Source organism: Nyctereutes procyonoides, unplaced genomic scaffold (genome assembly GCF_905146905.1).
Source record: "Nyctereutes procyonoides isolate TBG_1078 unplaced genomic scaffold, NYPRO_anot_genome, whole genome shotgun sequence".
Lineage (NCBI taxonomy): Eukaryota > Metazoa > Chordata > Mammalia > Carnivora > Canidae > Nyctereutes > Nyctereutes procyonoides.
Genome location: NW_026575044.1, coordinates 11508281 through 11580369, shown reverse-complemented (window position 1 = coordinate 11580369; position 72089 = coordinate 11508281). Strand labels below are relative to the sequence as shown.

The following is a 72089-nucleotide window of genomic DNA, read 5'->3' as shown; positions in this document are numbered from 1 at the left end:
TGGCGGGGGGCGAGCCGGGCAGCCCCGCAGCTCCCACGCGCGGGGGGGGCGGTCCACGCAGAGGGCTCCGGAGGTGGGGACGCGGGCGGGCGAGCGGGGGCGCCACACCAGGGTCGCTGTCTGCGCCCTGGCACGTGGTGGAAGGGGTGGGGAGGAGGTGGCCGAGCACTGAGGACTGGAAGGATGGGGGTGGAGGGTGGGTCCTGAGCCTGGCAGGTGCCCGGAGGCTTCACCGGGCAAGGAGGCAAGGAGGAAACTCCCGGAGGAGCTGAGGCTGCACGTTGTGTGTCGGCTGGAGAGAAGTTGGCCAGGTGGGGTTGGGGTTGAGGAGGGGCACCCAGAGAGTAGAGAGGGCACCTGTGAAGTGGCCTCTCAGGATAGGGTGGAGAATGGTGAAATGGGTACCAGAGCTTACCGCCTGTAAAAAAGGCAGTTCACTGCAGATGGGCAGACAGTACATCCCCAGCCCGTGTTTGCACAGCTCCTCCCTGAGATGTGCTCACTAGTGGTCATGGTGATCTGCCTGGGGGGGGGGGGGGCTCCCAGTGGGAGTGTGCCAAGCTTTATGTCCCCAACTACTTTGAAAACCCAGCAAAATTGTCTCCTGTAGTTGTCTCATCCCCTGACTTTCAATTTGGGTCCTGATAACAATTTCTTGCTATGCCAGCGGCCCCTTGAAGTATCTGGGGCAATGGTAGGGACTCAGATGCTAGCAACAGGTTTTGTTTGCTTAATTTACCTTTTGTCTTAGAAACTTAAAAAGATCGGGCAGCCCGGGTGGCTCAGCGGTTTAGCGCCGCTTTCGGCCCAGGGCGTGATCCCGGAGTCCCTGGATGGAGCCCCCCCGTGGGGCTCTCTGCATGGAGCCTGCTTCTCCCTCTGCCTGCGTCTCTGCCTCTTTTTCTTTCTTCTTTCTTTCTTTCTTTCTTTCTTTCTTTCTTTCTTTCTTTCTTTGTTTCTTCTTTCTTCTTTTTCTTTAAGATTTATTTATTCATGATACAGAGAGAGAGAGGCAGAGGGAGAAGCAGGCTCCATGCAGGGAGCCCGTCGCAGGACTCGATCCCAGGACTCCAGGATCGTGCCCTGGGCTGAAGGCAGGCGCTAAACCGCTGAGCCACCCAGGGATCCCTTGTTTCTCTTGAATAAGTAAATAAAATATTTTAAAAAAAACTTAAAAAGATATACAGAAAGGGTGTGTAGAAGTAAAAGGCCTCCTTCCCATAACCCTCCCTCGCCAGAGGGCAGTGTCCTGACCAGCCCCTCCCCCATCCATTTTCAAACTTCTGTCAATAAAGGCCAGTTTTTTTTATTTTTATTTTTTTTTTAATTTTTATTTATTTATTTATGATAGTCACAGAGAGAGAGAGAGGCAGAGACACAGGCAGAGGGAGAAGCAGGCTCCATGCACCGGGAGCCCGATGTGGGATTCGATCCCGGGTCTCCAGGATCACGCCCTGGGCCAAAGGCAGGCGCCAAACCGCTGCGCCACCCAGGGATCCCCTTTTTTTTATTTTTAAATTCAATTAATTAACATAGGGCATTAGTTTCAGAGGTAGAATTTAATGATTCATCAGTTACATATAACACTGGTCCTCATCACATCACATGCCCTCCTTAATGCCCATCACCCAGTGACCCGATCCCCTGATGCTTGTCCCCTCCAGCAACCCCTAGTTTGTGTCCTATGATTAAGAGCCTCTTATGGTTTGTCTCCCTCTCTGATTTAGTAAGCAGAATCATGCTGTATGTATTGTTCTTTGATGCACTTGGAGATGTTCTCAGCCTAGTGCACTCCTTTTATTCATTAAACCTTCCATAGAATTAGTGTCACTTTGGGTTGCTTCATTCTGCTGTTATAATTATGCCCACTTTTGTGCACAAATTTGAGCGAGCATAGGGACTGGAATTTGAGGGGAATAGTCCATTTGAGTCCTTGTTGATCTGAGGTGAAGGCGTGTTGACTTTGCATTGAGCAGGTGGCCGGCAGCGCATTCTGACTCAGGCAGCAGGGACACTGGACTGAGGACCTGGGACCTGCAGGCCGATGGGGTCATGGTGGCATTGTGTGCGATGGAGATGTGGCTGGTTTTGCTCCTGGTCATGAATTCCTTTAACTTTTGTTTTCTGGGAAAGTGTCTCTCCTATTCAAAATGAAAGCCTTGCTGGTTAGAGTATTTTTCGCTGCAGATTTCTCCTTTTAGCACTTTGAATATATCATGCCACTGTCTTCTGACCTGCAAAGTTTCTGAATAATCCACCGATAGCCTTATGGGGTTTCCCTTGTATATAACTGCTTTCCTTTCTCTTGCTTTTAAACTTCTCTCTTTATCACCATTTTTGGCCATCTTATTTACTTTGTGTTTTGGTGCAGACCTCTTTGGGTTAATTTTGTTTGGGGGCTCTCTGTGCCTCCTGGTTCTAGATTTCTCTTTCCTTCCCCAGATTCCGAAATTTTTTCAGCTATTATTTCTTCAAATAAATCTTCTGCCCCCTTTTCTCTCTCTTCTCCTTCTGGGATCCCTACCAGGCGACTGTTATTATACTTGACAGTGTCACCGAGTCCCCTAGGTCTCTTCTCATTTTGTGTATTTTTTTTCCCCCTCTTACCTGCTCAGCTTGATAACTTTCCATTACTGTGTCCTCCAGGTTACTGATCTATTCTACTTCCTCTTGTTTGCTATTTATTCTAGGTGGTCTGTTTTTAATTTCATTTAGTGAGTTCATTATCTCTAATTGGTTCTTTTTTAGGTCTCCTATCTCTTTGTGGAGGGTCTTATGGAGGTCCTGCACTGCCTTCTCGATTCCAGCAAATATCTTTATGAGCGTTACTTAAAATTAACTATCAGACACATTACTTAATCTTCATTTGTTTAGGTATCTGGCTATGGTTTTGTTCCACTCTTTCATTTGGGACATACTCTTCTGTCTCATTTTATCTGCTTCTGTTTCTATGTGTTAGGTAAGTCAGCTTTGTCTCCACACATTCTTTATGAAGAAGAGATCGTGTAGTGCCCAATGTCTCCTTTTCAGCAGAAAATGGTGCTTCAGGGGTGTCTTACTGTTTGCCTGCAGTCCAGTCTGTGATGGCTCTTTGCCTGTTGTGGGCAGGGTCTGGTCCCTGGGGTCTGGGACTGCCTTGGGCCTGAGCGGAGTCAGACCAGGTGTTTGCCAGAGATGAAGTAGCACCAAACTGCAGGGCACTCTCCCTGTATTGTCCCCCAGAAGCTTTTATTGGTGTGCGCGGCCTGCAGTCAGACCAGCTGCCTGCCCCCCCCCCCCCCCCCGACTGCTGGGGCCGCTGTCAGACTGGCCCGTGGTCCTCTTCCCCTCTCCCTGGGGCAGGACTCACTTTGGAGTGGGGCTGGCCCTTGTCGGGGCTGCCTGCACACTGCCAGGGTGGTGGGACTGTTTTGGTGGGAACTTGCCAAGAGCATGCACAGGGGTGGGAAGGTTTTTGAGTTGCTGGTTCCCTGCGGGAGGGCCCCCAGCACCAGGATTGAGGCAGGCCAAGCCCCAGGGGTGGATCCGCAGGAGCATGGGGCAGGCAGTTAGCTGGAGCCTCTCCGCGCTAGTTCCCACAGGCAGGTAGCGGGGGTCCAGGCTCGGGGGGCGGGGGGGGAGTGCCCCCCACCAACCTCTGCCCCCCGAGACACAGGTTGCGATGAATCCACAACTGTCCCGTGTGCCCAGGCGTTTTTCGAACTGCCGGTTCTACCCAGTCTCTCCACGGGCAGTTGGTCCTGCTGTCTGTCCCTCTGGGGCAGGGGCTAGGCTTCCTCTCACCCTCCGCCTCTCCTCTCGGGGAGCCAAGCTGCTAATTCCGTACAATTCCAGGGGTTAGGGCCCCGCTGCTCGTAAGAACCCCGGAAACTCGCCGCCCCCGCCCCCTGCTGGATCTCCCAGCCCAGTGCCGCGGGGTTTGTCTCCCCTGGTGTGAGGCTCCGCGGTCCCCGCAGTCCCCCCTTCCCGCCCCCCGCCCTGCTCCCCCTGCCTTCCCCTCCCCTCCCCCGCCCTCCTACCCCTAGGCTGGGGCCCCGTGCCTACCCCCCGCTGCGGCGGAGAGCGTGTTCTGCGGCCCCGGCGGCCTTCGGGGTCCCTGCCCCCGCGCCCTCCAGGCGGCCACCCCGCGGGAGGCGCGCCCGCCGTCCTCCCGGCAGCCTCTGCTCCCGCCGCACAAAGGGCAGCGCAGGGCGCAGGCGCGGCCACTAGGTGGCGCCCAAGGCCGGAAGGTGAGGCCGCTGGCGGCCGGCGCGCGGAGGGCCCCCACAGGCCCCCACAGGCCCCCGGGGTTTCCCCCAGGCCCCGCCGGCCCACTAGACACCTGGGGGGTGCGGAGGGCTCCACCGGCAGCGAGGGCTGCAGCCCAGGGGCTCGGGTGGGCGCCCCGGACCCCCCGTTGCAGGGGAGATACGGGCCCTGGAGGCTGGGGGCGCGGAGGGTGTCTGCCCGCCTGCTGGGCCCTGAGGCTCGCATGGCTCTCGGGGCGCCGCCCGAGGAAGGAGGAAGACGCCGGCCGGAGCCCAGCACGTGACGGCGCGTCGCTCCCCCGGCCCGGCTCCCCGACAGGCTGGGCCCGGGGTGCCCGAAGCCCGCTCCGCGCCCACACCCAGGGCAGGGGGGCTGTGGGCCTGCTGCGCTCCCTCCAGCAGGGCAGCGGGATCCCTGCCCCACCCCAGGGCGGAGCCCGCACCACTAGGCCGCCGGCCCCGGCCCCGCCGCAGCGCCAGAGCTGCCCCTGCTCCGGGGACTGGGCCTCCTGCAGGACTTTGTTACGTAAATGACTTTGCAGGGGAACCTCAGCCCCCAGCCCACGTCCCCAGCACCCTGTAGGTGCTCCAAGAGCTTTGTGGAGGACCCACGCACTCTGGCTGATTAAAGTCCTCCTCCTCCCCTTCTCCGAACCTTCAGGTGGGGACCCCAGGTGAGCTGCGGTGCGTGATCTCCTGAAGGCGGCTGTGCCATCCCATGGGTAGGCACCCACCTCCACCCCAGGGCCACATGCACACCCTGCAGGGGGCTGGGCTCCCCTTCCTCCCTGGGATCGCAGGAGCTGGGGACCACTCCGGAAGTGATGTTCGGTGGAGGCAGTCCTCCGGGGACCCCTGGCCATGCTCTCTCAGGACAGCATGGGGAAGTCCACCTACCCCGAAGCCACCGCATGGTGGGATCACAGGGAGCTGGAGACGCCAAGGCCTTAGTGTCCCAGACAAGGCAGTGAGCCAAACTTACCACCGCAGCCCAGTTGCGCAGGTGCCCTGCTGACAGCGGAGCAGAGGTGGGCTGGCCCGACCCCAAACTGCAGATTCGTTAACAGGCACAGTGTTTTAGGTCACTCCATTCTGGGCTTGGTCTGTGTCTCACAGCATTGGATTATGAAATGCAAAGCCTAGAGCTGGGGATGAACCATCATCCCAGTTTGCTTGGGCTGCAGGTTTGCAGTCTTTCTGTGCTAAAACTGAGCATGCCTGGTCCTGCTGGGATGAAGCAGTGGTTCCCCAACTTCTCTGTACATCAGAGACCCCTGGGACTCATGGAAACACAGATGACTGGTCCTACCCCTAGAGTTCCCAATTTAATGGGTCTAGTGAGGAGTCCAGTAATTTGCATTTCTAACCAGTTCCCAGGTCCTACTGTTCCTGCTGGTTGGAGCCCAGACTTTCAGAACAACTGGCCTGAAATGAGAGGCTGAGACCTGCAAATCCCTACTTAGTGGAGTCCCAGTACTCCATTCTGTCTGGTACAGCAGTGTAGCTGGAAACAGAGGGGGTCAAGTTCCTCCACTGTCAACCAGGAGAAACCCTTATCTTGCTGGTGGCGAGGCTGGTTGCTGTGGAAACAGAGCGAAGCCCAGAAAAGCCCAGGTTCCTTGGTACCTGCTTCCCAGAGGGAACCAAGCCCCCCCACCCACCCCGGAGTTGGGGGAGTGAGGTAAACAAAAAACAAAGTGAGGGAGCAGGGATCAGGTCTCTGCCACGGAAGACACCTGCATGGCCCACTCCCAGGAAGCAACCCAGAGCAACCTCAGGACCAAGTCTTCTGGAAAGGAAATCATTCCCCTCCCAGGGCCCCTGGCCTGACTTCCAGAGCTAGAGGGGAGCTTTGCAATCATTGGGTCAGCCTCCTCTTTTACCTGGGGATGAAGGAGGCCATGAGTTGACATGACTTGCTGAGAACACTCACCGAGCATGTACATTTGGAAGGAGCTTCTTCCCTTCCAGCTCCCTTCCCAGGAGTCCTCCCTCCAACCTGGAAGGCCCACAGCCCTGAACTCTGCTCTGCCCCACAACTGTGAGCCCCCCACCGTCGTGGGTCCTCCAGGTCCTGGATGTCTTACGTCCCCGTCCACACCAACCACCATGGACTGCAAAGCTGGGCAGAGCAAAGGCGGAGAGAGGCTGGCTGCCTTGCTTTAGGAAACCAAGCTGCACCCAAACTTCAGTGTTAAGTTGCAGACTTGCTCAGGACACCCAGGTGGCTCAGCGGTTTAGCGCCTGCTTTCGGCCCAGGGCGTGATCCTGAAGTCCTGGGATCAAGTCCCACATCAGGCTCCCTGCAGTGAGCCTGCTTCTCCCTCCTCCTGTCTCTCTCTCTCTCTCTCTCTCTCTCTCTCTCTGTCTCTCATGAATGAATAAAATCTCTAAAAAATAAAGTGCAGAGTCCTGGACCTGCCTTGAGACTAAGTCAGTAGGTTTGAGATGGGGCCCTGAAAGAGCCCTAGGCAACAACACCCCAGCATCTTCTTCCCAGGGAGACGGTGAGGAAGTGACAGAAACCCAGTCAAATGTGCTGGGAGGAAGGGGGAATTTGTCAGTTCTAAAATCCTGGCAATGCACAAAGCAGGGTGAGGATGTCACTGGGGATCACAGGCTCACGGACAATGGGAGGGGAGGCTAGAAGAAGTTGCCTCTCTCTCTCTCTCTCTCTCAAATAAATAAATAAATAAACAAACAAACAAATAAATAAATAAATCTTAAAAAAAAAAAAAAAAAAGAGGGATCCCTGGGTGGCGCAGCGGTTTGGCGCCTGCCTTTGGCCCAGGGCGCGATCCTGGAGACCCGGGATCGAGTCCCACGTCGGGCTCCCTACATGGAGCCTGCTTCTCCCTCTGCCTGTGTCTCTGCCTCTCTCTCTCTCTGTGACTATCATAAATAAATAAAAATTAAAAAAAAAAAAGTTTTCTCCTCTCTCATGGCCCTTTTCTCCCACTGGGTTGCAAACAGTTACCCTCAGGCAGTATTGACTCGCTCCCACCCAAATTAAGAAATGCTGGGGAGGGCTCATTGGGTCCAGTACTTCTCCCTAGACCAGTGTACAGAAATCGGGTGAGTGGGGCCTACAGGGGTCCCAACAGCCCAGCCCCGGGTCGGCACCACTCAGGATCTGAGGGAGGGTAGTAAAAGGAAGACTGCTCCGGATTCTTGGTTCCAGTCTGTGGATGTTTCTCCCAACCACTGAGCCTCCGGGCAGGAGATCTGGTGTGGTAGTCAGCCTCCAGGATGGTACCACGATTCTTGTGTCCCTGTGTCGTCCCTTCCACTGGAACGAGGCCAACTCGTGTAACTGATAGTAAAGGGCAGAAGTAATGGAGTGTCTTCCACGGCTAGGCCATTAGAAACATCGCAGCTTCCTCCTTGCTCAGTCTTGGATCCCTGGCTCTGGGGGAAGTCAGCTGCTCAAATTGGAAGGACACTCAGCCCTACGGAGCAGAGTTGGAACGAGGGTGAGTGAGGCACTTGCCGCTGGCACAAGATTTAAGGGGTAGCCAACAAAGTAAGATATTTTCTTTCTTTTTTTTTTTTAAAGATTTTTTATTTATTCATTTGAGAGAGAGAGAGCACTAGCAGAGGGGGAGGGGCAAAGGGAGAAGTCTCCCCATGTGGGGCTTGATTCAAGGACCCCATGATCATGACCTGAGCCAAATGTAGATAGATGCTTAACCCACTGAGCCACCCAGGCACCTCAAGATAGATATTTTAATGCAATTATTTTAAAAATAAAATTTCATGCCAAAAATCATGAACAAAATATCAAAATTATAAAGCCTTTATAGGCTTGGCAACAAAACCATGCTGAACTGTACTGGAGCCTGAAACAAAAGGAAAAATCTGTAACTGTGGTCCTGATGGCAGGCGTAGGAGCCACCAGGAGCATGGGAACCTTGGGCCCAGGGCTGAGCATCAAGGGACACTCAGGCCTCCAGCAGGTGCCTGGACGGGAGGCTCACACATCGTCTTCCGACTTGTCCTGTCTGCCAGGACAAGGCTGGCTGTGCTGTGGGGCCCGGAGGGGCCTGGAGGGGCCGCTACCTCCCCCCTGCAGCGCTGCAGCCGCCCTGGCCAGGCCCACGTCTGCTCCGGCCGCTGAGCACTAAGCGCACTCGTGGAAGGCTTCTCACCTCAGGGCCCAGGCTGAGCACTTTGGTGCATTCATGTCATTTCTCAGAACAACTTCCAGGTGGGCTCTGTGACTATGAGCATGTGACAAGCCAGCACGGGGAAGCAGTCACATAACAAGTCTGTGCAGACAGACCCGCGGGGTGGACTGGGGATCTGCCCTCCGGCAGTCTGACTCCAGAACTTGCCTCCTTCTGTTTGCAGATCGGGGGTCAGATGGGCCTGAATGTGGATCTCTGCTCTGCCAAGTCCATGCTGTCTACCCTGGATCAGTTACTTGACCTCTCCGGGGCACACCGCTCTGTGACACAGGGATGACTGATGACTGCTTGTGTAAGGCACCGAGCGCCTCAGCTGGTTTGTGGTCTGGAAACGCCGGACACTGGCCCCATTCCGCTGTCAGGTAGAAATGAACTTCAGACGGTAGCTTCTGCTGGCGGAGGGTGACACCTGGGCTTTTCTGTACTTCTTCCTCTGCTGCGGACTTGGACACCCGCCCCTCCTGTGACAGGGACCCCTTGGCCTGTTCTGCAGGTGTACCCACCCAGGCCCCCCAACACCAGCAGGAGTGCAGAGGGCCAGAGGGGGGGGACAGGGCAGAAGCCAGGAAGTCCCCTGGGGTGGGTGAGCCCCGAGGACCTTGGGCAGGCTGGCCAGCTCCACCCAGTTTGCTCCAGGGCTCCAGCCCTGCACCTGGAGACTTCATGAGCAGATACACTTGAGTGTGGACACTCCTGGGGCTATCCCCGCACCCCCACCCCCACCCCTGTCCAACAGCAGGCTGCCACCAGTCCAGGACCCCAGGCCTCAGAGGTGGGGATGAGGACCTGGTGGCCAGGGCAGGCTGGGATGCCCCGGGAGCCGGGAGGGAGGGGCTGGAGGCTCCAGCTCCACTGTCCTGCTGCATCACCCTCCCCAGATCCACGGCCACAGCAGCTCTGCGGATTCAGGCTGAGGACCACATGGTGTGGCTGGTGTGCAGGCGGCAGGCACATAGAGCCCCACTTCCCCGGAGTCTGAGTCTTCCTGGTGTGCTCCCTCCTCTTACTGGCTTCAGCCCTCTCCCTGCCCGGGAAGGGGGCCAGGGACAGGCACTGCAGGAGCCACCAGGGAAAGGGTAGCCCTGTCCCCAGGCGCTGTAGCGGTGGAGGGAGGACAGGGTCCTGAGTAGTCAGAGGAGCAGTGGCACCCTGAGAAAGGCCCTGAGGGCAGCTCTGATGAACTCTGGGCCGGTCCCTGAAGCCCATGGGGAGCAGTGAAGGGTGCAGGGGGTTGGGGACAGGTGGTTCCCGATGTGGGCAAGCACAGTAACCAGGTCTACTTTAATAGTGTAGCGTCCACTAGAACCTTCTGGGGATCCACAGGGCTTCTGGCTGGGAAGGGGAGAGGGGACCTGCCTTTTGCAAAGCTCTCTGCCTGCATCACAGAGCAGGGGTCCGGGATGGAGAGGGGGCGGCCGGGTGGTGGGGTGGTGGTGGAAGACACCTGCAGGGTGGGCATCAGTGGGGCTTGGGGCTGGACGAGGAGGGATTCGGGGGAGGACAGATTTGGGGAGGTTTCTGGGTCGGGGGCCAGTGGGACTCCACAGAAGAATCTAGGAGGTGCCTGGATGGCGCCAGGTACCCGAGGCATCTCTCAGCACCACCGTGAGCCCGAATGGCAGCCCCCTTATGTCTCCACATCACACACCCCTCCCCCCAGCATCAGCAGACTTCCCTCCTCCTTCCCGGTGGTCCCCAGTGGAGAACCCCAGAGTACTTGTGACACGGCTCAGGGCCCCCCACACCAGGTGGAGGTCCCTTGGTGTAACTATGGCCTGGCCAGCTGCTGTCCCACCAGCAACGGCTCCAGAATTCGTCCAGAAGGCCATCTGCACGTGCACACAGCTGTTCCCCAGCTCTGCTCCCACCTCCCCACTCCCAAGGGAGCAGAGAAACCTCCTTGCCGTATGAACCAGAGGATCACGGCACTTCGTGAACACGCTCTCACCATGCCGTCCAGATGACCATGTGCGTTCTGCATCACTCTGCATCATTACCGGGCAGTGTTTCCTTTCCTTGTTTACTTGGTCTGTCCCTGCCCAGGATGTCAGTTGTCAGAGGGCAGGGCCCTTGCTGGCTAGATGCCCCAGTGTCACCAGCATCCACACTGGGAGGGGAGGGCTCAAGGCTATTCAATGAATTGTTACTGAATGCTGTGGAGCCTCTGGTCCAAAGTGCTTCCGAGCCCTAATGTTCTATTTGTGCAGCTTGGGGACATCCCTGTTCCTAAGGACAGCATCTAGTGACAGCGTTGGGCTGAGATGGTCCGGTGTCCCCCTTGGTGACAGACTGGGACACTGCACACTGCGTGCACACAGAGCCACCTCCTCCTGCACAGCCCGGGGTGTTGGCACCAGGGCCGGCCTTTCTCTGCACCAAGGTCTGCCCCATCTCTTGCTCTCGGGGGGATGACACCCCCTGTAGGGGAACCACTGGCTCCATGCTCCTGTTTGAGGCTGGCCTGACGGTAAGGGCAGGAGCGGGTGGCTGCTAGAGGTGGGGAGACAGGGGTCCTAAGCACAGAGCAGGCTTGGGCCGGAGCCCTTTGAGAACACAGTGAAAGCAGAGGTCAAGGCCCACCCATGTGTCCCAATCTGGTTTGCAGGTTTCCAGAGGGTCCCTGGAAACAGCCTCTCCACGGGGCCCAAAGACCAACCCCGGAGCCTCCCTCCCTCAGATCCTCCAACCTAACACTGCGCCACTTGCTGATTGCCAAGTGTGTTTTACACACAAACTCCATCTAAGCCTCACAGGAGTTCGCGTTTCCTGGATTACAAAAGAGGAAGCCCATAAACCAGCCTCCCCTGGCGCAAGAGGAGGAAGGCTGCGGCCAGATCCCAGATAGAGAAACCGGAGGCCAGGACGTGGTGGAAGAGTGACCCAGCGCAGCGGCAGGGAGTCAGGACAATCCTGGAAACCAGGAGAGCAAAGATTTTTAAGAAGGAAGTAAATGAACAGGGTCCCATGTTGTAAAGCAGCCAGGACACGGATGTATCACTAGTGTGAAGCAGGCTGCTGGGGACCTCCACTGGGGGCAGAAGCCAGCCTCGTGCTGACACAGTGGAGTCCGGGGCCAGGACTCCCTCCGGAGCAGATGGGGCAAGAGCGTGTGGGGACCCAGGCTCAGAAGGCAAGAACTTTTTTTCCTCTTAAGATGAACCTCAAGCCTGATAACCTGCTGACGGGGAAGGGCAGCCTGGAGGCAGGACCTGTGGACCAGGGTGGGGTGGGTTGGGACAGTGGAAAGTAAGGTCAGTGGAGATGAGGACAGATGAGAAGTGCAGGGCGCATCTGAGCTTCCTTGGCGACTGGGGCCCAGAATGGCTGATGCAAGGGAGTCAGGGTTGTGCAAGGCTGTGAGACTGGCAGCACCACCAGGCAGGGAACAGGGTCTTGCCTCCAGCAACACAAATAGGGTCCAAGCTTGAGGCTTTTTTCTCGCCCTGCAATCCCTCCCTCCATGAGCCAGTAATCTTGTCCAACTTTGTCAGCTTGGCTTCTGAGAGGCAGTCTTAATGGTGAAACACAAGGTCATGGTCTGTATTTACAGGTGAAACAGTAGAGTCCCACTGAAGCACAAGTACCGATGCCCCACAAAATGAGAAAACCAGGGAATTTAGGAAAAGATTTCCATGTACAACAGCTAGGTAGCTCCAAATCTAGTTTGGGTTCTGTTGCAAATTACATGCTTGTAGGAGGTGTTATGTTCAAAGATGGTGGAACTGGATGCAGCAGATTGTCAGCTGAGGCCCTGAGCCCGAGGAAATTCCGAGTCTGCGACTGATGCTAAAGCATGCCCTGACCCTGGCCGTGGATGGTCCCAATGAGCATCACTGGGCGCATGGCTTCCCCCCAGCCCACCCTGTGGATTGTACCAAGTCTGAAGTGTGCCCCAGCCACTCATTCCTTCTTTAAATTTGTTTCCAGAACTTGGGGTGGTTCTTGGCCAGGACAGAGAGCTTTGTAGGAGGGGTATCAGAAGGAATGGGGACTGCTCTGGGCAGCAAAGTTTTGCTGTCATGAGGATGACCAGCTGACCCAGGAGCTGGACTGCAGCACCTAGAAGCTCCTCAGCCCCTCTCCTTGGAACCTGGGTCCTGGTGGACTTGCCCAGAAGCTGCCCGCAGGACAGCCTTGAGATAGTGATGTGGTGTAGGGACCATCATGTAGGAGGGAGGGGGTATGTGACTGGACCCCAGTGAGGCCGCTCTCTGAACCAAGATGTGGTGGGAAGGCATGGCATCCACCACCTTGCAGCCCCCAAGAGGAGCCTTGTCAGTTCCCCGAGCTCATTCAACCAATCTGGAGTGGCCTCTGTCACTCCCTATCTGTGTCTGGGAGCTGGTTTCAGCTCCCAGATGCTGCCCACGTTGCAAAACAGCACGGAGGATGGAAGAACTGCTGTCACCAACATCTCTGAGGTCAGTCATCTGGTCAGCCATCCTCCCATTTCAGAGGTAGGAAAGCCAATCCAGCCCTGAGAAGTTTCCTGTGTCGTCAGCCTCACAGTGATGGCAGTGTGCACCCCCAGCCTGGGGAGACAGGGAGACAGGAAAGAGGCAGGCAGCTGATTCAGACACCTGCAACTAGTCCACGAAGCCAGGAAGTATGCCAGAGACTCTGCTACACCATCTCCAGGCCAGAAGAAACACAAATCCTCACTTCTATCTTACGTAATCCCCCAGGACTGGCTGTCTGTTGTGTAATATAAAGTTTTCCCCTAAGACTCTACAGAGGTATTCAACCCCTCAGGCAGAAACAGACTCACAGAATATTAATAAGTGGGACCTAAAGTGTGTGCCACAGGACTCTTAATCCTTTAAGGGATTTAATGATATGAAAGAGCTAGAGGAATGTGTGCCAGGAGAGATTCTGTGCCACTCTCCCAGCCAGCTCACCAGGAAAGGCTTCGGGGACAGGTCTCTGCCCCTGGAGACAACTCAAGGAGGCTTCAGGCTCCCATAGAGAGGCTGCTGAGCTCTGAGGAGCCCCACATTCACTGAGGGGACAATACAGGAGGAACACCTCGGTCTCCTCACAGACTGCTGGGACTGAGAAAAGCAGAAGCCCCCCCCACTTTTTTATTCATGAGACACACACACACAGAGAGAAACAGAGACATAGGCAGAGGGAGAAGCAGGCTCCACGTGGGGAGCCCGATGTGGGACTCGATCCCCAGGACTCCAGCATCACGCCCTGAGCCGGAAGGCAGATGCTTAACCACTGAGCCACCCAGGCGTCCCAAGCAGAAGCCCCTTGAAGAGTAGTCAAATAAAGGTCTTTGAGACAACAAAGGAAATGCTTACTGAGCGCTCACCTCCAAGTATGATCAACCACTAACTGTGGCACAGCTGTTCCCACCAGACCGTGACTCAAGCTAATTCTCGATAGAACCCCGAAGTCCAAGTCCAGTGGGTGGAGGCAGAGCCATCCTCTGCTCTCCATCCTCTGCCCTTATCGTTTAAAACGTTTAGCAATCCAACTTGTGCTTAGTAAAAAAAAAAAAGCAACAGCCTTCCAAAAATTAATCTGTCCAACCCAGAGAATGGGAGAAGACATTTGCTAATCATTTATCTGTGAAAGGACTGTTATCCAGAATATATAAAGAATTTCTACAACTCTAAAAGACAACCCAATTTAAAAAGGTAGGGCACCTGGGTGGCTCAATTAGTGAAGCATCTGCCTTCAGCTCAGGTGATGATCTCAGGGCCCTGGGATTGAGGCCCATGTCAAGCTCCCTGGTCAGTGGAGGGTCTTGCTTCTCCCTCTCCCTGTCTGCTGCTCCCCCTGCTTGTGCACTGTCAAGTAAATAAATAAAATTTTAAAGTAAATAAATAAATTTTAAAAAATGGGCAAAGGATTTGAATAGACGTTTCCATAAAGAGTAAAATCTAAAAGATGTTCAATAGGACTTGTCATTAGGGACATGCAAATCAAAACTATCATAAGATACCACTTCACACTAGAATGGCTGTTTTACATATATTCTCACACAGATGTATATATATTAACAGGTGTTACAGAGAAACTGAAACTATTTTTCTTTTTAAGAGAAAGAGCGAGAGGGATCCCTGGGTGGCGCAGCGGTTTGGCGCCTGCCTTTGGCCCAGGGCGCGATCCGGGAGACCCTGGATCGAATCCCACGTCAGGCTCCCGGTGCATGGAGCCTGCTTCTCCCTCTGCCTGTGTCTCTGCCTCTCTCTCTCTCTCTCTCTCTGTGTGTGACTATCATAAATAAATGTAAAAAAAAAAAAAAAAAAAGAGCGAGAAGGGACAGGCGGGGGTGGGGGGGGTGGGGAGAATCTTAAGCAGTCTCCACACAGACACGGGGCCCAATCTCACAACCAAGGTGTCCCCAAAATGGAACCCTATGCATTACTAGTAGGAACATAAACTGGTGCAACCACTGGAGAAGTGGTATGGCAATTTACAAAAAATTACATGATCTAGCAATCCCACTTGTAGGTATATGCCCAAAAGATTTGAAAGTAGGGTCTCAAAAGATCTGCACACCTGTGTTCACAGCATCATTATTCACAGTAGCCAAGAAGTGGTAATAACCCAAATATCCAATGGAAGAATGGACACACAAGATGTGGTATGTACACACACAACAGAGTAGCATTTGGCCTTAAACAGGAAGGAGACTGACACCTGCTACAACATGGACGGATCTTGAAGAGATGCCCTGAGCACACCTTAGGGTGCTGAGTGTGGTGGGGAAAAGGCAGGTGCTGCTGGAGATAGGGAAAGTGAAATGAGGTAAAATTTTAGCGAGTTCTTAAAACAGGTTGAGTGTGAACCAGTGCATCAATTCAGACAGCAGAGGGGCCCAGGGAAGAGGAGCTCACACTCACCAGCAAGCCTTCTCCCAGGGTGGGCCCCGAGTACACTGGGCAGGAGGCTGGAGGGCTGCTGTCAGTGGTACAGGGGGCTGCTCTGCGGAAAGGCATGGAGACCCCGCCCCCTGCCTCCCTGACTGAAGGCGGTGCCGCCCAAGGCCACAATTTAAAGTACAGACTTCAATACAACTCTACTGGTAATTGACAGAACAAGTAGACATAAAATCAGTTAGGATAGAGAAGACCTTAAAACCACTATCATCTAACTTGATCTGCTTGACATTTACAGAACAGCCCATCTAACAGCAGCAGACTGTGAACAGGGTACATCCACCAACAGAGGCCGTTCTGGGACATAAAACAAGCCTCAGGGATGCCTGGGTGGCTCAGTGGTTGAGTGTCTGCCTTTGGACCAGGGCATAATCCTGGAGTCCCAGGATCGAGTCCCACATCAGGCTCCCTGCATGAAGCTTGCTTCTCTCTCTGCCTATATCTCTGCCTCTCTCTCTCTGTGTCTCTCATGAATAAATAAATAAAATCTAAAAAAAAAGAAAAAAAAAACAAGCCTCAAATTAAAAATGAAACCATATAAAATATGTTCTTGGACCATCAAGAATTAAATTAGAAATCAACAACAGCAAAACACTTGAGTGGGCAGCCTGGGTGGCTCAGCGGTTTAGCGCCGCCTTCAGCCCAGGGCCTTATCCTTGAGACCCAGGATCGAGTCCCTTGTCGGGCTCCCTGCATGGAGCCTGTTTCTCCCTCTGCCTGTGTCTCTGCCTCTCTCTGTGTGTCTTTCATGAATAAATAAAATCTTAAAAAAAAAGAAAAAGAAAAAAGCATTTGGGAAATCCTCAAATACATGAAATGATGAACTTCTAAATAATTCATACAAAGAAGAAACCACATAAGAAATTAGAAAATATTATAAATGAAAGGCAAAAAATACCCCCAAACTTAAGAGGTGAAGCTAAAACAGAGTTTCAAGGGGAATTTATAGCTTTTAGTTATTAGATTAGAAAAAGAATGCTCTCTAATTAATAACCTAAGTTTCTACCTTAAGAAATTGGGGGGGGAAGGGAATAATTAAACCCAAAACAAACAAAAAGAATGAAGTAATAAGTAGAATCAATTCAACTTAAAAAATATAGAAATAGGAAAAAAAATCAATGAAATCAACAGGGGAAAAAAATCAATGAAACCAAACCAACAGCTGATTTTTTTAAAAAAGATTTTATTTGCTTATTTGAGAGAAAGAACATAAGAGGAAGGGGAAGGAGGGACAGAGGAAGAGGGAGAAGCAAATTCCTTGATGAGCAGGGACCCTGTTATCATGACCTGAGCTGAAGGCAGAGGCTTCACTCACTGAGCTACCCAGGCACCCCCAACAACTGACTGAAAATATCAATAAATTGATACTTCTCTAGTCAATCAGATCAAGAAAGAGAGGGAAGACAAAAATTACCTGTGGGAATGAAAGGAGACAACACTACAGATCCACAGACATTAATAACATGGAATATTATGATGAAATTTATGCAAATAAATGACAGTACGATAAAATGGAAAAGTTCCTTGAAAGGAACAAACCACAAAGGTCACTCAAGAAGAAACAGACAGAGGCGCCTAGCTGGTTCAGGTTGATCTCGAGGTTGTCAGCTGAAGCCTCATGTTGGACAGGAGCCTAACTTAAAAAAAAAAAAGAAAAAAAAAAAGGAAGAAACAGATTCAGAGAGAAAGGGAATTCAGTTAAAAAAATTACAGGCCTAGATAGCTTCTCTGTAAATTTCTACCAATATTTAAATAAGAACTGTTTCAGCAAATAGAAGAGGTTATACACTTCATTTTATGAGGCCTTCACTACTGACCCCAAACCAAACCATTATCAGAAAACAAAACTATGTATCAGTATCCTTCATGAACACAAGCATAAAAATCCTCTACAAGTTATTAGCAAATTGAATCCAGGGATATTAACAAGTGGGGCTTATCCCAGAAATGCAAAATTGGTTCAACATCTGAAAAGCCATCACCGTATCAACAGGCCAAGAGAAAAATGTCACATGATCTCATTTCCACAGATGCAGAAAAAGCATTTGGCAATATTCAACATATAGCAAAAACTCTCAGCAACTAAAAGTAGATGGGACTTTCCTCAACCTGATAAAGGAAAACCTACAGCTATCATCATCCTTAATGGTTAAAGACTAAATGTCTTCCCTTTAAGATGGAATGAAGAAAGGATGTCTGCTCTTCCCACTTTTTTTTTTTTTTAAAGATTTTATTAGTCATTCATGAGAGACACACATAGAGAGAGGCAGAGACACAGGCAGAGAGAGAAGTAGGCTCCATGCCGGGAGCCCGACGTGGGCTCGATCCCAGGTATCCAGGATCAGGCCCTGGGCTGAAGGCTGCACTAAACCACCGGGCACCAGGGCTGCCTCCCCCACTCTTTTTAAACATTGTACTGGAGGTCCTACCCAGTATAATAGGCAAGAAAAAGAAATAAAAGGCATATAGACTGGAAAGAAAGAACTATCTTTGTGAAGGACATCTTCTACAGTCTTAAATAATCTATAAAAGTGACTAGAAATAAAAAATTTGGCAAATACACATTCCATATGAATTAAGTCAACTGAACAAATGGAAATTGAAATTATAGAAAACAGGGGATCCCTGGGTGGTGCAGTGGTTTGGCGCCTGCCTTTGGCCCAGGGCGCGATCCTGGAGACCCGGGATCGAGTCCCACGTCGGGCTCCTGGTGCATGGAGCCTGCTTCTCCCTCTGCCTGTGTCTCTGCCTCTCTCTCTCTCTGTGTGTGACTATCATAAAAAAAAAAAAAAAAAAGAAATTATAGAAAACAGTACCATTTATGACATCAAAAAACATTGAATACCTAGAAATAAATCTAACAAATTGTATATAAGATTTGTACAGTGTTTTTTTATTCATGAGAGACAGAGAGAGAGAGAGAGAGAGAGAGAGAGAGAGAGAGAGAGAGAGGCAGAGACACAGGCAGAGGGAGAAACAGGCTCCATGCTGGGAGCCTGACACGGGACTTGATCTCAGGACTCCAGGATCATGCCCTGGGTCGAAGGCAGGCGCTAAACCGCTGAGCCACCCGGGCTCAAAATTTGTACAGCATAAACTACACACAGCTGACAAAGTTAGACTTAAATAAATGGATATACACCATGCTCATGAACTGGAAGACCCAATATTGTTAAGATGTCAATTCTCCCCAAATTCTCCACATATGTGATTCATCCATCCATTCATTCATTTTAAAAGTAAACTCCACTCCCAACATGGACTTAACTCATCATCTCATGGTCAAGAGTTGTATGCTCCACTGACTGAAGACAGCCAGGAATGTAAGATTAACCTAATTTTTGACAAAGGTGCCAAGGTAATTCAAAAGAAAAAAATTGCCTTTTAAATAATGATAGTAGAATAAGTAGACATCCATCTCTACATAGAAAACAACAGACTTTTACTGTCACTTCACTTTATATATAGAAATCTACTTAAAACTGATCATAAAGCTCAAATGTAAAACCTAAAGTATAAAATTTCTAGAAAACAAACAACAGAAAACCTCTGTTAGGGCAAGACTTCTCAGGACATAGAAACCGTAAGTCATAAAAGAAAAAATGTTAAAAAAAAAAAAGAAAAAGAAAAATGTTGGTAACTGAACTTCATTAAGTTAAACTGTCTTCTCATCAAAAGGCAGTTAGGAAAATGAAAAGACAGGCCAAAATAAGGGAGAAGATACTTGCAAAACACACTGCTGGTTAAGGGCTTGAATCCTGAAATGTAATGAACTCATACCAGTTAATAGTAAGAAAACAATCCAGTCAAAAAAAGGGCAAAAGATTCACATCTTGATATGTACTCCATCAAATAATAGATGAGTGGCAAACAAGCAGGTGAACAGGTGCTTACCATGCACCTCAGTCATCAGGGAGCTGCAAATTACAATGATGAGATACCACCTATTAAATGGCTAAAATTTGAAAAACTGATATATAAAATGCTAGTGAGGATATGAAGCAACTAGAACTCGAAAATGGTGTTAGTGGGAACTTAAAAATGGCACAGCTACTTTGAAAATCAGTTTGGCCATTTATTTAAAAACAGAAAAGCTAAACATATACTTACAACTTTACCAACTCCTAGATATCAAGCCACGAGAAATAAGAACCTATGTCCACACAAATGCATGAATGTTTACAGCAGCTTTATTCCTAATTACCCCAAACCTGAAAAACCCACATATCAACAGGTGAATGGATAAACAAAGTATCGCACATCCAGGCAATGGGCTACTTCCCAGCAATGAAATGGGACTACTGATACATCACAACATGAGTGGCTCTAAAAAAACACCATGCTAAGTGAAAACGAGCCAGACACAAAAAGCTCCATGCTATATAATAACATTTATGTGAGGTTTGGGGGCAAAGGCAAATCTATAGGGTCAGAAATCAGATCAGTGGTTGCCAGGAGGCAGGGACAGGGAACAGACTCTTACGGGACAAGGCAAAAAACTCTCATGTTGTGACTTCTAACAGCATAATAAAAAGATGCATTTTTACTGTATGTAATTTAAATCTCAATAAACCAATCTGGTATTTTAAAAGACAATCTGGGGCACCTGTGTGGCTCAGTGGTTGAGCATCTGCCTTCGTGATCCTGGGGTCCTGGAATCGAGTCCCACATCAGGCTCCCTGCACAGAGCCTACTTCTCCCTCTGCTTGTATCTCTGCCTCTCATGAATTAAAAAAAAAAAAAAAACCTAAAAAAAAAAAAGATAATCTGTAATAGCAATACAAGTATCAGGGGTGCCTGTTGGTTCAGCTGGTTAAATGTCTGACTCTTGGTTTTGGCTCAGGTCATGATCTCAGGGTCATCAGATCTAGTCCCAGTCAGTGTGGAGCCTGCTTGAGATTCTCTCCCTATCCATCTGCCTCTCCTCCCTTTCTCTCTCTCAAAAATTAAAATAAAATAAAATAAAATAAAAAATAAAATAAAAATAAAGAAATAAAAAAAATTATCTATCTCCTTCCCTCCCTCCCTCCCTCCCTCAGATTTAAAGATGCAAGTACACCGAGGTACATATGCAAAATGATTTAGGTACATGTTCATTTAGGTCAAAATTTTAATGGCAAAAAAATGGAAACAACCTAAACATCCTTCATTAGTGAAATGGTAAAACCCATTGAGAGGACAAAAATAAACTCAAATTTACATTCTCAGCAAGGATTCCAAAACCATGCAATGGGAAGAACCATCTTCCTCAACAGTGCTGCCACAACCACAAAGCCACATGCCAGAGATGAGGCTGGACCCCAAATCCATTCCAGACACAAATATTAACCCCAAATGGATTGATGACTTAACTATAAGACCTAAAACTAGAAAGCTTTTTATTAGAAGCAAACACAAAGGTAAATCTTCATGACTTTGGAGTTGGCAGTGGATTCTTACACTTGGCACCCACAGCACAAGCAATAAAAGAAAATTAAGATAAGTTGGGCTTTATATGAATGAAAAGTTTTGGTACATCAAGGGACATTATCAAAAATGTAAAAAAACAGCTTACAGAATGGGGGAAAATATTTGCAAATCACCTATCTAATGTTCAATATTCAGAATATATAAAGAACACTTAAAAGTAAATAACAAAAGACAACTCAAATTAAAAATGGATCTGAACACACATTTCTCCAAAGATACAGAAATGGCCAACAAGCACACCAAAAGGTATGTGATATTGTTGCTTATAAAAGAAATACAGGGCAACCCGGGTGGCTCAGTGGTTTAGTGCTGCCTTCAGCCCAGGGTGTGATCCTGGAGACCCAGGATCAAGTCCCACGTCGGGCTCCCTGCATGGAGCCTGCTTCTCCCTCTGCCTCTCTCTCTCTCCTCTCTGTGTTTCTCATGAATAAATAAATAAAATCTTAAAAAAAAAAAAGAAATACAAATCAAAGTCACAAGACCCAACCTCACATCTACAAATGCCATAAAACAAAACAAAACAGTAAACAAGTAGTGTAGGAGTTATGGAGAAACAGGAACCCTCCTCTAATGTTCTACTGGCAGGAAAGTAAAATGGTACAGCCATTATGGAAAACATAGTTCCAAACAGAATTATCATATGACCCATCAATTCTCCTAGGTATATACCTGCAACAACTGAAAACAAGTAGTCAAACACATACTGTTTATGAACGTTCGTAACAGCACTATTCACAACAGTCAAAAGGTAGAAACAACCCAGGGTGCCTGGGTGGCTCAGTTAGTTGAGTGTCTGCCTTTGGCTCAGGTCACCATCTCAGGGTCCTGGGATCAGGCCCTAAATCAGGCTCCCTGCTCAGCAGGCAATCTACTTCTCCCTCTCTCTGCAACTCCCCCTGCTTGTGCTCTGTCAAGTAAATAAATAAAATCTTTGAGGGGAAAAAAAAAGTAGAAACAACCCAAAAGTCCATCAACTGATGAATAAACAAATTGAGGCATATACATAGAATGGATTATTATCATTCAGTCATAAAAAGCATTGAAGTACTGATACAGGCTATAATTTGGATGAACCTTGAAAACATTATGCTTAAAGTCAAAAAAGACACAATGTCAAATATTGCATGATTCTTTATATATGGAATATCCAGAATATGCAAATCCATAGAGACAAACAACAGATTAGCAGTTACCAAGAAAGAGGAGAGGGAAGATGGGAGTGATTTTTTAAAATAAGTATGGGTATTCTAGGGCGATGAAAAGCTTTGAGAGGTGGTGGGTGCACAACATTGTACACACTACATTCCACTGAACTGTATACTTTAAGATTTTATTTTAATTTATTTGAAAGACGGTACAGAGAGGGAGGGAGAGGGAGTGGGAGAAGCAGACTCCCCGCTGAACAGGGAGCCCAATGTGGGGCTCAATCCCAGGACCTTGAGATCATGACCTGAGCTGAATGCAGACACTTAAAATGACTGAGCCACCCAGGTGCCCCCAGTTTTCAAGTAAAGAAAGCTGCAGAGTATATTAGGTAGGGGAGAATGTATAAATTAATACTTATTTCCTTAGATTTCAATAATATTCAAAAGCATCCTGCAAAATCATATTATCTTTTTTCAGGCAACATACATTGTTATAGAATGATAAACCTCAAAATCAGGGTAACAATTATCTTTGGGAGGATGAAAGAGAAATGATAATCGGGAAAAGGTACATAGGGCTCAAGCTCTCATTCATTTTATTATTTTGACAAGATCTGAAGCACAGGAGGAAAAAAAAAAAAAGACAAACATGACCAGTGTGGGTAGTGGGTACGAGTATTCATACTATACCTTTTTATATGCCAGAATTATTCTAGAATTGAAAATAAGAAAAAAAAAAACCCAGAAGGAAGTTCCCAAGTGATTATTTTTAGTGGGAAGTTTATCATTTTAGTTTCATGTTTTCATCTCTGTATATTGTCTAAACTTTCCACAATAAATATGACTTTGTAATTGGGAAAAAATTAATGAAAGGTAAGGATTTCAAAACTCACGTGACAAATGCAGTCTAATTGTCCACTGGAATCCATGTCTTTTTCATAGTAGACACGGCCCTCTCTGAGTTGTGGCTGGGCACATGACTGTCCAGCAGTCAGAGGGGCCCATGGGACTATGTACTTGCTGGTGGAACAGAAATAAAGGTTCTCTCCTTAGAAGTGGGCAGATCTACACCCCCCTGCCCCAACTGGAACTGTGATCCTGGCAAGCCTGTTCCTAACCACACATGCAAAACAATCTCATCCCCTACCATGGTGGAGAAACAAAATTAATGTAACTTGGGGGCTCTTGATCACTTCATGAAGTCCTGGAACTAACCCACCCCACCCTGTACCACCTGCCTCCTCTGGCCCATTCATAAGCTCAAACTATTTTATTAGAGTCTCTGTTGTCCCAGATTAGCTGGCAGGAAGACCACTTAAGGATTGTGCCTTCCGTCTCTGCTAGTTCCATTTAAGAACATGGAACTACCAATCTTTTAATAAAAGCTATGTAAGCTGGGCAGCCAGGGTGGCTCAGTGGTTTAGCGCTGCCCTTCAGCCTAGGGTGTGATCCTAGAGACCGGGGATCGAGTTCCACTTTAGGCTCTCTGCATGGAGCCTGTTTCTACCTCTGCCTGTGTCTGTGCCTCTCTCTCTCTCTGTCTCTCATGAATAAATAAATAAAATCTTTTAAAAAAAATAAACTATGTAAGCTCTCTCAATCAACCTAGAAAATAATGCAATACTCCAATGCAAATCCCGTCAAGATTTTTCATGAAATATGACAGGCTAATGATTAAATGTTCATATAGAACAAAGGTTCAGGGCAGCCCGAGTGGCTTAGCGGTTTAGCACCCAGGGCATGATTCTGGAGACCCAGGATCAGGTCCCATGTCGGGCTCCCTGCATGGAGCCTGCTTCTCCCTCTGCCTGCTTCTCCTTCTGCTTGTATCTCTGCCTCTCTCTCTGTGTCTCATGAATAAATAAACAAAATCTTAAAAAAAAAAAAAAAGAACAAAGGTTCAAAAATAGATAAGAAAGGGAAGCCCGGGTAGCCCAGTGGATTGGTGCTGCCTTCGGCCCGGGGTGTGATCCTGGAGACCCAGGATCGAGTCCCACATTGGGCTCCCTGCATGGAGCCTGCTTCTCTCTCTGCCTGTGTCTCTGCCTCTCTCTCTCTCTCTCTGCTGTCATGAATAAATAAAAGCCTTAAAAAAAAAAAAAAAAAAAGAAAAAGTATAAAAACACCGGGAGATTTGCCTTGTTAAAAACTATAGTAGGGATCCCTGGGTGGCGCAGCGGTTTGGCGCCTGCCTTTGGCCCAGGGCGCGATCCTGGAGACCCGGGATCGAATCCCATGTCGGGCTCCCGGTGCATGGAGCCTGTTTCTCCCTCTGCCATTGTCTCTGCCTGTGTCTCTGCCTCTCTCTCTCTCTCTCTCTGTGTGTGACTATCATAAATAAAAAAACAACAAAAAAAAACTATAGTAATTTACAGTATTAGCACATAAATGGATAAATGGTCAGATAAATAGAACAGAGTTTAGAACCAGATATACACAGACACATATGTGTGTGTGTGTGTGTGTGTGTGTGTATACACCGCTAAGCCACTCAGGCTATACACACACACACACACACATACGGAAATAAAAGTCATAAAGGAAAAAATCGAATGAAACTGACAAGCTAGGTTATAACGTCTATGACCAAATATAGGCATATATAAACAGACCTAAGACCACAAATGAAATTAACAGAGTAGCAATAAACTGGCACAAACTACTTATATATAATGCATTAGTATACAAGCTGTATTTTTAATACCAATAAATCAATATAAAATTATCTAATTGAAACATGGGTATAGGACACAAACAGGGAATTTATGAGAGAAAATACAACTGACCAATAGAAATAGATGCTTAATCTTACTAGTTACCAGGGAAACACACAGTAAAAGAAAATTTCATCTTTCAACATCAGATGAACCAAGACATAAGTGTGGTAATATAGTGTTGACAGGGCAAAAAGTGTATTCTCCCACACTATGGAGCTGGAGGAGAATCAGTTCAGCCATTCTGGAGGACAATGTGGCAGGGTGTATGAAAATCAAAAATGCACAGAAAGCGTGATCCAGTAATTCCACTCTTGAAAAACTCATGCAGATGTGCAGAAAGACATATAAAAGAGTGTTTACTGACACATCACTTATAAAAAAATCACAAGTAACCTAAAATGTTCAATTAACAGAAAAATGGCCAAAGAACCACTCTATGGAAGAAATCCAGCAGAACACAGGAGGCCTATACTTAGTAAAAAGGGAAAACTTCCCATTAACACAGACCAGAATTTTTAAAGTTGCAAAATGCAGAACTTATGAGAAACATGTCTACATCTATTTTGTCACAAAAAAAAAAGTTATGTCACTTTCAATTGGAGACATTTAAGTTCAGGATTTTGGCAAAGGGTAAAAACTGTTTGAACCATATAGATAGGACATTAAAGGTGAAAAAAATCAGCACTCGTAATCACATTTGTACTTGCTCTTTCCATAGACTCACAAGTCATGAGTTCAGCACTGGGCTGAACAGAGCAATCACGCTCAAGACTTTGTTAAAACTACAAGAAAGTTGACTGCTCCAATTTATACTGTTCCCCCCATGTTTGATGGCCCAAGTCCAAACGCCAAGGTCAATTCTGGAAAAGTCAACCACTTCGTTTCCTGGTACTACATTAAGTATCCTAATCAAATCATAACTTATTAAAAGTGGCATGTCAACTAATAAAAATGGAGCTAATACCTCTTTCATTACAAAGTCAAGCAAAATAATAAGCACCTGAAATAATAACCATGTAATAAATTCAAAAGAAGGGTATTGAAAGGACAGTAATCAACTTGATCTTAAGAAGCTCTCAAGAAAAAAAAAAAAAGCTCTCAAGAAAAAGTGGAAGACTTGTAGAAGAATATATGTGAGATAAAAGTCCAAGTTTGATTTATACACATTTTGAAAAATTAGTGCATAGAAATAAAGTTAAGATTTGCTCTACCCCAAGATCACATGCACACATTGTTAAGTTTCTGATGGAGGTGATGAATTGAGGCTGGGGAAAGAGTGCAAAGATGGTTTTGGTTGTAGATAGTGCACTCCAAGCTAATAATGAATTATTAGCAATCACTTATTATTTTGAATAGGTTGCTTCTCCTCTTCCACAAGACAGATGGTCAAGACTCAGTCACATGGCTTCAAAGATGCACACACACATCAACAGTTCTCCTTAAGTACTTTCTGGTCTGGCTTCACAGTACCCCAACACAGTGATAAAATCCCAGGATGACCAACTCATTCTCTCTCTCCGAATCTCAAACAAGCAAATGAAATTTGATGTCCAGGTCGATACACATTTCAGTGGGGTCATTTTTAGAATAGTTTCTGGCATTCCACATTATACTGACTGGGGCACTCCTCTAATTATTGCTTTCCAAGTACCAGACCTCAGAAACTATTTTAAAGCAGGTGGTCCCCGTGTATGTCAAGGAATATGCTATGCTTCTGGTTGTATAGGGAAAATAATTTTATAAGTCCCTTTTAAGAAAAAGTAGTGCTTTCCTTTCCACGAAGAAGTCTGAAAACTTTAAAATCTTAACTCACTGGGGTAATTCACAGCAAAAATTAAATAATTAGTCACAAATAGTCTGCTGTTGGTTTTCAACTTTTTAAAACAGAAAAGATCTTTTGGAATATTTCTTCTCATCCTTCCAAAATGAAGAAATACAAAACTAACACTTCAGAGAGTAACTGTATTAATGAAACATCAACCGGTTACAGATAAACATTTTAATTGATTAAATATATTATTTTCAAGATCTTTTTGAAATCGCACTTGTACTGTACTAATCAACAGCCAAAGGCAATAAAAAAGTTTAAAACCAAAAAAATGTTCTGACATGAGCACATGACAGGAACCACTGCTATGTAAAGTGACATACACTGCTCCCAAGAACAATGATATTTTTAGAAGATAATTCATCTTAACATGTGCAAGGACAAATCTGTAATCAAAGGCTGGAAGAAATATATATTAGTGCCTGCTTTTTAAAAGTTTATTTTACATTTTAAATACAGTATTTTCTCATTTAAAAAAAAAAAAAAAAGCAAGAAGTGCCTAACCCCATGGTTTCTATACCATATATACATGAGAGCTGATGGAGAGCCTGAAAGTGTTCTGGACAGAACAGTGTGGACATCTTTGAGCTGGAACTAGTGAATCAAAATTAAAAAACACAAATTAAGCACTGCTTAGGAGAAAATAATCCAGTTTCTGAATAACCAAAAGGGAACAGTTAGGTATGTACAAAACCAGGTATTAAAAAACAGACAGAAATGCAGCACACAAAAACCAACAGCCCCTTACGTAGTGAACTGTATATAACGCAGCTAATCAACAGAGACCCTCCTACGAGAAGTGATTTATGATTTGAAATTATAAAAATCTAAGTATTTCAGTAACAACATACAGTAACATTACATGTGTATTGCCGTCTTTGTCGCTTTCTAGCTATACCACCCTCCCTTCTGAAAACAAGAATCTCTACACTAGTCGATCACTTATACAAATGAGGCAATTAATCCATATTTGTTTTCAGTAAGGAAAACAAAGATGTACCTCTTCCCATCTCTAAAGACATAATACAGATTAAAGCTCTAAAACAATTTAAGCATGGGCATATGCATTTCCAATTCTCTCTAGTAAGCAATTCCAAACTGGAATTGTGTAGGGGTTTGTACCTAAGTATTAACACATGAAAAGAAAATGGACTGTCTCTGGCAGTGATTTCCATTTAGTGCAATGTTATTCCCCACACACCGAATTATATTTAAGTGATATTGTATATTTTAATTCAGTAGGTGCCAATTTGAGTTTACAAAACCCGTAACTATATGCTTGTGTAGAAAACAGTTTAAATTTGAGATGCTCGATAAAGCCCAACTGAGACAAAAAAGAATTTTGCTTTGTTACTGGTAGTGTACTAGTACCAGAGGAAGAGCAAAGGACCAAGCAGAGGCTTGCTAAGACAGATGTCTCAGGTGTTCTAGGTGTCTTCATAGTTCAATTAACAATCAGCTTTGAACATTCTTAAGATCTTGGAAAATAATTCTCTGTAATACAACTCTGAACTGAACAAGCTGCACTCAAAGCAGAAACAATCTGGGTTGTTCAAAACAAAATCAAATTGAGGCAACTTTTCTATTATAATCTGTGAGGTCTTGAGTTTTTCAGTTTTTAAAAATGACGACCTTCCTCAAAGTCAGCTGCACCTCAGGTAGACTACTGACATGAGGATTTCCCATCAGAGGTCACTGTAACTATGGGCTCTCGTAAAACACATGGAGCAGGCAGCATGGACTCACCATCAGTCAGGTGGGGTCAACGTGGGGAGGTTTTATTTTGGAGACCTTAAAGATTTAACACGTAGCTCCTGTAACTTCAGCATCCACTAGTGACTCTGGTGGTCAGCACCCAAGGGCTCAAGGGGCCTGAGGAATCCCCTAACCCCAGAGTATTAATGCTAAAGGGTTTCAAGGGAACCCTGAGTCCCCACAAGAGTTCACCAGCCATCAGACCAAAATCAATAGGGTAAACACTGACTGCAATGCTCCACAAAGTCAAAAGAAATTCCAAACTAAACGCTGTCTTCTGCCCCACCCTAGACTCCAGACTCTGTAACATCTTTATCTAGTGTAATAGACTCTGTAGTAGACCGACTTTGACCGCCACAAAGAGTAGGAGTTGTCAAACTTGAGGAGGTAGACTCCTCTCCCTGGGTATTGGTGGCTACCGGCATACACTTCTTCGTGACAGTCCCGCCGGTACACAGGCACAATCTCATCCAGCAGAGGCTTGGTCGCATTCTTTTTGGCTTTCTCTTCATTACTGACGTTTTCTGTGAGACAGACAGGAAACGCATCAGTGAACAGATCCAGGAAAAACGCATTTGCAAACACTGCAATCCAGTTCTCTCTATGAGAAAATTCTCATCAGAAGTTCTCTGGAGCCATTCTACAACTTACACACCCGTGAGCACTTAGTCCCTGGGTCGTTTATTTGTTTATTCCTGTGTCTGACTAGCTGCTATCTGGTGGTGGAAGCAGCCAGCATCTCTCTCTCCCTGGACTGTAACCACCACTACTACTTCTGAGCCCCACTCTTCCCCGTGCACAGCCCCTCAATTCCTCATTCATTGCAGTACGTGGAACCTTGCTCGCCTGAGCGACACCAAGGAAAATGACTCTCTCCTCTTCCTCTTCAACAATAGGAAAATTCTGTTTTAGGAAAGGGCAATCAAGCTTTGAGAAGTATCATTTTCTATATATCTGATATATAAAGAGTAAAATGAGGAAACCAAAGTAAAGAGGTAGGCATTCAGAGACACTCTGAAAATCCATTACTTTCACTACAAGTCTGTGTTAACTCAAGGATGATCCCAGTGGCAAAAAGCTCTGATTCCAGGTTTGTTCCAGTTAATAGTTTCTGCTGTAATGATATGAAATTAGGAAAAAAATACCTCTGGAAACCTATAGGAGTGAGAAAATTGCAAACCAGCTTAAAATCTCAGTTTCACGTATAAAATATAAAGAATCTCAAGCCAACAGGTCAGAGGAATATACCATACAGAAGATAAAAGACCATAACACATTCATAACACGGCAGAGTGAATTGGGGCAACATTGGTTAAATGCATGGTGATTGTCAATAGCCATTGTCAGGAATTTAGACAAGGGAAGTCAGAGAAACTCTCACAGTCTAGAGGAGCTTAAAGAGACAAAATAACTAACTATAACATAGCAACCTGGATGGGATCCTGGAACATTGGATAAAAACTAAGGAAATCTGAATACATATGGACTTTAGGTAATCATAATGTATCCATACTGGTTCATTAATAATGATGAACCTACCACAGTACAAGACAGATGTTAACACCAGGAGAAACTGTGTGTGGTGGAGTATACTAGAACTCTTTGTACTATTTTTGCAACTTTTCTATAAATCTAAAACTATTCTAAAATAAAAAAGTTATTTAGGGGACGCCTGGGTGGCTCAGTTGGTTAAGCGTCTGCCTTCAGCTCAGGTCATGATCCTGGAATCCTGGGATTGAGCTCCACATTGGGCTCCCTACTCTGCGTGGAGTCTGCTTCTCCTTCTCTCCCTCTGCCTGCTGTTCCCCCTACTTATGTTTGCTCTCTCTGTATCAAATAAATAAAATCTTAAAAAAAAAAAAAGTTTACTTAAAAAAAAGGCAAATGACACTCTGATAAATAGGCCCAAATAAGATTTGCTTCATCACAGCAATAAATGTCCTTCATTTGCAAATGAGAAATACAGAGCCATTCAAAATGCCTATATTGCCTATAAGCGTATCCATGAAACACATTATTATCCCAGTAATTCAAAATCCAGATTTTGTTCAAAATCTGTAAAACCAAAGGTTACTGGGACAGATGAGCAATGTACCTTTCATCAAGTTAAGCAAAGACTTGGGACCTGTAACAATAAAGACAGGTAGAATTAGAGCAGGAAGATAGGTTATGAGCCACACTTCTTCAACGAGAACAATTTCCCGTAGCTTTCAAGACCAAATAGAGAAAAACCAAACCAACAAACAAAAAAGACTGACTGCTCTTCTATCTTAAGCCAAGCTAAAAGGACTCCCATAAAATGTACTATGGGGGATAAGACATGGTGGCACACAGTGGCCTTCATAAGAAGCCAGGAGACACATGCAGCCTGTGAGCTACATCTTCAAAAAGGACAAAGTTATGCTCACTCTTTGCAAACAACTCTTGGGGGCAATAAGTCCTCACTATTGTTTTGATTCATACAGGGGTATTGACAGTTTTAGATGGAAATCATTTTATGATTAGGAACAGCACAAGGACATTTCCACCTGAAGGATATCAAATATTAGAGCAGAGATCAAGGGTGTGCCAATGGTTCTCACCTCCAGAGAGGCACTGGACTGTGGCCATGTTTACCGGTGCCCTGCCCAAAATGAAGAGCCCCAAAATGACACTCAGGTGAGGGCTCACGTTAGGATGCAACCTCCCTTCAGAGAGTCTCCAATAGGCAAGCCAGGAGACATAGATCACCTTGACCTGTTTCTGAACCGAGAATTCTTCTACACTATTCACAAAGCTCTTTAGAAGTGTAACAATCTATCTACACACACAAACTTCCCTTCCCAGACACTTGCAAACAGTCTAATTTTCATGAGTTCCTGTGATACAACAGAAAGGCCAGTCTCAGGACACCTGGGTAACTCAGTGGTTGAGCATCTGCCTTTGGCTCAGGGCATGATCCCGGATTCCTGGGATCGAGTCCTGCATCAGGCTCCTTGCATGGAGCCTGCTTCTCCCTCTGCCTATGTCTCTCTCTCTCTGTCTGCCTCTCTATCTCTCATGAATAAGTAAAATCTTAAAAAAAAAAAAAAAAGGAAAGGAAAGGGGAAAGGAAAGGAAGAAAGGCCAGTCTCTGGTCCTGATGTTGCTTGGTGGCACCTGACATGGGGGTAGTGACACCTGCTCAAGTCTCTCTCTCGCCTCTGCTTGCTCTTTCCTCACTCCTGTTTTCTCCTTTCTGGTTCAGTCAGCAGGATCTGTGGGCAATGTTTTACCTTGGTCTGGTACTCGGAGATAAAGGCCGCTGAAATCAAAGTGCCATGACACAAAGCAGTCAACGACACTGGCCCATACATGTGTTGCCATATGTGGCCCCAGAGGGCCCAGTATGCAGCACATGTGGTGCCTGAATCCAACTGTGCACCTTGACAGCTGAACTTCTAGCCTTCCTCCACAAACCTCCAACAACTACCTCTTTCAGGGTATCCCAATGTGATGTCTCTGAAATACTACCAATCCTCTTCAAGCACAAGCAGTCTGTATACAAGTCATCTGAAAGGTTAGAGCTCCAAAGAACCAAGAGGCTGCTTCTCCACTCTCACAGCCAGGGAACTCTTTTTATATCAGCCTCTGCTATGCCGACACAGGAACTCAAGTGCTCACTAGGTACGTACCAAAGCCCTGAGCTCTACCTTTTCTGCAAAACAAAATTAAGGAGACCATCTTCTCCATTAATACGTATGTACTTTATAACCTACTTCCTAGACCAAGATGGAAACACTCCATTTTGTCTACTTACAGAGAAAACAAAAAATTATACTTGTGTAAAATGGGGAAGAACAGCTGACATTTTTTATTTTTTTAAGGTATGATGTTCTGGTATGAGTTTCTGTATTTACATAAAAAAAACTTTAGAGCAACGACTTAAAAAGCTAATATCAGAAATGTAAATTTAAATAAATTCCAGAGTTGGCAGAATTTCTTGCTTGCTCTTTTAAAATTTTTCAAACTATCTTGCACATTTGGCTTTCCTTTTTTTTTTCTTTTTTTCACATTTGGCTTTCCAACACAAAATGCTGGAAGTAACACAATAGTGAGAAGCCGTAGCATAACACACTGTCAGACAGACCTGCCTAGCATTAAAGCAAGGTCACGTTCGGGCCCCAGTCCCTTCCAGGAGGCTGGCCTGTCTCTCAGCCTTTTCAGCTGAGATCCCACTTATGAAGAGATGAATCTCTGTCCAAAAGTGTAAATCAGGAAGCACAAGGGTGGCTGACATGCAAACCAAGCCATTTTTGCCAATACACAACCCAGAACTTGTCAGTACGGACCAAGAGCTCTACCTTCCTCCTCCTCGTCGTCATCACTGGACTCGCTGACATGCACGCTGACAGCAGTGTTCGGAGAGTCTGTCCATTCAAAGTACACCCCAAATCCAATGTCATAATTGTCTGTAGCAAATTCCCAAAAGAGGTATGATCCTTCTTCATGAGTGGGGACACGAACAGTGACCACTTCTCCTCGGCCCACTGTAATCACCGAGTCTGCATCCTGCCGAATCTTCTCTTTAAAGTCTTTGATCTGGGGTCGTGTCCACATGGACGGAGCTGCTATTACTGGAAGAGATTCTAAAAGCAACAGGAATTATACACGCTGAAGAGGATGAGCCTTCACCCGCAGGCAGCTGACTTGCACAGGACACCTGCCTGGCTGCAGTGAGGCACCAAGTATTATCTGGTCTATCTTAAAATCAAGGACTTAGAGGAATTTACATGTTTCCCAGCAAAGTCTCCCCCTGAACTGCAACATTTACCAATGTCACTAGGTATTCAAAGGTCACCACACCACTTCAAGTAACAAATGCAATCCACAATCTTAGAAGTGATTTTTTCAACACTCTGATTACACATGGGGATTTAAAACTGGACCTTGGAAACCTCCTAGCTGGAGCCAGGGAAACCTAATAAAGAAGGGAGATCTGGACTTAGGAATAAATTCACTTTTAGATCTGGACAAAGAAAGCTGGGCTTTGACTTTAGTCTCTGTCAAAAAAAAAAAAAAAAAAAAAAAAAAAGACAAAGCAGATGTCTCAAATTGTCTTTATTACAAACCATACCACTACCCAACCACCATAGCTGCCGTGCTCTTCTCTTCCTTCTTAAGTTAAAGCCTAGCCTTGCTTTGGCTCTCTCAGCTCAGTCGTCTCTTCCCCAGGAAACCTCTGTTGACCTCTGCGACTCATTCACAGTCCCCACACCACGTGCTCTGAACCTACATGTGTCTTTCTCCCCACCACAGTCCTTACTGCAGCTATAGTTTACACCTCATGTGTCATTCTGCCTCACATTTTCCCCCTAGCACTCAGAAAATCTTCCAATTGTTGAATGAATGAGCAGCCCATAAAAAGCTAGACCTCTAAAAATGCTAAATTATCTTCTGGTACTTTAGTCTCAAAAAATACATTGTGGGGGCAGCCCCGGTAGCCCACCGGCTTAGCGCTGCCTTCAGCCCAGGGCGTGATCCTGGAGACCCAGGATCGAGTCCCACATCAGGCTCCTTGCATGGAGCCTGCTTCTCCCTTGCCTGTGTCTCTGCCTCTCTCTCTCTCTCTGTCTCTTATGAATAAATAAATTTTTTAAAATCTAAAAAAAAAAAAAAAAACAAAACATTGTGGGGACCTGGGTGAAACAGTTAAGCAACCAACTCTTGGTTTTGGCTTAGATCATGATCTTAGAGTTGTGAGATTGAGCCCTGGGCTCCAAACTCAGTAGGAAGTCTGCTTGAGTTTCTCTTTCCCTTTCCCTCTGCCCCTCCCACTTGTGCCTACAACTTTCTCTCACTCTAAAATAAATAAATACATCTTTAAACAAAAAATACATCATAGTATATGGTAGGTAGCCTCCAAGATGCCCCTGCTAATAACCCCGTGATCCTCATCTCTGGGTATTCACGCACTTGAAAGGTCACTACCCACAATGCACAGGGTTGGTACATATGGCCAACAGAACACAGTGGAAGTGCCAACGTATTACTTCCAAAGTTACAGCGTAAAAGACACTGCCACTTCGCCTTGTTCCCTTGGTTCATGTGCTCTGAGGAAGCCAGCCACTATACTGAGGACAGACAGTCTGAAGAAGAGGCTTTTTGCAAGGCAGGAAACATGGCCTCCTGCCAACAGCCAGTACCATCTTGCAACTCATGGGAGGGAACCCTCTGGAAGTAGAGCCTCTAGTGAAGTCCTGGCCGGCATCACAACTAAAACCAAATGGGACCAGAACCACCACTGTTCAGCTAAGCTGCTCCTCAATTCCAAAAACCCCAGGAATCTCAACCGCTGTGTGAGACAATAAACTGTTGTTACTGTAAGCTGCTAATCTGGGTACGATTTGGTACGCAGCAATAGGTAACCAATAACACAATTCAAAGTGTTCAGAAGACATCTGGCTTGCTCTTCTATGCTATTCTAAGAGTCACCAGAAGCATCAGATTCAGACTTAAAAGGGTACAGAAGCATTCAGCTCTCACAAATATGTAACTGCTCTCCAAAGCCAGACTCCTGACTTGTTTTCCATAAATTTCAATAATGACATCTGGATAAACACATTTACCAAACCATACCTTTTGGTCCATTCTCCACAGCTTCTTCTGCAGCTTCTGGCTCAAGTTCTTTCTCTGAGCTGTCAGTGTGAGTTTTGGCCTGTCCATTAACTGACATCCTATCGCCTGGTGCCGCTGCATTCATTTTTGATGATGTAGGTAAAGAAGCCCCTGCGACTGCTACTTCTTGCTGTTTCTGTAAGGCTGCCTACAAGTGGAAAAACAGTGAAGACACACTGACCAGGATGGTTAACAGTTGGCACACTTGCCCTGGAATGCATGCTGACCCCACGTTTTTGTCCTACCAAAGCACTGTGCTTCAAGAAATTACTAGTAAACTTTACCAGTTTTATCTTATTTTGGATGATTATCAGTAGGACAATATCAAGCCAACGGCTAAATACGATAGTAGGTAGAAATAATCAACCCCCAAAACAATTAAAGGCAAAAATTGAACACAGTAACATTTGTTTTTAAATAAGGGACGCCTGGGTGGCTCAGCAGTTGAGTGTCTACCTTAAGCTCAGGTCCTGATCTGGGGGTCCTGGGATTGAGTCCCACATCCAGCTCCTTGCAGGGAACCTGCTTCTCCCTCTGCCTATGTCTCTGCCCCCTCCACCCTGTCTCCCAAATGAATGAATGAATGAATGAGTAAATAAATAAATAAAACTGACAAAAAATCTTGATAAAATTCAGATACACAAAATCTGACTCAGGAAAATAAAACTTGGTAGAAAGAAATGATCACAGAGGAAAATTCATGAAGGTAGAAACTGTAAATTAGTAAGACCTGATATAGGCCCCCAAAGTAATCAACAAATCAAATATGGACAAAATTAACCAAAAATTAAATCTTCACCATAAGCTATATACAGAAAAACTCATTACAACTAAACTGAAAACTGTTACTCATGTTATAAAAAAATACCAACCTAATTTAAAATAGGCTTGTAAAATGGAGCTTGATGTCAAAATATTTTCTCAATGAAAATTCATCACTGTTTACATAATTATGATTAAAACGTGCATTCATAAAAATGGAATCAAAATGTCCTGAATCAAAACGGAAGAGTAAAAACATCTTAAACACAAAGGGCAACTATGGGGACATTCCCCTCTTATATCAAGATGGATAGTAATATTACTAGATGTACCTAAGTGTTATTACTTAAGGAACTTTCGGTAAAACTTTGAATTATAAAGTACCAATACACAAATGTACAGCCTGATTGTTTTTCATAAAACATACATATCCACATAACCAATACCAGTCAAGGCATGATCTGCATCCCAGAATCCTCCTTTCCAGATACCCACCCCCATCTTTGCTGCAGGGCTAACAACTATTCTGACTTATACTCCTATAGATTTGCTTTCCCTGATTTTCAATATAAATGGAATTGTATAATAAATGTTCTTTTTTGTGTCTGGCTTCTTTTATTTGACATTATTTTTATAACGTTCATCCATAAGGTTTTAAGTAATTGTATTTTGTTTGCACTGCTATGATATTCCATTGTGAAGGTACAAAATTTATCCATTTTACTGTTGAACATTTGGGAATTTAAGTGACTTTAGAATAAAATCTTTAAAAAAAAACATCAAGTCAAAAGTTAGCTAATGTTTTTAAAGGTAAAAATAAAATAATGAAACAAAGAAAATATATGAAAAAAGCCTTTGTAATCTCATGGTTTAGGATAAGGACATATTTCTGCATATCTGTACACACACTTAACATACATCTACATTCCAGTTATTTCAATGAACGACGCTTTTTGTGCAGCTAATGCAGATTGGTAACACAGGTAAGATTTTCAAGTACCTCTTTCCAAGGCCCAGGTTCTCAGTTATTCCCATATCGATTTTCTAGAAAGAGTACCAGCCTCCAGAAAAAGTGCATACAACCAAAATAATTCGACAGACTGAGAAAATTCACTGCACAACAGGACAGCAAGAAAAATATTTCTGTTGATGATCAGCAGGTCCAGCTCAGATGGCTGCTCTCTGGGAGGCCGTGCTTGAAATCCCCTGGCAGAGTGAACAACTCCCTTGGGGATCCCACTGCCCTCAAATCAACTTCTATTATACGCAGTAGATCATAATGGTTTACTTACATTGTCTCTCATCTGTACTGTGGGAAGTTTTTAAAAGCACAGCAGCAAACACCCAGATAACCACATCTCCAAATGAACAAGTATTAACATTTTGTCATTTTTCACAGTATTTATAAAAAAATCAATACTTATGGGGCTGAAGTTTCCTTTGTTCCTTTCCCAGCACCTTTCCTTCTCCATTCCCAGAGACCACTAATCAATGTGTAAAACTGAGTTCCATCACTATAATCTAAATTATGGATTTAAGATCTTTCTAATCCTCTTCCACAGATTCTCGGTTTGCCCTATCTGACCAACTTTCCTTTCACGAAATGACAGTGACTTATCAACAGGGCAGGACATGGGAGCTATCCTATTGGACAATTGTCTTGGAACCATCACCAAAGCAGGAAGAGGCTGGTAACGCTTGAAGTAGAAACAGGGTTTCGAGGACAGAAAATAAATCCCTCAAATGCCACTTACTGTCTTGAATATACTCTGGTTTGACATCTTTTTCATCTTCTCATGAACAAGACAAAATATACAGTACTTTTTAACTTCTCACTAATGCTAAAGACTCAAGGGAAAAGGGATTTTAAGAATATTAATTTTCAAAGAATTTTTAAAAGTTGGCAAAATAGCAAGATCACTTCATCTGACAAGAAATGTTGAGCAACTACAATGTCAGATGTTTTCTTCCCTCCGTTTGACAGATCAAAACTGCTTTTTTTTTTTTTTCAAAACTGCTTTCTGAGTGAAAAGGAGTAAAAATTTGTTAGAGCCACACTACGAAGGCATTAATACCTCTGCCCAGTGTGAAACATGAACACAGGATCAGTTACCTGTTATATGTACACAACATTTTTCCTTTTTTTTTTTTTTTTTTTAAATTTTTTTATTTATTTACGATAGGCACACAGTGAGAGAGAGAGGCAGAGACACAGGCAGAGGGAGAAGCAGGCTCCATGCACCGGGAGCCCGACGTGGGATTCGATCCCGGGTCTCCAGGATCGCGCCCTGGGCCAAAGGCAGGCGCCAAACCGCTGCGCCACCCAGGGATCCCTCCTTTTTTTTTTTTTAAGACTTTATTTATTAATGAGAGACAGAGAGACAGAGAGAAAGAGAGAAGCAGAGATACAGGCAGAGGGAGAAGCAGGCTCCATTCAGGAAGCTTGATGCAGGACTTGATCCCGGGATTCCCGGGATCATGCCCTGAGCCAAAGGCAGCCATTTAATTTACTGCCTAGCCACCCAGCTGTCCCCGTATGCAATATTTTCACAGAGCAACTATTTTTCTCATTTTAGTCCTCTAAGAGTTCAGTGAGGTGAACACAACAGGTACCAGGATTTTATCCCATTCCCATTGAGAGAAAGGCAGAGAAATCAGAGCAGTAGGTAACTTGATATCAAACAAGATGGAGGGCGGGGGCGCCTGGGTGGCTCAGTGGGTTAAGCGCCTGCCTTTGGCTCAGGTCATGATCTCAGGGTCCTGGGATGGAGTCCCACATCAGGCTCCCTGCTTAGCAAGGAGTCAGCTTCTCCCTCTCCCTCTGCCCCCACCCACCACCATGCTCTCTCACCATGCTTTCCTCTAATAAAGGAAATAAAATCTTTAGAAAATAAAACAAACAACAACAACAACAAAAAAAAAAACCCAAGATAATGGCAAAGCCAGGACCAAATGCAAGTGTTAACTGCCCTCCTCCCCACCCCTCATCCAACGCGGTTTCCTTTAACCACCTACTCCTGTCTGGAAGAAAAGTACCTGGGGGTAGGGGAGCTGGAGGAAGACTACCACTGTGGTGTATGGGAGCAGTCTTGCCACAGTACCTAACGCAAACGTCAAGGTGACCAGCCTGCAAAATCAGCCGATAGCCTTAGGGGACCGGTCCTCCCACTGGCAGCTGGCAGCCACCACCTGACAGCCCACCACCTGAAGGACATTGTCAAACTAAAACCAGTTACCCCAGTCCTCACGGTGCCAGGACCACCATCAGAGTTTCAACCAGACTCACTGGAATGACAGCTGGTCCACACAACCTCCAGATGCTCAATCACAACAGAGCAGTGGTCACATCATTTTTTGGTTTAATATCATCTATTGTTTTCAAAACTGCTGTGCACCCTGAAAGTCTCACTTCATAAAAGTCCCCTGAAATTATCCCTTTAAGGCTAAAGGAGGCAGAATTTATTAGCACCCATTACAAAGGAGCATGGGTCCCAGCGGAAGGACAGGTTGGGCGCTGGAAGGGGGTGGGCGCACCTGCTGCTGGGCAAGCTGGACCTGGTAGAGCTGCTGCATGTACTGCTGGTAGTGTTGCTCCTGCAGCTGGCGGATGAGGAGCTGCTGCTGCTCGAAGTTGCCAGGGTACTGCTGCGCTGCGTACTGCTGGAACTGCACAGCGGTCTGTGAGTTCAAAGCTGCCATGATCTGCTGCCTAAAATATCAGAAAATACACACTAGTCTGACCGTGGGAGATGGCTCATGGCAAAAGAAAATGTTCCTGTTATTTACTTTTATAATTTGTCACTCTGTGAAATGACTAACCCAGTAATGGCTACTGGTCAGCATGTGTCCCAGGGTACTAAGCCACTACTGCTCTCACGACCACGACAGAGGTGAGGCTTCAGAGAGGAGAAGGCACAGGCGTTCGGGAACTTGCCCAAGATCACACTGCCAGCAGCAGCCAGAGCTTGAATGCAAGTCTAGGCAGTCGGGGGTCAGCCTGGACTTTCACCAGGATGCTGTAAGAGGCTGTGCTGCTATCTATGGCAAAGCTGAGACACTCAACTGCTGGCCACGGCTTCTCCACCTGGACACTCAGAGAGCAGTAAGAGAATGTCTTGCAAGTGGCCTTGGTAAGTGTCAAAAAAAGCCAGGAAACTGAGGGTCTCTCGCATTTAATTTAAAGCCTGCCTTCAGGGATCCCTGGGTGGCGCAGCGGTTTGGCGCCTGCCTTTGGCCCAGGGCGCGATCCTGGAGACCCGGGATCGAATCCCACGTCAGGCTCCCGGTGCATGGAGCCTGCTTCTTCCTCTGCCTATGTCTCTGCCTCTCTTTCTCTCTGTGTGACTATCATAAATAAATAAAAAAAATTTAAAAAAAATTATTAAAAAAAAAAAAAAAAAAAAAAAAATAAAGCCTGCCTTCAAGATCAACACTGAAAATAGTAACTGGGCATGTTCGGTTGAGAGACTGTACTCTCTATTGTTATAAATCTCATTTTCTCTCCTACACACATCACACAATTCCTACCTCAGTCAGGTGACCAACTGAAAAAAGACCTGAAAGCCAGCTCTCAATAAATAAGTAGATAGATGAGACTAAGCAAAATCTCACAAACTCCTGAAAAGAACATGACACTGGGCTTGGGCACCCAGGGCGCCACCCTCTCCTAAAGGTGTAGCATTCCTAGTCTCTCCCCAAAGTGGAATGAGGCTCCTCTGAGGAGCTGCTGAGAGATGACGAGACACCAAGGGACCATCATGTTCTCTGGTTTCCTCTAGATGCCAGGTCACCCCCACACCTCAGATCTTCTTCCCACACACATGGTTGTCCATCGATTTGTCCCTGTACCCACAACTCCCTCCTGAAGGACCAGCCCCCTGACACAGCTGCTCTCACGATCCTAAGGAGAAATGGTTTCACGTTCCAAATTCTGTATGAGGAACAGATGCCTGACAGAGGCCACACCAAGCAGACCCTCTGTCCCAGGACTAACTGGATCTCTCTCTCTGATTCTGGCCAATCTGTCAGATGCATGAAAACTCAGACCACACAAATCCACACTGGGCCAGCCTTGTGTACACCAAGGCAGAGAACAGAAGGGGTGAGACAGACACACAAGCTGGGGAAGCAAGACGAGATTCTGTGGACCTGGGGACAGAGCCAGCAAGCAACCTCAGCTCCCGCTCTAGTCCCTGGATCTGGCGGCTGACCCCATCCCTTTCCTTTTTGCAACCCACTGAAGCTGAAGATAAGGCCGTCTTGGGAACACGACAATCACTGGCACAAATGACAGGAGTTGGCACGGGTGCGCCTCCCAGCACACATCATAGCAGTCTCCCACAAGCGTGGCACATGGAGGCCATGGTGGGCCAGCTCTCATGCTTCAAGACCAGCCACTGACCCACTTACTTCTGCTGTTCCAGCCGAAGCCTCTCCTCTTCTATTCGCCTCCTCTCCTCTTCCTCCCGCCTCAGCCTCTCCTCCTCCTCTCTCCTGCGCTTCTCCTCCTCCTTCTGCAGACGCTCTCTTTCTTCCTCTTCGCGCCGCCTTCGCTCCTCCTCCTCCTTCCTACAAGCCAAGGACAGACACAGTGAGCCCTGTATAAAGAATCCTGCTTTAAAATAACTTAAGACTTTATTTCCCAGTGAAAACACAACTCTGAGAGAACAACATGGTCATATTATCGAAATCTGAAATGCACCCACTCTGCTAGTAGAAATTTATCCTGTGGGGTAGATCTCACAATCCACAAGAACAACGCAGAAATAATTACAGCTGCGCAGCAAGAGAGAACGGTGTCCATCAGTAAGAGACCACTGAAATGATGTGCCCACACCCTGAAGGTCTCCCTAACCTACACTCAGAGTGTCACAGGCTTTCCCTTCCCACTGTTTATTGTGGTTGTAACTAAATTTGTGTGAGAAATTCGGTAATATATTTGCCCTACCATTAAACTCGGTGCTTTGTGAGGGCAAAGGCTGCCTATCTCCCAGCGCTTCATTCTCAGAGCTGAGCACAGTGCTAGAAAGAACAAGCATGTGTCTAGAAATGCATAAAGTACTCTGAAATGCCATGTAGCCAAAAAAACGACTATGTGGCCTAGTATGCAAAGACATTTAATATGTTTGTTTAATGAAAAGAGTAAGGAAATGCAAAGGAAAAGGTCTGCAAAGAAACATCTGACCTGGGGGTACCTGGGGGGCTTAGTCGATTAAGCATCCCAACTCTTGGTTTCGGCTCAGGTCATGATGTCAGGGTCCTGGGATCAAGCCCCTCCATCAGGCTCCACACTCAGCAGAAATAAACTTTTTCTCTCTCTGCCCCGACCCCACATGCACTCGCACTCTCCCTCAGATAAATAAATCTTAAAAAAAAAATACACCTTAAATGTGTCCTTTATCATCTATCAAGAGAAGAGAGCAATTAAAAGCAATGTGGGAGGGATGGTTTTTGGTTTGTGCTTCACATACTGCCATAGATGAAACATACTTATATTACACATATCTGTATGTTGCTTCCGACATTTAAAAAAATGTCAAAGGGCTGCATTTAAAATAGAAAAAGAAGAGTTGGTAATGCAGGTACAGTCCCTACCCAGCTCTTGCCTGCCCTCTGCCTCTCTCCTGGGGGAACACAGACCCCACTGTATGAGGAGTGCCTCGCTGAGCATGGTATGGAGGGCAGGATGGCTGAGGAGCAGATGCAAGAGGTCTCTGTGATAGGACTTCTTAGTCCTATCACAAGCACTGCTCGGCTTACCCCGCTTTCTCCCCAAACTCCTAGAAGTGATTAACAGCACATCTGAACCACAACCAGGGCTCAACACATAGCAGTAATATGACCTACTTTTAACCTGTCACAGTTGGTGGATATTCCACAACCAGAGCTAGGCCTGTACGACAGAAGGAGTCTAATCTTAAATGCTTTCAGAGTACTAGGTGGATTTCATCTCATGACAAAAGATTTTTAAAAGGAAAAATGTAATTTTACACGTTAAGAAGACTAATAACTTAAATACTCAATTTGCCATTAAGAATCAAAACTTCTGGGCAGCCCGGGTGGCTCAGCGGTTTAGCGCCACCTTTGGCCCAGGGCGTGATCCTGGAGACCTGGGATCGAGTCCCACGTCAGGCTCCCTGCGTGGAGCCTGCTTCTCCCGCTGCCTGTGTCTCTGCCTCTTTCTCTCTACTCTCTGTGTATTCTCATGAATAAATAAAATCTTTAAAATAAATCAAAACTTCTCCTCTGGATAAAAACAATCTTCCTTTGGATAAACATAATTTTTTTTTAAGATTTTATTTATTTATTCATGAGAGAGAGAGAGAGGCAGAGACAGACACAGGCAGAGAGAGAAGCAGGCTCCATGTCAGAGGCCTGCTACAGTTTATAATTCTTGCGTCGATTTTTTATAGTTTCTGTCTTCTTCCTGTCAGGCTGTTTTTGCTATTTCCAATTCAGGTCAAGAAAGGAAATCAGAGAACCAATGGTTCCTAAGTAAATGTAATATAATCTGAGAAAACTGGTTTTATACTGCCATTTTCATTACTCAAAAACTTCAGATAATCAAAGTTATTGAAAATATAACCTCTAGATAAATAAGGTGCAAACCAGGGGTGCCTGGGTGGCTTCGGCAGATAAGCGTCCACCTGCTGGTTTTGGCTCAAGTCATGATCTCAGGGTTGTGGGATCAAGCCCCTCAGGCTCTGCACACTCAGCAAGGAGTCTACTGGATTATTCTCTCTCCCTCTCTCTCTGCCCCCCTCCTGCCCATACATACTTACTCTCTCAAATAAATAAAATAAATCTTAAAAAGAAAACAAAGGTGTTAACTGTAATGCTGTGGATTTCACAGTCATGATGAAAAATCCCATCAACATAAACAGTCTATTCAGCAGCATACGTGCCTACCCCCTGGAAATAATTAATAAGCCATGTGGGAGCCAGAGCCAATATGAATAATCACATAGTACAGGTGATAGCCATGATATGGAGCATAACATTGTAGAAGCTTGAGGAAAACAAAGGCAAAGGGTGTGTCTCCAGCCCTGAAGGTTGGGGAGGGGGCCTGAGTTAATGGTGGAGCTTGCTCAAAACCTCAGTGTAACCAGGACAAGAGGAATGTTGCCATGGTGGAAAGGCGGTTCCTTTCAAAGGGATAGCCACACAATAGCAGTAGGCCCCTGCCCCTCAAACTCCAAGTACAAATACCTGCTCACACCAGCAGATTTGAACAACTGCCGTAAGAAAGGGGGATACAGGGGTGCTTCGGTAGCACAGTCGGTTAAGCATCCGATTCTTGATTTTGGCTCAGATTGTGATCTCAGGGTCATGAGACTGAGTCATACATTAGGCTCTGTGCTCAGTCTGCTTGAAATTCTCTCTCTCCTTCTGCCCCTCCCCCTGTTCAACCCTGAGATCTGTCTCTAAAATTAAATAAAATCTTAAAAAAAAAAGAAAAGCATTAAAAAAAAGAAGTGGGGATCCAAGGGCAGTGGGGTTACGTGATCTAGAATAGATACTCCATAAGGCAAAGGCATCAGGACTGGGGCTCCACAGGAATAAAGTGTGCCATGCCATCAAACTTCACCTTTTCTTTTCTTGCTCTTCCTTCTCTATTTTGTGGGATGCAACATATGTTGAAAAGAGATGGCAACACCTATTTAGAAGCTTGACAAATTCTACCATGGCATCCTCTTTAGACATGTTTCCCAGGGCCGCCCATTCTCTCCTGGAAGAAATAACAAGAAAAGTTATTACCGCTTCTTCCTAAGTGACTACGAATGTGATTTAATTTAAACCTAAACATGAACAATTCTCAATTACAACTAAAACAAAGGATGATTCTACCATAAGCAAAAGGCTCAAAACTCAAGTTTCAACAAGTATGTATCACTGATTTCCTAAATTAGATGTGCCACATACAATCCAAACATGCTGCTGTGAACTACAGATTAGCTGCACTGCTGATAATTTCCATACAAGCAAGAGCACCGAAGTCTGACTTTCCGTCACCATATTTTAGTCTTAACCAAATACAGCTCCCAGTGCATTCTTTCCTGTCATACTTCTGTCCCAGTAAGGAAATCAATGACTGTATGTTGCAAATGGCTGCTATTAATGTTATTTAGGAAGAATCAAATGAATCAAATACTTGTCTTATGTTCATAATCAGATGAGAAAACTTCTTCCACATTATTTATCCATAAACATCTCCAAGCCAAAAACAGATACACATCTGAAGACTCCAGAAGCTGTAAGCAAAAATGTCTGTTTCAGTCTCACTCTAAAGCTAAGGAACCAGCTGATTCCATCTTAACGAATTCGCTTTGCACTCTTCTCAACATCACTCTTGCTAAAATTCATTATACAACAAAACACGGTTACCTCCTGTCATTCCCCAACACATCAAAGAATCCAACCTCAGGACAAGTGTCTGGATTATATGGACCCATAAGAACCTGCTTATGCAGTGCCACAAGCTTCAATTTTTCTTCATAAGTTGGATGAAAGGCTTTGCCATCTTTTTCTGTAAGATAAAGGAACATGAAAACAATTAGAATTTGCAAACAAAAAAAAAGTATTTTCAGTGTCCTATGCTTCCACTGTGAGGTATGTCACACACTCCCTGCGACAGATACAAATCTTATGGTGACATTTTTATTTCAAAAACTAGATTTTAATAGTCAGAGCCTAAGATAGAAACTTTTTATGCAGAGATTTTTTTTTCATGAAGCCAAGTATCGATACTTATGTTCAAACTTCTACAGAGAAACCCATCTGTCAAGTTAACAGACACAAACTGTTCCACTTCATATCTTCTACACTTATCAAAAACTGCAGGAGGATCGTTTTTTTAAAAACAGTTTATAAAAAATAATTTTGGGGACACCCGGGTGGCTCAGCAGTTGAGTGTCTGCTCCTGGCTCAGGGTGTGATCCCAGAGTTCCAGGATCGGGTCCTGCATCAGGCTTCCTGCATGGAGCCTGCTTCTCCCTCTGCCTTTTTAAAAGATAAATAAAGATAAAAAAAATCTTAAAAAAAAATAATTTTTTGGGATCCCTGGGTGGCGCAGCGGTTTGGTGCCTGCCTTTGGCCCGGGGCACGATCCTGGAGACCCAGGATCGAGCCCCGCGTCAGGCTCCCTGCATGGAGCCTGCTTCTCCCTCTGCCTGTGTCTCTGCCTCTCTCTCTCTCTCTCTGTGACTATCATGAATAAATAAAAATCTTTAGAAAAAATAATTTTTTATCAGTCACTTTTAGTATAATCATGTATAAGAGATTATGCGTACCTTGAAATGCTATAAATGCATCCATCCCACTGAGATGTGCAATGTGGTGAAGGGGCTCTGATAGGAGAGGTGTGAATCTCCTCTGAGACCTTTCCTAGATGTGAGACCACTGAACCTCTCAGTCTATTCATCAAGTAGGGAGTCCACTGCTACTTCAGAAGAAATGGGATAGTATCGATGATGGCTATCAGATCCTTTTCCCTGCTTCATACCATGGTTGGCTCTAGCAGGTTTCCAATGGGCAATGCAGAGTGAAGCCAGTTTTGGCCTGTAAAGACTTCACTACCACCAACATTCAAAGCAATATGAAAGTGGGTGCTGGTAAAATGGGAAATCCTTAGAGAATAGTTCTGCTTCTTTGATACATTTAATCATTGGCTGGTTCTAACAAAAGAGACTACCACCTAAAAAAAATAGAAAATAGTATATACTGCCTACATATTTTATCCATGCACACAGTAGTCACCAAAATAAAATTACCGATGAGACAAGAATGTGGATTAAAGGTTATGAACAGTAAACTCAGAGGAGAATGAAACAGGTTGCCAATGAGCAACCCAAGATCCCCGACCTCACTAATCAAGGAAATGCATATGGTTTCCATTAGATACAAAGCCTCTGCCACCACATAGGTCAAACAAAGTCAGGTAACATCAAGACTTGGTAAGAATGGGACAAAGAGGTACTGACTCTCCTATACTAATGTTGAAGTATACAGTTAAATATTTTGGAAGACAATTCAGCAATTTGTTTCAAAACTAAAAATGTGCATGCCCCATGACTCAGTAATTCCAATTCTTGTGATCCACTTGTGATACTCTCCTAAATATACAGACGTGGGGGGATACAGCTATTTTCTTGTCATGGTAAAACAATTTACAAGTTCCTCAATAAAGAAACTGCTAAACAGGGAATCCCTGGGTGGCGCAGCGGTTTGGCGCCTGCCTTTGGCCCAGGGCGCGATCCTGGAGACCCAGGATCGAGTCCCACGTCGGGCTCCCAGTGCATGGAGCCTGCTTCTCCCTCTGCCTGTGTCTCTGCCTCTCTCTCTCTCTCTCTCTGTGACTATCATAAATAAATAAAAATTAAAAAAATTAAAAAAAAAGAAACTGCTAAACAGTATGATCTATTCAGACTATGGTATAAATGAAGCACCTACAGGAAATACTAAGTGACAAAGCAAGTTGCAGAAAATAATACAGAATCACAGCACATCACTTATTTCATCCATTCAGGCATTCCCTCAACCACATGCTTCAACTTCTCTAAAAATCATATTGTTTTACAATCCAGTATTTTACAGTTACAAGAGCAGTTTTTCTTTCTTAATAGCACGTAAGATAATAGTGAGTCTTAGAATTGACAAAACACAGCACGTAAACACACTCCCGAAGCATATTCTCCAGGACCATTATGTGAAGGTAGACACAAATAGAAAAATCTAGGAGTCACACTAAAGGGGAGACCAGGAGTCTCTTCTCAAAATTTAAGCCTTACTTTCGACATTTGAACCTTTCCAAGGAAAAGGTGTGGAGGAACAAACTGAACAGTTAAGAGGGATTGCCTCTAGGGAAACAACTGACAAAACCAGTGGATGGGGACTGAAGGAGTTTCCCAGTTATATAGTTTTTTTTTTTTCCTGCAAGAACTCCTACAATACTTGGAAAAAAAATAGTTGTTTTTTTTTTTTTAAGATTTTATTTATTTACTCATAAGAGACACACAGGGAGAGAAGCAGGCTCCCTGCAGGGAGCCTGATGTGGGACTCAATCCCAGGACTCCAGGATCATGCCCTAGGTTGAAGGCAGGCGCTAAACCGCTGAGCCACCCAGGCGTCCCAGAAAAAATAAGTGTCAAGACAAAACTGTGGCACTGACCTTATTTAACAAAAATTGAAACAATTCAGCAACCTGTGGACCTGCCATATGCCTCTGCTACTGAGCAAACAGTATCACTAGACAATTAGCACCAAGAGCAGGGACTCCTCTAAAGCTTTTCGAACATGATTATCATAGCTCAAAAAAAAAAAAAAAAGGATTATCATAGCTCTGTATTTACTAACAAAAAGGCAGCTCCCACTTTCTTTTTTAAAGATTTTATTTATTCATGAGAGACACAGAGAGAGAGAGAAAGAGAGAGACAGAGACAGAGACACAGGCAGAGGGAGAAGCAGGCTCCATGCAGGGAGCCTGATGTGGGACTCAATCCCAGGATTCCAGGATCACACCCTGGGCTGAAGGCAGGCGCTAAACCACTGAGCCACCCAGGGATCCCCCGCAGCTCCCACTTTAAAATCCAACTCTTGGGACGCCTGGGTGACTCAGTGGTTGAGCATCTACCTTTGTCTCAGGTCATGATCCTGGGGTCCTGGGACTGAGTCCTGCATCAGGCTCCCAGTGGGGAGCCTGCTTCTCCCTCTGGCTATGTCTCTGCCTCTCTCTCTGGGTCTCTAATGAGTAAATAAAATCTAAAAAACCCCCCAAAATTCAACTATTAGAGTGCTATTTCGACCAATGATGAACATTACAGAAAATATTTTTATGTTCATACCTTCAACTTAATATATTTATTGAGCCTGAGTGTAAATTCATTGTCGTCATGTAACTTGCAAATTATTGAGGTACAATTAAAAATTTATAACACGGCAATACAGTAAAGAGCATATCCAGATGTGTAGTTCAGGTGTATACTTACTACAAACTAAGTATCACAGTTACATTGGGATAAAGAAAATATTTTTTTAAGATTTTATTTATTTGAGAGAGCACATGTGCTCGACCCTGGGATCATGACTTGAGCCCAAGGCAGATGCTAAACAGACTGAATGAAACAACCAGGTGCCTCAAGAAAAGATTATTTTATTTTTTTTTTTTTTAAATTTTTTTTTATTTATTTATGATAGTCACACACACACAGAGAGAGAGAGAGAGGCAGAGACACAGGCAGAGGGAGAAGCAGGCTCCATGCACTGGGAGCCCGACGTGGGATTCGATCCCGGGTCTCCAGGATCGCACCCTGGGCCAAAGGCAGGCGCCAAACCGCTGCGCCACCCAGGGATCCCAGAAAAGATTATTTTAGAGTTTACTTCTTACAAGAAAACAGATCAAAAGGTAAAAGTAAACTCATTTCAACTCCTGAGGCTGGGTCAGTAGTTGAGTTAAATTCCATCACATTATATAATCAAGCTAAAGCAAAACAGACTGGAGTTTACAAAACCAAAATATACCTTTGCATTGTCTTTCATGGAAAAACTAACAAGCTCAAAATAGTTATTTCCCAATGAAATCTCTCTGAAATGCAACCTTGAAAAATTATCTTGGCAAGAAAAATGGTGTTATACCTATCTACTGTTATGTTATTTAAATTTTTTAAAAATTGGGCAGCCCGGGTGGTTCAGGGGTTTAGTGCTACCTTTAGCCCGAGGCCTGATCCTGGAGACACAGGATCCGGTCCCTGCATGGAGCCTGCTTCTCCCTCTGCCTGTGTCTCTGCCTCTCTCTGTGTCTCTCATGAATAAATAAAATCTTTAAAAATAAAGACAATTATAAGAACACTGTATTTCAGAGAATAGGTTTATGATGTATTAATTAAAGTAGAATGAAAAATCATATACAATGTTTAGAATTATACAAAAATGCCTACAATGTGGCCAAAGAGAATGTAGAAAGATAAAATTTAAGGAACTTGGGTGAGATTATACATAGTATATAGGTCTTCCTTTTAAAAAATTAAAGTGGACCGCTTGGGTGGCTCAGTGGTTGAGCGCCTGCCTTTGGTTCAGGTTGTGACCCCGGGTCCTGGGATCAAGTCCCACATCTTCTCCCTCTACCTGTGTTGTGTCTCTGCCTCTTTCTGTGTCTCTCAGGAATAAATAAATAAAATCTAAAATATATATATATATTATATATATATACATACATATATATATATAATATATATATAATTACAGTTAATGCAGCGCCTGGGTGGCTCAGCGGGTTGAGTGTCTGACTCTTGATTTCGGCTCAGGTCATGATCTCAGGGCCGTGAGACAGACCCTGCATTGGCTTGTGCTGGGGGGTGTGGAGCCTGCTTTAGATTCTCTTTCTCCCTCTCCTCCGGAAACCCCACTTTCTTTCCTTCTCTGGTCCCCCTCCTTTCTCTAAATGAATAAACAATCTTTAAATTAGAGTTAAGATTTTTCTTACAAAATGAGCTACTTAGAACTCTATTCTAGGGACAACTGGGTGGCTCAGTGGTTGAGCGCCTCCCTTCGGCCCAGGGCATGATCCTGGGGTCCAGGGATCAAGTCCCCTGCAGGGAGCCTGCTTCTCCATCTGCCTGTGTCTCTGCCTGTCTCTCATGGATAAATAAATAAAATCTTAAAAACAAAACAAAACAAAACAAAAACAAAGAGTCTATTCTCAGAAGTTAGGTGGTTAAAATGGGTAAAACAATTAGTGGCTACTTTGGGTAACCATTTACCAAAAAGCCTTTCTTTAATTTTGAAAATGCTCATAACCATCCTTGACCAATTTGTTTTGTACAAACTAACCACCAAAAGTTTTCTTACACTATGTCACAGGTAATTATTTAGAAACATAGGCCAGCAACACCTGGCTGGTTCAGTGGGTGGAGCACGAGACTCTACCTCAGACAGGGAGTTTGAGTCCCACGTTGGGTGTGGAGATTACTTTAGAAAGTAAAAATCAAGGGGAATCCCTGGGTGGCTCAGCGGTTTGGTGCCTGCCTTTGGCCCAGGGTGCGATCCTGGAGTCCCAGGATCGAGTCCCACGTCGGGCTCCTGGCATGGAGCCTGCTTAATCCCTCTGCCTGTGTCTCTGCCTCTCTCTCTCTATGTCTATCATAAATAAATTTAAAAAAAAAAATCTTAAAAGTAAAAATCAAAAGCTAAAAAAAAAAAAAAAACACAAACAACCCAGAAGAATGTTCTCACTTTCACCAACCTATGATTTGAAAAACAATTCTAACTTATCTATTAGCTGAAATTTTAAAAAAGATTTTATTTACTTATTCACAAGAGACACAGAGGGAGGCAGAGACACAGGCTGAGGGAGAAGAAGCAGGCTCCATGCAGAGAGACCGATATTACAGGACTCAATTCTAGGACTCTGGGATCACGCCCTGAGCCAAAGGCAGACATCTAACCACTGAGGCACTGAAGCATCCCTATTAGTTGAAATATTAAGAAGGTTTTTTTTTTTTTTAAGATTTTTATTTGAGAGAGAGGGAGAGAATCTCAAGCAAACTCCCCACTGAGCAGAGCTGGTACAGGGCTTGATCCCAGGACCCTGATATCATGATCTGAGCCGAACCCAAGGGATGGACACTCAGTCGAGCCATCCAAGCGCCCCAGAAAGTTTTTGTTTTTTAAAACCAAAAAGATGGGCAGCCCGGGTGGCTCAATGGTTTGGCACCAACTTCAGCCCAGGGTGTGATCCTGGAGATCCGGGATCGAGTTGTACATCGGGGTCCCTGCATGGAACCTGCTTCTCCCTCTGCCTATGTCTCTGCCTCTCTCTGTGTGTCTCTCATGAATAACTAAATCTTTAAAAACAAAAAACAAACAAAAAAAAACAAAAAAAACTACTCTAAGTACATCATTTTATCTTGAGCCTTATCAAAAGAAATTATGTGTGGGTGATTCAAGGAAAAAAAAACGTAGTGAGCCTGAGAAATAGCAGGGGTAGAGTACGTGGCACAAATTTCTTGCTTTGTTCAGTCAGTATTCCTGGGATTTTTATTTTTCCTTCAGGAAAAAAATAAACTAAAAGAAAGCTTGAACTCTAGGAAAGCAGTTCCTTTTTCCTAAGTAAATGTAAATAAAGATAAAATCTGATGGAAATTTCATTCACTGGAAGACCAAACACTTTTCTGGTAAGTCATGTCATATAGGAATTTTCAAAGCCACACACAAATTCCTACCTGCTGCAGGAAGAGGTTTGGAACTCACAGGCCAGTGGATATGAAAAATAATCTAGCCTACGACTGCTACCAAAAGTGTAGCAGTAGTTTTAAAAGAGGGAGGGCCTATTTCTTGTGGGATAATGAATTTACTTCATTTCAGTACTCAGTAGTACAAACGCAGAGCAGGGGAAGAAGGGAGAGGAAAGGAAACAAGGAAACCGTTCTCACTGATCAGCAAGGTGTGAGTCTGACCTTCACCCCTAAAAAGTGACTCATCAACAGGCAGGGTGAGTTTCAGGATTTCTGGACGTTATTTTAACATCTGCCCTTAAAAAAAAAAAAAAGATTTATTTATTCATGAGAGAGAGAGAGGCAGAGACATAGGCAGAGGCTGAAGCAGGCTCCATGCAGGGAGCCCGATGTGGATGTGGGACTTGATCCCAGATTCCAGGATCACACCCTTAGCCAAAGGCAGACACTTAACTGCTGAGCCACCCAGGCGTCCCAACATCTGCCCTTTTTACACCTGAGAGAATTAAGAATATACTGCCAATCCATAAAGGATTTTTCAAAAGGGGAATATGTTTTAGGGTGCCTGGCTGGCTCAGTCAGTAAAGCACATGACTCTTGATCTCAGGGTTGCGAGATGGAGCACCACATTGGTGTAGAGATGACTTAAAAAAAAATCTTAGGGACGCCTAGGTGGCTCAGCGGTTAAGTGCCTGCCTTTGGCTCAGGGCATGATCCCAGATTCCTGGGTTCAAGTCTCACACTGGGCTCCTTGCATGGAGCCTGCTTCTCCTCCCTCTGCCTGTGTCTCTGCCTCTCTCTCTTTCTGTGTCTCTCATGAATAATTAAAAAAAAATTTTTAAATCTTAAAAAGACAAAAAAAAAATGAGAAATAGGTTTTTTTTTTTTTTTTTAATGTTTTAAGGGTTAGTTCTGGTCAAGCATTCAAATCTGTTCACCACCATGAACCCCAGTGCTAAGCACCATGCCTGGTTCACAGGTTCCACCAAAACCATGCCCAACAAATCTCACTGAAGAAAAACTTAACTTTATAGGTCAATTTCTGTGAGAATTAGCAAAACAGTAGATCCATTCTTATGAATTTACTGGCATTTCCATAGAATTGTTTACACACTTGTTAGTGTGAAGAACTGTTCTATAATCTTTCCCTTAAATTCTATTACTATATCTTCAAATTAATCATCATTATTCAGGTGGGGGACAAAATCTGTCTAAAACAAAAATTAAAAAAAAAATAAAACAAAGAAAAGGGGCATCCCTGGGTGGCGCAGCGGTTTGGCGCCTGCCTTTGGCCCAGGGCGCGATCCTGGAGACCCGGGATCGAATCCCACGTCGGGCTCCCGGTGCATGGAGCCTGCTTCTCCCTCTGCCTGTGTCTCTGCGCCTCTGTGTGTGTGTGTGTGTGTGTGTGTGTGTGTGACTATCATAAATAAATTAAAAAAAATTAGATTGCAGATTTTTATTCTTTTATTTTCCCAAATTTTTTTCTTTTTTTAAATTTTTTTTAAATTTTTATTTATTTATGATAGTCACAGAGAGAGAGAGAGAGAGAGAGAGAGAGAGAGAGAGAGGCGCAGAGACATAGGCAGAGGGAGAAGCAGGCTCCATGCACTGGGAGCTCGATGTGGGATTCGATCCTGGGTCTCCAGGATCGCGCCCTGGGCCAAAGGCAGGCGCCAAACCGCTGCGCCACCCAGGGATCCCTCCCTAATTTTTTTCAATGCACATATGTACTTTCATATTAAATACATACACATTTCTTTTTTTTTCTTTTTCATTTCTTTCTTTTTTAACAAACTTTTAAAAAAAGTCACAACTTATCTTTCAGCCTTTGGGACAAGGGTTAATAAATCAATTATTCTCCCCTGAAGAATATACAAGACACAGGAGGATGTGTAAATAATCCCAACCATCCTACACAGGAGAGCCCACACTGTGCTTTTCTCAATTTAAAATACAGAAAATGAAAACCCTACACAATCTACACCTCTAGGCAGACTATTAGCATTATTAAAAAAAAAGGTTACTTCTCTTACTCTTCAGATGGTTCTAGTCCACACATCCCAGATGTTTTGTTTTGTTTTTTAAGACTTTAATTTGAGAGAGAGATAGCACCAGTAAGGAGAGGGAGAAGCAGACTCTCCACTGAGCAGGAAGCTCAACGAGGGACTCCGTCCCAGGACCCTGAGATCATGACCTGAGCCGAAGGTATACTTAACTGACAGTCGCCCAGGTGCCCCATGTTTTGTTCAGCTTTCTGAGTTAGATGAAAATCATTTCTTCTAAATTGTTTTTGGATCTATGGACATTAAATATGTTTAATAAGAAAGTTTTTAAAAATATTTTATTTATTCATGAGAGACACAGTGGGGGTGGGGGGTGTAGGGGGAGAGGCAGAGACACAGGCAGAGGGAGAAGCAGGCTCCATGCAGGAGCTCCTGATTGCGGGACTGGATCCCGGGACCCCAGGATCATGCCTCGAAGGCAGATGCCCAATCGCTGAGCCACCCAGGCATCCTGCTTAACAATAAAGTTAAAACTACATTAATTTTACAGAAAAACCCATGCTGAAACTCAAAAATCTTTAACCTGGACCCCATTCCTACAGGAAAGTTCTATTTCAGTCCTGCCAGAAAAGGATACAGACAGGTATCATTCCAGATTCCTGGACTCACAGTTTATTTTATTTTTAAGATTTTATTTATTTATACATGAGAGACACAGAGAGAGAGAGACAGAGACAGAGATACAGGCAGAGGGAGAAGCAGGCTCCATGCAGGGAGCCCGATGTGGGACTCGATTCCGGGTCTCCAGGACCACGCCCTGGACTGAAGGCAGGCACTAAACCTCTGAGCCACCCAAGGATCTCCGACAATTTAATTATTCTAAAGTTTTATTCAATTTTGGAATTCTATTTTCCACAGCAACCAAAAAGACAGACAAATTATAATTAGAAAGAAGCTGCAAAGCTATTTCTCAGGCATACAGGTGTACGGACACAGCAACGAGAAGCACTGAGCACTTCTACAACCTAAGGGAAGCATTGATGGCAAATTGAGTTCTCGTTTAATGGACTGAACAGGATCACTTGTTGGCATTGGTCCAGCAACAATTTTTTTAAAAATATTTTAATTATTTATTCATGAGACACACACACACACACACACACACACACACACACACACACACACACGAGGAGAAGCAAGGCTCCATGCAGGGAGTCCGATGAGGGACTTGATCATGGGACTCCAGGATCACATCCTGGGCTGAAGGCGGCGCTACACCACTGAGCCACCCAGGCTGCCCCTATTTTTCAAATATTTTATTTTTATCTTGGGGGGAGGGCAGAGGGAGAAGAAGAGAGAATTTTAAGTAGGCTCCACACTAGTGTGGATCCTAACATGGAGCTCTATCTCACAAGACTGAGATCATGACCTGAGCCAAAAATCAAGAGTCGCTCAGACACCTGAACCACCCAGGTATCTCTAAGGATTTTTTAAAGTAATCTCTACATCCAATGTGGGGCTTGAACTGACAACCCCAAGATCAAGAGCTGTATGTTCCACTGACTGAACCAGCCAGGCATTCTTGACTTTGTTTTCTAAGGGTCGTAAAACAACAACAAAAAGCAAAACAAACAAAAAACAAGGAATATGAACTATATGTGGCTATTGAAGCCCAAAACACGATCAGGTCCTTTTAGGAAAAGTTTCTGACTCTTAACTAGAGAAAGTAATAAATCAAAAGCCAAATGATTTCCAGATATTTAAAAAAAAAATCAAGTCATCATTAAAAAGTCAGAAAACGGGATCCCTGGGTGGCTCAGCAGTTTAGTACCTACCTTCAGCCCAGGGCGTGGCCCCGGGATCGAGTCCCACATTGGGCTCCCTGCATGGAGCCTGCTTCTCCCTCTGCCTGTGTCTCTGCCTCTCTCTCTCTCTCTCTCTCTGTGTGTGTCTCTCATGAATAAATAAATAGAATCTTAAAAAAAATAAAATAAAAAATAAAAGGTCAGAAAACATAAACTTTCAGCTAGACATGGTGGATTACATACACATGGTTAGCTCTGATTCTGAACGAGACCTCAATGAAAAGAAATATGGAAGGAAATTTAGAGAACTCTGGGAAGGTTCAGGAAGTGAAGGTTCCAGGTTCTTTAAAAGCTGGAGTCTAGGGATGCCTGGGTAGCTCAGTGGTTGGGCGTTTGTCTTCAGCTCAAGGCACGATCCTGGAGTGTCGGGATCAAGTCCCACATCAGGCTTCCTGTATGGGACCTGCTTCTCCCTCTGCCTGTGTCTCTGCCTCTGTCTCTCATGAATAAATAAAATAAAAAAAAAAAAAGCTGGAGTCTAGATAGAAACAAGAATGCTGAAACTCTAAGCTGGTACTCCTCCCTCCTGTTGTTTGGCAACCCCAAGTACACGGATGGCTACCTCGCCCCGACTTCAGCAAAGGGCTGATGTTTACTAGAGATCCTGAATCACATATGCTCCAGATGGGAGGACAGCAGGCTGGGAGTGAACTGTAGGACTAAACACAGAGAAACAAGTTTTCCTAGTAAATGGTAAACAACTCCCTGCCACCCTCCCTTCTCCCGCCTGGTTCTTGAATGCTGACAACTAAGTTCATATATCCCCCGAAGGAGACAGGAGTATTTGCAGGAGAAACTGGCCCCATAAAAAAAATATACAGTTACTGATTTGAAAGATATTGATATTTGAGGGTTCCCCTATGAAACATCTACCTCTTCACCCTACAGTAAAGGTTTCTGCTGAAGGTTACAATTAGCTGCTCAATGCCTTATCCTTCTATGGGAATGAATATCCAAGTGTCACCTGACATATGAGAAAGCTTCCAACATGGAAAAAATGTTTATGAGAAAAATTTAAAGACTGTATTTACTTATTTGAGAGAGTGAGAGTGCATACATGCAAGAGTGGGAGATGCAGAGGGAGAAGGAGAATCTCAAGCAGAGGCTGATGCGGGGCTGGATCCTAGGACCCTACAATCATGACCTGAGCCAAAACTAAGAGAAGCCCAACCGAGCCACCCAGGTGCCCCTAAAATAAAAATTTATTTTATTTATTTTTTTTTAAAGAAAAATTTAAGGGCAGCCCGTGTGGCTCAGCGGTTTAGTGCCACCTTCAGCCCAGGGTGTGATCCTGGAAACCCTCCCACATCAGGCTTCCTGCATGGAGCCTGTTTCTTCCTCTGCCTGTGTCTCTGCCTCTCTGTCTCTCTCTCTCTCTGTGTGTCTCTAATGAATAAATAAAATCTTTAAAAATTTTTTTCTAAATGAAATAAAAATCTACTTTTTTTTGATATTTTATTCATTTATTCTTGAGAGACAGAAAGAGACAGAGACATAGGCAGAGGGAGAAGCAGGCTCCCTGCAAGGAGCCTGATGTGGGACTCAATCCCAGGACCCTGGGAACACGCCCTGAGCCAAAGGCAGAAACTCAACCACTGAGCCACCCAGATGCCCCTACGTTTGTTTTAATATCCTCAGAGACAGAAGTTGATGAATCCACCAAGTAAAACAAGTAGCAGGAAGAAAGGTAATTTAGAGAATAAAAACTCTTGGAAATGAAAAACGTGAAAACCAATTTTTAAAAAATCTTTCATAGGTTGGAAAATAGAATTGAGACTATCTCCTAAAAGACAGAGCAAAGAGACGATGATGAAAAGTAACAGAATTAGAAGTTCAACCCAGAAGATCCAATATCTAATATTAACAGTATCAGAGAGTGAACAGAGGAAAAAAAAAAAAGAGGGGAAATTATCATGAAATACAAGAAAATTTCCCAGAAATGAGGGATGCAGGTTTAGAGCCTAGAAGGACTCTCAAATGTTGAACATAATCATTCAAAAAATGAAATAAACAGGGGCAGCCCGGGTGGCTCAGCGGTTTAGCGCCGCCTTCAGCCCAGGTCCTGATCCTGAAGACCTGGGATAGAGTTCCACATCGGGCTCCCTGAGTGGAGCCTGCTTCTCCCTCTGCCTGTGTCTCTCATGAATAAATAAAATAAAATCTTAAAAAAAAAAAAAAACAGAAAGGCAATAACATATTGTCAAACACTGGAGATAGAGGATATTCTAAAAACTTCTAGGAAGAAAAAAAATAAAAAAAAAATAAAAAAACTTCTAGGAAGAACAGCAGGTGACATACACAGGACCAGAACATCTTAAGAGTACGAATACTGAATGCCAGAAAAAAATGGACCTTTAATACCTTTAAATTCGGGGGGGGGGGGAGGAGATTCTGGAGGAAAGGGACTCATTCAGAACTTTTGACCTCAGGAACTGTGAGACAGTATGTGCTGGTTTAAGCCACTAAATTTGTGGTGATTTGTTACAGCTGTAGTAGGAAACTAATGCGATACATAAAACACATTTTCCCAAGCAACTAAAAATAGAAATGGCTTCTAAATTATGTTCTTATTAAAATCATAAGTACTTAACTTTACAGTTCTAATAAGGCAGCATAATTTGATAATAGTATTATAATCACAGTTACCAAGCCCAAAGCTCTGAAAGATTAAGTCCCTTCCACCTGAAATTAATTATACAAAAGGTTATTAGTCTTACATCTCAATTGCTAGAATAAGTTTACACAGAAATCCTATTTTTCTCTCCTCTCTGGAGATAAAGGTAGATGATGTAACAAATTATTTCAATGTCTCTTCTAGCCTGTGTCTAATGAAATGAAACCATACAATCTATGAGCTGGAAAGGATATTCACCATTATTGACTAACCTGCACAACCAAAGGTCAAATCCCCTCTGCATATCCACTGGCCTACAACAATCTGTTACTGGATATACAGTATAAAAAAGATGACAACATCACTAACCTAAAGTGGAGAGAGGGAAAAGTACAGTGTTTCTGGATGCCCTGGAAATTACCAGCTTAAACTAACAGAACTATGAACTATTATTCTACATAAGCCTCACAGTAACCACAAAGAAAAAACCTGCAGCATATACAAAAAAAACATTAAAGAAGAATGGAAGCCTACCCACCTAGCAGCTGCTAATTTATGCTTGAGCAGGTCCAGGTGATGGGAATTCACCATCCCAGAGCATTCTATTCCATCTCTGCATGGATGTAATTTTTAGTTCTTTATTCTGACTTCACCTCTTGAATTTCCATCCACAGGGTCTACTTCTGGTCCTCAGCATTAAGTAAAATACATTTAACAGATAAGACTTCAAAAACCACAAAATACCCATCACATTTGCCCTGAGTTCTCTACTCTCTGGGCTAAACATCTGGAGCTCATTCCCTCACACCTTCTGAAGATGTACGTTTATATCCCCGCTTTGCTAAGAACATAGAAGGGACAACTTATTTAACCTTTCCAAGCCTCTGTTTTGCTACTGATGAAATGGAGGTACTTCTCCTTAGGGTTCTTGTGAGGGTTAGAAAAAATGTGTTCCAAAATCTTGGTGAGCGCCTGCACAGAGCCGGAAGCAGTCACTGGCTGAGGAGCAGCTGTCCTGGTAACACCAGGGCTCCAAGTGCCCACACCCATACAAGTTGCTCTGTTCCGGACAAGCTCCATTTGTCTTTAACCCTGAGGGATGATGTCTCAAACTAAAAGTGTGATCCAGGGACTGTCTAATCTTAATCTGTACAGAGGAGAGCAGGACCCTCTCTCTCTTCCTAGATACTGGATTTCCACCAAACAGGCCTAAAATCAAATCTGTTTGCTTTCGTGGCCCTAGCACACTGCTGCCTCCCAAAGAATATACTGAGTAAAGCCCATATTTTAGAAATATTAAAATTAAAACCACATATCCTTCATGTTGGGTTGAGAAAAACCTGATAGATAAATGTTTATATTACTTGTAGGGAAGTGTAACAATGCAGTATTTCTGAGTCAATGAATAATATAAAACACCCTGGCAACTGCCTTGCATGTACTAAGTGCTTATTAAAGCTGACTCCTCCTTCCAATTAATTCAACACACCCCACAATAAATTCTTGGTAATCTTTCCTCTTTAACAACATAAGCAGTCACAGAATACCAACTGTCAGGCACTCCAGCAAGAATTTATATATACTTTCCTATAACTCTCACAACAACCCTTGAGCAAAGGCACGGAATTTAAGAAACTCAGTGGCAAAATTAGACAAAGTACCCTAGACAGCCTTGACTCCAGAGCTCAGCTTCCTAAATACTGAGCCACAGTAGCTCTCATTTAGTGAACAGATGCAAGTACAGCAACAGTAATCTTCCCTTATCTGTGGGAGATACATTCCAAAACCCTCTGTGAATTCCTGAAACTGTGGATAGTACCAAGCCCTACGGTATACGGCTTCTTCTTAAAAGTATGTATCTATGACAAAGCTTACTTTACAAAATTAGGCACAGTAAAACAATAACAAAATAATTATAACAATACGCTATAATAAAAGTTATGTGAATGTCATCTCAAGATATCTTACTGTCTTGTCCTCACTCTTATGATATGAGATGATAAAATGTCCACATGAAAAATGAGATGACAGGCTGGGTGGCTCAGCGGTTTAGTGCCACCTTCAGCCCAGGGTGTGACCCTGGAGACCCGGAATCGGGTCCTGCATCAGGCTCCCTGTGTGGAGCCTGCTTCTCCCTCTGCCTGTGTCTCTGCCTCTCTCCCTCTCTCTGTGCCTCTCATGAATAAATAAATAAAATCTTTAGGAAAAAAAAAAGAGAGATGATGCGAGATGAAGGATGCCAGAGGTGTGACGCAGCACTAGGCTACCAGTGACCTTCTGACGCTGTGTCAGGAGGATCACCTGCTTCCTGACTGCAGTTGACCACCAGGCAGAGTGAAACCACGATAAGGGGGAAACTGCTATAAACATTATTTCCTTCTGGGTGTTGGTTAACAGAATATGTACACTTTGTCAAAGTTCACCGTGCTATCCACTCATGATGTATACTTTTCTGAATGTGTATTAAATAAGTGGGAGGCCTCAGGCAAATGTTAAAATCACTTACATTAAACACACGCACATATATACACACATACATATAAACATATGCTTGAATCCAATCTTCATATGAAAACTTCAGTTCAGGGACGCCTGGGTGGATCAGTGGTTGAGTGTCTGCCTTAGGCTTAGGTCGTGATCCCGGGGTCCTGGGATTGAGCCCCACATAGGGCTCCCCGTGGGGAAACCGCTTCTCCCTCTGCCTATGTCTCTGCCTCTCTGTCTCTCATGAATAAGTAAATAAAATCTTTAAAAAAAAAAAGGAAAAAAGAAAACTTCAGTTCAGCTCAAATTTAATATCAACTAGCAAAATAAAAAATCAGATGCTTGAGAGGTATTATTATACTTTTATTTTTTTAATCCCCCTCCCTCCCTGAGGTATTACTATTCTTAGTGGCTATAATTTCTCTTTTTGGTGTTTGGTTTTTTAAGATTTTATTTCTTTATTTTAGGGAGAGTGAGAGAGCAAGCATGCAAGCATAAGGAGAGAGAAGGACAAATAAGACTCCATGCTGGATGCAGAGACCAACGTGGGGCTCAATCTCATGATGCTGAGATCATGACCTGAGCTGAAATCAAGAGTGTGATGCTTAATCAGTTGAGCCACCTAGGTGTCCCTTGTGTTACAATTTCTTTCTTATAATTGTCTCTTGGGTCTTTACATCCTCCTATAGTATTAGACACTTATGCCTAACAGTACAATTATTTTTTTAATTAATTTATTTATGATAGTCACAGAGAGAGAGAGAGGCAGAGACACAGGCAGAGGGAGAAGCAGGCTCCATGCAGGGAGCCCAGGATCACACCCTGGGCTGAAGGCAGCACTAAACTGCTGAGCCACCCAGGCTGCCCTGTACATGTTTTTAAAACATTAATGGAACCATTCATACATGTTGCTGTAAATGGATATGTCTAAAGGTGACAAAAGGAAACGGACCCATTTCAGCCCATCTACATGATGGCCTCTCCGCAATCAGTAACACAGCTGAGTGTACTACTTGAATAGGCACCAGGACTGCTAATGTAAACACATTAACAAGACTAGAAAGATTCTGGGGCACCTGAGTGGCTCAGTTAAGTGTCTGCCTTTGGCTCAGGTCGTAATCCCGGGGTCCTGGGATTGAGCCCCATGTCAGGCTCCCTGCTCAACAAGGAGTCTGCGTTTTTCTCTCCCTCCTGCTCGTTCTCTCTCTTTCTAATAAATAAATAATTAAAAAAAAAAGACTAGAAAGATTCTGAGTTCATCACTTAAGTTCCTCCAAATTCAACTACATTTTTACATACCACACTCAAAAATATTACACACACACCCCACTCCCTCCAATTGTCTGCTGAAAAGGCCTAGAAATAATGACCAATCCAGTAGCAATGAGCACCCCCTCTCATCACCCAGATTATGTCTCTTCAAATGCTGTTTCCCACTAACAGGAACCATGTTCCCTTGGACAAACGGCTGATGATTCCTGCTGAAGCAGGAAATGTATAAGAATAACCTGGAATATCTCATCATACCTGATACTAAAGAAGCTACGAAAAATTACTAGTCATGTCAAAGGAAGGAACTGAAGAGCCAATTTGACTTACGTATGGTAAGCTAAAGACAGTACTGAGTATTGCTAAGAGCTTAAAAAAATCAGATACTTTTAAAAGCATGAGTACATAATGATGATAAAAAAAAAAACCTGTCACCTGTTAAGGTTGCTAAAGAAACAACTCATTATTTTGAAAACTAATAAAGGGTAAGATACATTTTTCCTTTCCTATTTTAATTTATACTCCACACCAAATAGTATATGAAGTATTCCAATAAAAGAAAAAAAATTAGAGTACCACCATTTTTCAGTCCCTAATGAATTAACACATCCATTTTCAATTTATAAGAGTTAAAAAAAAATCATTACACTAGCTAAATTCAGGCTTCCCAAAAGATCTAGTATTGTATTAGCAGCAGTGGGATTTTGCATGTCAATATTTTGATGAACACATTTATTTCAGTCCTTTGGAGGCAATTTCTGCCCCATTATGTTTAAAATTTCAAACCTGATAGCAATATTATTTTGGAATTCAGAGTAGATGGTTTTCTCACACTTCACTCCTCCAGATATCTAAAGAGATTCAATAAAGTGATCATGTGTAGAAAAACAGTATGAATCTATTAGCTCTTTTCTTTCTTTAAAAGATTTTATTTATTTATTTCATTCATTCATTTATTCATTCATTCATTCATTCATTCATGAGAGACACAGAAGGAGAGAGAGGCAGAGACACAGGCAGAGGGAGAAGCAGGCTCCATGCAGAGAGCCGGACGTGGGACTCCACGTCTTCAGGATCAGGCCCCAGGCTGAAGGCGGCGCTAAACCGCTAGGCCACCAGAGCTGCCCTCTATTAGCTCTTAATATAGCTCTTAATATTTCCAAACACATATACTCAAAAAGTTCCAAAATGTGATAAGGCAACAGGGTAGATAATTCTAAGTATTTCCCTCAAATGCCATCAGAAAAAGCAGGGTTTCCATTCACTTTCCCTCTCCTATACTGGGAAGACCTCTTTGGAATCAGAGAGAGATCCAACCCTGCCTCTTACGAGTAACTGAGAGACCCAGATCAAGTTCTTTGACTAAGAAACCAGAACACCCCCACTGGAAGGTCTGTGGGGGATTACACAAAATTATGAGTATATACAACTCTCAAAGCAGTACCTGACATATAGTGAACATCAGCTAAACAACCAAAGCGGGGGTAATTATTACTTTGGAATTTTAAATTAATGCAACCATCTAAAAGCCCCATGTAAAGAGGCAATAAAGTGTTAGAGAAGGAAACACTCATCCCCCAAAACTCTAAAAACCAAAATACAACTCCTCAGGTTAGCTCCCTCCAAGAAATATAAAGGGTACACTAAAGTCAACCAATGCAGTCCTTACCCAAAGAGCTGAAAATACCAGCTGAATCTTGCTGAGCTAGAATCGGGCAACTTGGCTCTGCCCTGTAAAAAACGTTGAATGGTTCTTCACTGTCTACTAACAAAAAGGCTATTTACAATGACATTCAAGTCCTTCCTCAGATCTGACACCAACGCACCTCTCCAGCCCTCCACATGGCCTCCTTTAAGCCACTTCCTGACACCCACCTTGTCCTTTCACGGCTCTTGGCCTCTCCTCCCCAACCCTGGAATGATATCTGCTACTTCCATCCTTCACACAGTATCTTTGGGTCTTTAACTCTTTGGACCTTAAATTCCTTACCACCAAAAAGGAACATACTATTCACTTACAGCAGTAATCTAACAGAAAACTTTATCCGTAGTAAGGATACAACAAAGTCTGAAGTTTACTCATTTATAGCTCATTTAAGTAATTTCTACACCCAATGTGGGGCTCCACTCACAACCCTGAGATCAAGAGCCACATGCTCTACCAACTGAGTCAACCAAGCGCCCCATCTAATGTCTTGGATGGTAAGATCCTAACTTACATTTACCCATACTTCCATCTTATCTTTATTTTTACTGGCATAAAGTTAAGAATAGATAGTTGACATAATGGATTCGGTCACTGGCCTGTGACCACTGTGACAGGGATGGAATGAGAAACAGGCTTCGTGATTCCCTATCCAAGTTCTTTTCAATGGATAGCCATGCTTTCAAGATTCAAATTTATTCCACACTGGAAGATAAAATGTAATGTCAATTTTGATTCTTGCTGAAATTCTGGTACAAATACCACAAGATAGTGACCTATTAGAAATCCTTACAAAACTACTAAAAATACCAAGTACTGAACTGGGAAAACTTACACATTAAAACAAAGGCAGCAACACTTGACTCACCCCACTTTCCATAATTATTCTTCTGACTGCTTTTAGATTCCTCTCCCCCTCCCTTAGGCGTCTCTTATCCTAATAGCCTGCCTAATCATTGCCAACTATGTAATGATCCATGCAGAAAGATAGCTTTAATTGTTACACTATTTGTCCTTTAAGTATTTGAATATGGCTCTGAAAGCTTAACTTAGGAAGTGAATGAACCATACCTATCAATGCAGCTTTTTTTCTCTAAAGTAACTGATTAACTAGCCACCCCCCCCCCCATATTGGTTCTCAAAGGACTCTTACTACTCAGCAAACATGTTAAAATGTTGGCTTTAGATCAAATCTTAAAACTGAGGGATGCCTGGGTGGCTCAGCGGTTGAGGTTGAGCGTATGCCTATGGCTGGGGGTGTGATCCCGGGGTCCCAGGATCAAGTCCCACATTGAGCTTCCTACATGGAGCCTGCTTCTCCCTCTGCCTCCCTCTCTGTATCTCTCATGAATAAATAAATAAAATCTTTTAAAAAATCTTAAATCTGAGGCACCAAATTTCATCTAATCCAGCGCTACACACACACACACACACACACACACCCCTGGAAATGAAGTTTGGAAGAGAAAAGTTAACTGTCTAGGAGTTTACACAGTATTGAAAATCCAGGGCTTCCTGACTCCCAAAGCAGTGCTAAATTTAACACATATTATACAATGTTTTTAATCTTTCAAAGAAAATATTACCATTTTCAAATAGACATCAGAAGATATAATGACCTTTATATTTTTGTCAGTCATGTGGCAAAAGCTAGGATTAAAAGTCGGTCCTTTTTTATTCTTAGAGACCTTTTTCCTTCTATATAATCTTACTGAACAGTGGAAAAGTTCCAAAAATAAAAGTTTGAAGTAAAATATAGTTACACAAATTATATAGAAAACATCAGATTTTTAAATAAGTGGTAATGTATCACCACCACAGGAAACACTAAATTCAAGTCAGTGACCTAAGGGTCAAGTGATCCAAAACCCATTAGCCATTACCAATTCCCCAAGCTGGCCAGTGCACAGAGAGTTGAATTCCCTGTCCAATGACGATATTTCAAGGGTAAGTAAACTTCTTTTTTTATTTTTTAAGAATTTATTTATTTATTCATGAGAGACATAGAAAGGCAGAGACACAGGCAGAGGGAGAACCAGGCAGGCTCCATGCTGGGAGCCCGATGTGGGACTTGATTCCGGGTCTCCAGGATCACGCCCTGGGCTGAAGGCGGCGCTAAACCGCTGAGCCACCCCGGCTGCCCAAGGGTAAACTTTTTAATTAAAAAATGCAATGAATGTGGAATAACCAAATGTTTGGAAAATTTGTAAGAGATTTTCATTAGTTTGCACAGTTATTTTGGGGAGACAACAAATAACTCTTGCACGAATCACTACCGTGAACCACACAACTTCAGTTACCCAAATATGTACTGTATTCCAAAAGCAACTCCCTCTGGGAAAAGTGTCATAAATATGCTGTTCTGGAATGTATACGAAATCTAGCAACCACTTTTAAAGTTTCATTCCGCCAAAGATCCGCCCTACAAGATCTAAGTATCTCTAAGAATCAAACTAACGGGCTTCTTCTCCATCAGTCTTTCCCACTTAAAGATCATGTGACTAGTATCACCACCAGTGAATCACCCAATTAAAAAAAAAAAAAAGCCCACACATCACAATTGTGCTCGAAGAGACATCTTACAATTAATGCTGTAAGAAACAGGGTACTTTTAGGCCTTAACTGAGAATTTACTCTTGCACGTTGTTTCCAAGGTACAATTTTAACCATCGAGAAGTTACTAGAACATCGCGGGCATCCCTTCCCTTTAGAGGTTGACTAGCTAGAGGGGACCTCTGCCACATCAAAACTGCCAGGTGACGGCCCCCCAGAACGACTGCAAAGGAAGCGTACGGAACCTATGGAAAGATTTCCTCCTGCCCGGAGGAGTCGGCTGTACCAAGGAAACAAGATAGGAATGCGACAGTTTAAAACAGAAAGGAAAAAAAAAAAAAAAAAGCAACCCCATACAAAAAGCCATCCCAGAACGGGATCCTCTGGGAGAGAAAGGGCTCATTCTTCCTCCCCGGCGCCGGAAACCCGAGAAGCGAATTTGGGGAAAACGTCCCCGGTAACCTCGAGGAGGCAAGACTCGGACTGCTACGCGGAGGTTCCCGGCCCTGCAGGGGTGTGACCCAGCGGCCCAACGGGTGCTGACAAACTTCGGGGACACCCGCCTCCCCCGCTCCAAGGACGGAGCCTGCTCCGGTGACCGCGGCCCGGACGGGCGAGGCAGCGCGGGCCGCTCACGCTCCGGCCACGGCCCGGGCGGACTCGCCCAGGCGGCTACGGCGGGGGCGGGGCCGGGCCGGCTCACCTTTGAAGAAGCGCAGCGCCAGGCCGTACAGCTCCTCCAGGCCGAAGCCCCAGCGCTGCTCCAGCCGCCGCGCCTCCTCCGCCGCGCCCCCGGCCGCCGCCTCCCCGGGCGCCGGCTGCTCCCCCGCGGCGCCTGGCCCCCGGCCCGCCCCGGGCGGCGAGGGCGGCGGCAGCGGCGGCGGCAGCAGCGGGGCGCCCTCCGCGCCGGGCCGCTCCTCTGGGTCGGGGCTCAGCGTGAGGCCGTCGACGGAGACCTCAAGTCGCTCGGCGTTCAGCACCGCCGCCATCTCCGGCTTCTGCGCCTCCTCGGCGGGGACAGGCGGCGGCCACGTATCGACTTCCTGCTGACCTCTGACCTCCACTTACCGACGCCGGAACTTCCGCCGCTGAAGAGGATCTCCGGCTTCGAGAGAGGGGCTGAGGCCCGCGCCCCGCCCCTCCGCGACCCCTACCCCCGCGGGCCCCGCCCCGCCCGGCCCTGGCCCCGCCCCTCCAGCCCGCGTCCCCCCGCGAGCGTCGTCCCCCTCTCTTCCCTTCCCCCGTGACCCGCCAGCGGCGGTCGGGGCGGGACCCGCGGGGCTGGGGGAGGGTCGCGGAGGGGCGGGGCCCGCGGGGCGGGGGGGGTGTGGGTGGCGGAGGGCGTGGCCTGCGGGGCGGGAGGAGGGTCGAGGAGGGGCGGAGCCCGCGGGGCTCCGGGAGACGGGCGCGGAGGGCGGGGCCCGCGGGACTGGGGAAGGGTCGCGGAGGGCGGGGCCCGCGGGACTGGGGAAGGGTCGCGGAGGGCGGGGCCCGCGGGGCTGGGGAAGGGTCGCGGAGGGCGGGGCCCGCGGGACTGGGGAAGGGTCGCGGAGGGCGGGGCCCGCGGGACTGGGGAAGGGTCGCGGAGGGCGGGGCCCGCGGGGCTGGGGAAGGGTCGCGGAGGGCGGGACCCGCGGGGCTCGGGGGAGGGTCGCGGAGGGTTGGGGCGCGCGGGGCTCGGGGAGGGTCGCGGAGGGTTGGGGCGCGCGTGGCTGGGGAGGGTCGCGGAGGGGCGGGGCGCGCGTGGCTGGGGGAGGGTCGCGGAGGGCGGGGCGCGCGGGGCTCGGGGGAGGGTCGCGGAGGGGCGGGGCGCGCGGGGCTGGGGAGGGTCGCGGAGGGTTGGGGCGCGCGGGGCTGGGGAGAGTCGCGGAGGGCGGGACCCGCGGGGCTCGGGGGAGGGTCGCGGAGGGTTGGGGCGCGCGGGGCTGGGGAGGGTCGCGGAGGGCGGGACCCGCGGGGCGGGGGGAGGGTCGCGGGGAGGAGGGTCGCGGAGGGGTGGGCGGTGCCGGGCTCGGGGAGGGTCGCGGAGGAGCGGGTGCGCGGGGCTGGGGAGGGTCGCAGAGGGCGGGACCCGCGGGGATCGGGGGAGGGGCGCGGAGGGGCGGGGCGCGCGGGGCTCGGGAGGGTCGCGGAGGGGAGGGGGCGCGCGGAGCTGGGGGAGGGTCGCGGAGGGGCGGGGCGCGCGGGGCTCGAGGAGGGTCGCGGAGGGGCGGGGCGCGCGGGGCTGGGGGAGAGTCGCGGAGCGCGGGACCCCCGGGGCGGGGGAGGGTCGCGGAGGGGAGGGGCGCGCGGGGCTGGGGCGGGTCGCGGAGGGGAGGGGCGCGCGGGGCTGGGGCGGGTCGCGGAGGGCGGGATCCGCGGGACTGGGGGAGGGTCGCGGAGGGCGGGGCCCGCGGGGCTCGGGGGAGGGTCGCGGGGGTGCGGGATCCGCGGGGCTGGGGCGGGTCGCGGAGGGCGGGATCCGCGGGACTGGGGGAGGGTCGCGGAGGGCGGGGCCCGCGGGGCTCGGGGGAGGGTCGCGGGGGTGCGGGGCGCGCGGGGCTTGGGGAGGGTCGGAGAGGGCGGGACCCGCGGGGCGGGGGGAGGATCGCGGAGGGGCGGGGGGCGCGGGGCTCGAGGGAGGGTCGCGGAGGGCGGGATCCGCGGGACTGGGGGAGGGTCGCGGAGGGGCGGGGGGCGCTGGGCGGAGGGAGGGTCGCGGAGGGGCGGGGCGCGGGCGGGGGGAGGTCGCAGGGGCGGGGCTGGGGGAGGGTCGCAGAGGGGCGGGGCTGGGGGGAGGGTCTCGGAGGGCGGGGTCCGCGGAGGGTCGCAGAGGGGCGGCCGAGGTGACGCTGCAGGCCAAGTCTCTTCCCGTGCGTGGGGTCGCGGACTTGCCTTGGTCTTCGCTGCAAGGTTGAGGAAGTGCTGGGCCAATGACTTTTTCAAGAGGAAACTGAGGCTGTTTTAAATCGGCAGACCCTGGTTTGGGGGAACCATACAATTTGTGGGACCCCCATTAAGATAAACCCCCCCAAGGGCACCTGAATGGCTTAGAGTTGACTCCTCTTAGCTTGGGTCTTGGTCTCAGGGTCCCATGTTCAAGCCCCGCGTTGAAGCTTACTTAGAAAAAGACCCCAAATTACGTGCGTAAATATACGTAGAATGAGAAATCGCAAATGACACTTTGAAAAGTTAAAAAAAAAGTTTAAAAAAACCACAAGTATCACACACACAACCATAAAGCATTTATTAACTTCCTGACACTCCTACAGGGTGCCCCAAAGTCCAGAGACAATTATCCTATTTTTTTAGAAGATTGAAAATGCCCTTGACAGCATTACATATATTTTACCTGTCTAGGTAAATGGGCACCATTTATGATCATTTTTTCCACGCTTTTTGGCTGCATATATTTTTTTTTAGATTTTATTTATTCATGAGAGACACAGGGAGAGAGGCATAGACACAGGCAGAGGGAGAAGCAGGCTCCATGCAGGGAACCGGATGCAGGACCCTATCCCGGACTGGGGATCACACCCTGAGCCAAAGGCAGACCAACCGCTGAGCCACCCAGGCGTCCTGGCTGCATACTTTTTTTTTTAAAGATTTTATTTATTTATTCATAGACACAGAGAGAGAGAGAGAGGCAGAGACACAGGCAGAGGGAGAAGCAGGCTCCATGCAGGGAGCCCGACGTGTGACTCCATCCTGGGTCTCCAGGATCACACCCTGAGCTGAAGGCGACGCTAAACCGCTGAGCTACTAGGGGGCTGTCCCTGGCTGCATACTTCTAATCACCTTTTCCTATGACATTTTGTAATATTTACTATAAAGAAAATAGGTCAATCTTTTCAACATGGTGCTCAAAGATTTTTTATTGTTTATGCCTCAGCTTCATAACTCTTGAATGTTCTTAGTGTATATCTTTTAAAGATTATTGTCAAATTTGGGAAAATCTTTATCAGGTTGGTTTCACATCTGAGCTATAGTATTTTAGGGCTGTTTTGCTGCTTCAGTGGCAATTTCATGTAGTTTTTAGTGGATCCCAGGGGTTTTCAGAACAATTTGCTCCGGTAAGACAGGTTCTGATCCATTAAGATCAATAATAAAATATGTGACTTCACCTACAGACCGACTCACTGAAGTACAAGTTTGTGTCCCATAAACGCAAGAATTCTAATGTGTTCCATTTTGCGTGATTTGCATACAGTCATAAGCATAGTGCATTTACAATTGCATATATGACATTATTAGTGGATTCCTGATGAATGAGAACCTCCATTTTAGGTTAAGCATTTTAGAGTAGGCATTGAGGCATTGATTCTTCCACTTAAAAGTTTTTACTCTCGAGCCGATTTAATCTCGGAAGGATTTTCTATGGACCAGTTTGTCTTCTTTCACATCTTGTTTCTCCTCCATTACCCCCATGTTTGCTCTGCTGGGCATCACAGAGCTCCTTTGCCCTCTGGCCCTGTACCTTTGTGATATAGTGCTGGCTGAGCTGGTATAATGGGCAGTAGGTGTATTTCAGAAAGCCATTCCTACCCCCACAGAGAGCAATGATTTAACAATACTTGGAAATGACCGCAAATCACATAAATACACACCACTAAACCCCCATTAAATGTATCCCTTACTCGGGGTACCTGGGTATCATAGTTGGTTAAGCATCCTATTCTTGGTTTGGGCTTAGATCATCATCTCAGAGTTGTGGGATGCCTGTGTCAGGCTCTGCACTCAATAAAAAGTCTGCTTAAGACTCTCTTTTTCTCTCTCTCTCTCTCTCCCTCTGCTCCTCCCGCACTCTGTGCTCTTTTCCTTTCTCTCCAGAATAAATAAAGAAATCTTAAAAAAAAAAAAAAAAAAGTATCTCTTACTCCATCCTTGTCCCGGATCCCAAAAAAGCCCCTGGCCATGGGCAGCCCCAGTGGCACAGCAGTTTAGCGCCGCCTGCAGCCCGGGTTGTGATCCTGTAGACCAATTGAGTCCCATATCGGGCTCCCTGCATGGAGCCCGCTTCTCCCTCTGCCTGTGTCTCTATGAATAAATAAATAAATTATTTTTAAAAATTTTAAAAAAAAGAAACCCTAAAAAAAAAAAAGTAAAGCCCCTGGCCATTCCCGAAGCATCAAACACAAAGGAGTGACAGAAGGAAGTCAGAAAGCAGAGAGACAGTGGTCTTGAATACCTTAGTTTAGAAACTTCTACAGAAACTTTGGACCAAGTGAATATACTGTTGGAGATCCTCCAAAGGCCTTAGAAGGGCGTGTATGTAAGAGCTCTAAAACAGGGACGCCTGGGTGGCTCAGCAGTTGAGTGTCTGCCTTTGGCCCAGGGTGTGATCCCAGGATCCTGGATCAAGTCCCACATCGGGCTCCCCTGCTTCTCCCTCAGCCTGTGTCTCTGTGTCTCTCGTGAATAAAAAATAAAATCTTAAAAAAAACCCACAAACTTTCTTAAGCCCACTATTAGTTATAGGAGACTGTAATTCTGCTATGCTATGCCTACTGATTTGTTTCCGCTTAGCCTGGGTCTTTAGACTTAGTTTTAATTGCTTTAAAAATATGCATATTGGGCAGCTGGGGGGGGCAGCGGTTTAGCGCTGCCTTCAGGGGGGGGGCGTGATCCTGGAGAGGCAGCATCGAGTCCCACATCTGGCTCCCTGCATGGAGCCTGCTTCTCCCTCTGCCTGTGTCTCTGCCTCTCTCTCTCTCATGAATAAAGAATAAATAAATCTTTAAAAAATAAA

At 45.6% G+C, this 72089-nt stretch overlaps 1 protein-coding gene across 2 annotated transcripts; it reads right to left on the bottom strand.

Moving 5' to 3' along the window:
• Positions 1-28238: 28238 nt before the first annotated feature.
• On the bottom strand, positions 28239-67409 carry ACBD3 (acyl-CoA binding domain containing 3). 2 transcript variants are annotated; one of them, XM_055324361.1, is made up of 8 exons: positions 67065-67409; positions 45024-45165; positions 44227-44367; positions 41049-41207; positions 39174-39348; positions 34839-35025; positions 32552-32848; positions 28239-28765 (listed from the first exon to the last, which is right to left on the bottom strand). In XM_055324361.1, exons 1-8 carry the CDS (start codon positions 67348-67350, stop codon positions 28554-28556), a joined length of 1599 nt encoding a protein of 532 aa, XP_055180336.1. In that variant the 5' UTR covers positions 67351-67409; the 3' UTR covers positions 28239-28553. The 2 variants fall into 2 exon arrangements, with proteins under 2 accessions (XP_055180336.1, XP_055180337.1); XM_055324362.1 differs by having other exon boundaries at positions 32564-32848; positions 67065-67408.
• Positions 67410-72089: the final 4680 nt, after the last annotated feature.

Bases quoted from the DNA above. Each gene is read 5' to 3' on its own strand.
- ACBD3 (XM_055324361.1), bottom strand. From the start codon at position 67,350: ATGGCGGCGGTGCTGAACGCCGAGCGACTTGAGGTCTCCGTCGACGGC. The intron at 44,368-45,023 runs GTAACCGTGTTT...TATTTCTTCCAG, and splicing joins GTGTTGGGGAATGACAGGAG to GAGAGAATGGGCGGCCCTGG. The intron at 41,208-44,226 runs GTGAAGTTTGAT...CTTGGCTTGTAG, and splicing joins GAAGAGCAAGAAAAGAAAAG to GAAGGAGGAGGAGGAGCGAA.